Raw genomic sequence first — 63,229 nt, 5'->3', positions numbered from 1 at the left:
CATTTTAAAATACCATCTTACAGTTAATATTCAAATTCCCCCAGTTGTCCCAAAAAATCCCTATTTTTTCAACTCATGAGCTATAATTGGTTATTGTCTATTTTTATCTACAAAAGTCTCCCCTACTCTCCTTTTTAAATTAAGTCATTGAATTTTGTCAGGAGCCTCAGCAACTAGTCTTGTAGAATGTCTCTCTTTCTGTGTTTGTCAGATTTTTTTTCCTTTATGGTTAGATTCAGTTGAAGTGGTTTTGCAAGGAGATACGTGTGCCTCTTTATTACATCGCATAGAGGACATCTCCATTAGTAATATGAAATTTGATCACTTGGTAAAGGTGGTGGCTGTATCACTCCATTTTAATAGCACATTGCCTCTTGGTAATTGGTAATCTGCAGGGTATCTTGAGGTCATACGAATGTCCTGTTCCCCAAGAAACTCACATAATTCTTCACTGAATGTCATTATGTTAGAAATTATAAATGATGATTCTTTAATACTATCATAGCTAGCATTCTTACTATAATTCTATTTTATTGTTTTCAATATGGAATTAAGGTTTCTAAGAATTGCTGATTTAACAATAAATTTTTAAATTCATTATTACTATTCTATTACCATCATAATCCTTATTGATGCACAAATTATCTCAAATTTGACCTGTGGGAGCCACTTTAAACCAACTCATGACTCTTTGACATGTTCCATTAGTCCTTGAGTACTTACTTCCTCACACTGATAAACCCCAGTTGGTTTCCCCAGATGGTTTTAACTCCCAGAATCTAATCCCTTTTATATTATTTTAATTTTATTCAAAATTGATGCCAAATCTTTACTTCCCTTTGCACTTGTATCTACCAGATGAAGAAACAAACGTGAAAGAAATTTTTGTGAACAGCTGTTTTCAAAGGAAGTACCAGAAAATACAGAAACAAGCCAGTAACTACAAGCAGATGTGGGGTAAGGGATGAGTTCTAGAAGCAGATTATTCATTCTGCCCACAGTATCTTTAGTCACATTTACTGTTTAGCCCAGCAGCCTGGAAAATGTGACTATTTGAATGTGAGATGATTTTCACCTAAAAATTACATATTTTCCTTTTCGGTGGATGTACTGTGCACATGAACCAAATTAAAACTAGTGCAGGTGAAGAATGTCCTCTCTCCCAGGACACAGCCCTATCTCATCTCAAAGCTTAATGACAACTTTGGTAACAGCTTGGAGTGGGTGCAGTTTCAGCCTTAGGAACTGCTTTACACTGCTGTTTGTTCATGTTTAATCATCACTTTCCTAGAGCATCCTCCTGCCTCATTGAGTTAGGCCTCCTAATGGGCTGAACTGCATCATCCCCCACACCCCACACCCCGAAATGCGTATCTAATCCTTAAACCCCATTGTGACAGTATTTGGAGATAGGGCCTTTAAATGAGGTAATTAAGGTTAAGTGAGGTTATAAGAGTGGGGCCCTAATGTGATAGGACTAGTAGTATCCTCATAAAATGAGGAAGAGACATCAGAGCTCCTTCCATATCCATCACTGCCCACAAGCCTGGAAGAGTTGTCACCATAAACCAACCCTGGACTACAACTTGATCTTGGAATTCTGACCTCCAGAACTATGAGAACATAAATTTGTTTAAGCCACCCTGTCTGAGGTATTTCATTATGGCAGGCCAAGCTAACAGTCTCCCAGCTCTAGTATAAGGAATCTCTATTTGCCCCAACACAGCACTTACATTTTTCTTCCTTTCATATTACAAGGGCTATTTTTGTGCCATGTGTTCCTACCATGGGATCTATTTTCTAGCACAGTGTGTGGCACAAAGAACAACTCAATATTTAGTGAATGAAACTAACGGCAAGTCTCCCAGATTGGAAGGTTGGGGGGAAGGGCAAGAAAAGAGGCAAGACACTAGTGTTTTCACCGTAAGTACCAAAAGTCCCAATAATTTGTTATCTTAAGTATGATCTTTTTTGTTCTACACATTAGCATTTCATTTACTTCCCTTTTCTTCTATCTGTACTATAAAATTCATTTGACTATTGAAATATATTACTGACATATATGCAAGGTGTCCCACTGAGTGATGTGCATGTATCTTCTGTCCCCATCCACACTGTACAGGCCTGAAGTCAGGGGCCTTCTAAATTCCACTGCATCCTCGTAGTACCTAGCCCAATAGTAGACACAAACTAGGTACTCAGTAAAGTCATGTTAATTTAATGACAAATTCAAGTTTCTCTTTTGATCAAAAGAATAGGTTTCTATCTTACAGACTCAAGGACAATCCTTTTAGGGGACAAAATGAAATACCATGCATTTTGAGTATACCCAAAATAGAATTTTGGCCACCTCATGCTTTTTAAATGTTATGATGATAACTTCTGCCCATGCTACTTGATACTCATAGTCCAAAATAAAGTAGAAGTGGGTACTGACCTCTGGCCTGGCCTTCACACAGGTTTATTTCCAAGGACTCTACATGATACACAACAGGCACTGGATAAGTGTTGAAAAAACTATCTTCAAAGACCAAATTCTAACAAGAATTCAAAACCAAAATGGTTTATAAATGGTCTTTCTTAATTCATATTTTGCAAAAAGCTGCTGCTAAATGCCCTTGTGTGTATAAACATGTTATTAAGTCAAAACACAAAAAATTCAAAAGTCCAAAAGTTTATTGCCAGAATAGCAAACTTCATAGACAGCTTTTTAAAGTACAATGAAAATGACAAGCAAAATAAACAGGAAACTTTGACCAAAGAAAAGCAAAGATTGCTGCTATCATGAACAGTCAAATTAATACCAAACCAACCAGATACATAATAGTGTATGGGGTCATACAATCCACATTCTAAAACTGAAGGAGACTCATTCCAAAATGCTTAAGTTTGGGTGGGTTTCTTTTGGCTGGGGGTGGGGGATGGGGGTGGGAAGCTCCTAATATAGAAAGTGGAAATATGTAGAGGAGAAACAAAATGACTAAAATATTAATGATCCATTTAATGTTCATCTCTAAGAACAGAAATCTGTATTATGTCAAAAGAAGTTTAAGAAGAATCAATTGAAAATCTAAACACAGAAGAGAAGAAACAAATTCTAAGTTCAATTTGTGCTATCCTTACAACTGATTACCACTTCAGACACTACTACATCCAGTGTATTACATTAGTTGAGGTGGGCTAAGAAGATAAAAAGCCTGAATAGCCTTTACTATTTGATTTCAACTTAGGCTATGTTTCCTTAAGCACAGAAAATCCTATCACTATACTGCAAGCACCAATTTTCTCTCTTATTTAATAAAATGAAAATTTATATGAATGAAGTCAAGGTATAGCAACCATTTCCAACTGAATACTAGTGCCCAATAGAGCTACTGCTAAAGGAGTAGGAGTAAGAGTAGGAAGAATTCCCAGTTGCATCAAAGCTTCCTCTCCGGGACCCACTGCGGGAGCCAGAGCGAGAGCCGGAGCGGGAGCCGGAGCGCGAACCAGAGCGCGAGCCTGGTGCAGAAGACACGTTATAAGGGCTGGGCAAGCCCTTGGATGAGACAGAGGCAGCCTCCAGAAGGCGTAGGCCAGTGACATCTTCCACCATAGAGCGATTCATAGCATCCTTATAGGATATTTTTAATTTGGTTTTGGGGCAGGTCAGGATTTTGGCATAGCTGCTGGTATCCTGCAGCCTCTGGGCTGCTCGGCCGTCGATGAAGCCCTTTCTGATGGCTTCTTCCGTGCTTATCCTCCCGTGCACTTCCGGGTCAACTAGCCCTCCAGTGAGGTACTGGAACTCCATGAAGCGCTGACCAGCCTCGTAAGGAAGCCATTTTTCTTTCACTGCCTCTGCTGCTGACATCTTCTTTCCCTTCACACCTTCAAAGCCAATGAAGGCTTTCTGGGCAGGCTTTAGCCTGGTGGCCATTTCTTGGTCAATCAGACCCTGGGAGAGGGCATCCTGCAGCGACAGCTTCTGACCGGTGGTTGGGTGGATGATGCCACCCGTACAGGCCTGAGCCTCTAGAAGCCTCTGGCCAGTGATGCTATCCACAATGCCCCGCTCGATACCTTCTGCAACGGAGATCTTCTCCAGGTTTTCTGTGTCAAAGATGGCTGCAATAGGGCTCGATTCTTCCAGAGGGTCAGAAAGAGAGCTGCTCTTGATGGTTAAATTCCTGACACTAGATATAGTAGAAATCTTAGTTACTGACTCATGTCGGGAGTTGCTAAAAACATCATCACTGATACTGCCACCCATGCCAATGCTGTTGCCCACACCATTTTTCAAGGAGATCATATCAGCAAACTGAGTGAGGCTGAGGCTGCCAGATCGGTACTGATCAAAGAACTTCCTGTCAACGAGGCCCTTGTCAATAGCATCTTGAATATCGTACTGACTGCCTGTCTTTCTATCTACCAGGACCACCCTGGTGGAGCCGTCAGATCCAGTGATGGTTATTTCTTCCCACTCACACTCCTGCTCACACAGTTCTTTGAAGGTTTCATAATCAATAAGGCCCTTCTTGTAAGCCTCCTGAACAGACATCTCCTTGTTGGTTTCTGGGTCCACAATGACCACTCTACGCTTCCTCAGGGTATTCTTCTGTGATGTCTGCACCTGCTTCTTCTTTTCTTTCAGAGGCAGTAGACAGAGTCCCGTTTCCTCATCCTTGATGCATCTTTCTTTCAGTTGTAAATAGGTAAGATTTTCTTCAGTATTTGGATCAAAAAATCCCTTCGTATCATCAGTTGGATCTGAGAGAATCTCACTGAGCTCCTCATTAAAGTAGCCCCTTTTGTATGCCATATCAACTGGTAACCGATGGCTCTCCTTTGGGTCGATGATCCCCCCAGTTGCAATCTGTGCCTCTAATAATCGAATGCCATGGCCCTTCTCAATGAGTTCCTTGTTCATGGCTTGAAACAAAGAGATGATGTTTCCTGTTTCAGGATCATTATACCCAGTGACAGCTCGTTCTGCAGACAGGAGCTTCTCTTTGAACTCAATACCCACCAGACCTCTTTTATAGGCTTCTTCCACTGTTAACCTCAAGTTGCTAACAGGATCCACTATAAAGCCAGTAGCTGCTTGGGCTTCCAGCAACTCCAGAGCAGTACCAGGTCGAACCAAGCCAATTTTCATGGCCTCATAAATGCCAAGCTTCTGTTTTGTGGTCTCATTGTAAATGCCTGCTATGCAGCTTGAACCCTGCAGGAAGTCCTTAATTCTCTCACCAACTTCATCATAAGAAATTCGACCCGATTCCAGCTCATTTACAGTGCTGAGTCCCAATATACCAGAATCTACTAGCTCAGACACAGTCACAGGTTGTCTGATTCCTTGGAAGGACATACTTCTCTTCTGTACCAACAGCAAGAGCAGACCAGTGTGAGGTTCGATTCTGCACCGTTCCCTCAACTGCATGTAACTGACCTTCTTCTGCGTGACTGGATCCACAAACTTTTTCTGACTATCTCGGGGATCATTCAGGGACCGATACAAATCTCTGTCAATCAGCCCACGAGCCAAGGCTGTATCTTTTGGCAAAAAGACACTGTTCACAGGGTCCACTATCCCCCCTGAAGCAATCTGGGCTTCCAGCAGACGCATTCCGGTTTCTCTATCAATCAAATTTTTCTTGATGGCTTCTGAAAGAGATACTGTCTTGCCTGAAAATGGATCATCAAAACCAGTGATAGCTTTTTCCGCTGCATATATCTGTTGACGGTCATCGAAGTCAATGAGGTCTCGAGCTATTGCACTGTCAACAGTCAGCTTCTCATTCCTATGGGGATCAATTATACCACCTGTAGCTGCCTGGGCTTCCAGAAGCATGACTGCGGATTCTGGGGTGATTAGTTTCTTTCTCTTGGCCTCAACCAAAGAGTACTTTTCCTTAGGGGAAACAGATGCTCCAGCAATAGCTCCTGCACCCCGAAGGAAAGGCTGGATTTCAGAAGCAACTTCTTCCACTGACTTTTTCCCCTTCAGCAGTTTGTCCAAGGTTGTTTTGTCAATCAACTGGCACTCATAGAGCTGCATCGCTGTCACCTTCTTCCTCAGTCCATCAAACACCAGCTTGGAGGAGTCAACAGTCCATTCATACTCAGTCTGGGTCTCCCGATGGGACCCATATGGGCGTTGTTTGAGTTTGTCAATTTCCCTCTGAAGTCGGGATCGTTCTGTTTCCAACTGTGACTGTGTCTCTCTGGTAGAATCCTCCAACTTTCGTCTGCACCTCTCTTCAATCCTCTTGATCTCTGCTTGGAGTCTTTCTACCTCACTCTTAAGGCTGTTCTTCTCTCTCTCACTCTTTTCTCTTTCTGATTCTATCTTTCGAATAGCCTCTTCTTTGCGGGAATATTGAGTTTTCCACTGATTCAGGTCATTCTGGATTTGTTGTTTCTCACACTCGAGGTGCTGTTTCACCCTACTTTCTGCATCTAGAGTTGCTTTCATACGATTCAGTTCATCCTCCAGCCTCTGCAGCCTGATCTTATCTTGCTCCAGGACCTTGATTTTCACCAGAAGGCTCTCTCTTTCCTGCACCACCTGAGTGCACTGACTCTTTGACTCCTGAATCCTATTAGATGCCTAGAATTTAAAAAGAAATGGAAAAGTTTGGATCATATCATATGACTACCATAATTTAACCTCTTCTCCTACATTTTTAAAGAAAAATACTTGTTTACTTCTTTTCCCTTCCTTCGTTTTCTCTGACTATAATGTTATTTTGTCAAATTACACATTCATGAAAAAAATTCTGCAACTATATGTTGCCACTCTGGGAAATAGCTTCATACTTACTATTTTTTTCCATAAAAGGAACTAGTAGAAGTTGTAGTCCTGTCTTATTCTTAACAGTAATTATGTTTTGAAAAAATACAGGGAGTTCTATTCCGGGAAGTTACATCTGCTATACCTACATCTCACCTTCTGTAGCTATATGTTGCCACTTTGAGAAATGGCTTCATACTTACTATTTTTTTCCATAAAAGGAACTAGGAGAAGTTGTATAGTCTTGTCTTATCCTTAGCAGTAATTATATTTTGAAAATATATAGGGAGTTCTATTCCAGGTAATCATACCTGCTATAGCTACATCTCACCTGTTACAGCTATATTAATATGTTTTAAAAAGCAATAAAAATCTTTAAATATATACATATCCCACACCCAGCCCCACACAAATATTGTCAATAGAAGTCACATGTATTATAAGTTAAAGAAGTTATTTTCAAATAGGGGTTAAAAAAATAAAAGCCAAACGAACAGGGCCATGATCAAGAGAGGAGAACAATGCATGCAGAACTAATGTAAGCAAGAAAGAAGAATAGTTTTAATATTGCATGGAAAATGCCTATGACAAGAATTTTATTTTTTAAAAAATTTAAATTAAAAATGTAGGTCATAGCTCACCAAGTAGGAGCTATCTTCTGGAAAATAAAGTGCAACACCAGAGGAAGTGATCCCAGATGTTATAGCCATGCTGAAGTTCTAAAAGCAGGGCCAAACACAGGTTACATGTGAATTGGCACTGATGCAGTGACAGAATAGAACGGCAAAGAGCACTGAAATTACTTTAAAGCAGTTGTCTGGATGACTACAAATAGTAGTTCAGTAATAAAAAGAAAAATCGGGCTCTCTACATGCATTCATCTCAGTAGCAAGCGCACAGTTCAAGTAAGGTGATAATGGAGTGAATTATTTGAGAGACAGTGGAGCTGTGATCAAATATTTGTGAATACCTCTAAAGCCTGCTTTTGGAATTTCTCAATTTCCTGTCTCAAATTTTCCCTCTCTCTCTGTAAATCATTAATCAGCCCCTGCAGTTCCAGGGTCCGGTTGTTGCTGATCTGCAGTTGGCTCCTTAATTCAGAGATGGTTGCACTTTTATCACTATCTGCTTCACTTCGGCCCCTCCTGAGTTCATCATATTCCAGCCTCAGGTTCCGCAGTTCTTCCTCCAACATCAAATGGTCTTTGGTCAAGTTCTCTGTGAGAGACTGGAGCCTCTCAATTTCTATTTTGCTTTCATTTAAGCTTCTGCTTTTATCTTCTATCACCTTCTGGAAATGTTCATTCCTCAAATGAGCCTGTTTGACATTTTCTTGTTCCTGGAGCAACTGCCGCTGCAGGGCCTCTACCTCCATGGAGAGCCTCCTCAGCTCTTCCTGGGTCCTCTGCTTCTCCCTCAGGTGGCCGTCCAGCACGTCCCTCTGCTGCCGGAGGTCATCCTCACTCCTTTTCTTAACAATGGACGCCTGTTCCAGCTGCTGGGTCAAGTTGGTGATTTTTATTGCTTGTTCCTTCAAAGACCTCCTCATGCTTTCCAGCTCCTCCTCCAGTTGCTTCCTTTTGGAGGAGTCTTCTGAGGCTGTCCTCTTCAGCCGATTCAGCTCCTCTTCCACTATCTGCTTCTGTAGCTGCAAGTCTTTCAGAGAATTCTGGAATCTGGTGATGTCCTGCTCCTTCACAATCCTCTCCTGGGAAATCCTTTCATAGTCAATTCTCAGGCGCGTTAGCTCTTTCTCCTGAACCTTCAATTTGCTTATCGTCTCTGTTGCACTGTTATTTGCTTTCTGCAGATCATACTGGGCCCTTTGTAATTTAGCCTTTTCCTCTTCCAGGCATTTGCGTTCATTTGTTTCTGATTCTACAAGTTGCTTTAACCTTTCTATCTCCTTGTTTTTGTCTTGGATTGTCATGGCAGCATCATCAAGAGACTGCTTATATCTCAGGCTTTCCTCTGCTCGCATCTGAGTGACCTGTCTCAGCTCGACCTCCAGCTGCTGCTTTCTCTGAGATGCCTCCAAGCCGGTGGCCTTCTGCTGCTGGATGTTCTCTTCAACCCTCCGGAGATTCTCTGTGGTCTGGGCTAAAGTGTTCTTTAACCTCTTTATTTCTTCACACAGGTTCCTGTTTTCTCTGGTGAGGTTATCTATCTGAGCTCGGTAGCCACTGGTGTCTTCTTCCTTCTGCATGGTGAGCTGGTGGATGGTCGTCTTGGTGATGTTGATCTCTGTCTCAAACTGGTTTTTTAAGCTAATGATTTCCTCATCGTAATTGTTTCTTACCTTAGCCAGTTCATTTTCATATTCCCAGCGGCGCTTGGCCTCCTCCTGAAAGTCAGCTTTGAGTCTTTCAATCTCCTTATTTTTGTCCTGAATAGTCTTTGCAGCCTCCTCCAGGGACTGTTTGTGTCTTGCATTGTCCTCAGAGCGCTGCTGGATTACCTGCTTAAGCTCTATCTCCAGATGTTGCTTCTTTTGCATCATCTCAGACCCACAGGCTTTTTGCTGAAGGGCATCTTCTTCAGCCCGCCTTCGATGCTCAGTGGTCTGTAGGATGCTGTCATTCAGCCTGACGACTTCATCCTTCAGATCTCGATTTTCCCTAGAGAGTCTTTCAAGCTGGTTTCTAAGATTTTTGGAATCATCCTCCTTTTGCATGGATATCTCCTTGATGGTGGTCTTCGTAATGTTAATCTCTGTTTCAAACTTGTTCCTTAAATTACTGATCTCCTCATTATAGTGGTTTCTTACCTTTGCCAGCTCACTCTCATATTCTCTCTTCCGGGCACTCTCCTCCTGCAGAAGAATCCTCAGTCTTTCTATCTCGCACTCCTTCTCTTTGATGGCTTTTTCAGACTCTATTTTTTGCCAACCAAGGCTCTCCTTTTCACATTGCCTGGCTTTCTGCAGCTGGTCATAGTCACTCTTCTGTTGATCTAATCTGTCTTCCACAGTCTTTCTTCTTCTCTTTTCATCTTCAATTTCATAAGTTAGTCTGGTGATCTTCTCATTGAGTTCTTTTATTTGGCAATAGCATCTGTCTAGATTTTGCTTTGCTGCCTTTCCATCCAGCTCAGCTTGTCTCTTTAGCTCCTCCAGGCTCACAAGCTTTGCTTTGGCCTGGGAACACTCTGTCTGATATTTCTGCAGGTTCTGATCCAGGAATTTGTTCTTGTTGCAGTTTTCAGAGTTGGCATCCCGGGCCAGTTTGAGCTCCTCTTCCAAAACTTCAATCTTGGTATTTTTCAGCTATAAAAGTAAAATCAGAAACACATTGAAACAAAAACACCTCATATCATGAGAAAGAAGCAGTACTTTTCCCCTCCCAGACCAATGTACATTCTCATTTCTCTTTACCCACTCGCAAACATACACACATACAAGCACGCATGAGCACACACAGTACCCACAAAGAGTAGTTAGTATACAACAAAAACTACCCGACAAAAATTCAACAAATCTATATTTTTCTCATAATTCTTCTATCAACTGCTTCTTATCTTATGATCTTATCAAATGATATACATTTGAGTTTCAGCCTCTCCATCTGTAAATGAGGTCATTTCTTTCAAAATCAAAAGCTTATGATTTTATAAATTATGTTCTTTTATTTCAAGGTATAAAATAAGTGTCCATCTATACTCAATTCAAGTATTTGAAATAAGGAGTAAATTAAACAATCACTCAACATGAAAAAATTCAAATACAGATCACCTAGGATGTTCTTAGGCTGAATTTAATACAAAGGAATAAAGCAAATTCATTGACCAAATTATAAATAAAATTACTGGTTTTGGGCAAGGTAAAATAGCTACAATTTTGGAAACATTACCTAAGGCATTTTAAGCAGTATACCGGAGCATGGGACTAACATCAGGCTTATAAGCAAACTGTATTATACTAATTGTGTAGAGAAAACACAGTTTTACCAGTAAGTATGCCCAAATCCATGTTATAATGAGGCAGTAACAATAAGTTCTACTCTATTTTTTGATGCTTCAAGGAAAATAAGTAAATTACCTTCAGATCTTCCAAACTCTTCAGCATCTCACTCAAGAATCTGTAATAGGCTCCAGATTTTGTAAGTAGCTCTATGTATCGAGAATGCACATCCGCAGCCTTGGAGAAAAGGAGTAAAAGAAGAAAACAAAGGTATTACATTCCAAAAAAAGTTGTATGCAAGTTGACCAATTTTGTTTCCTAAAACAATGAAATAGTAAAATTATAATTCAAAGAGTGAATTCCCTTCTTTCATGTGTGGTAATGCCAAATTCTAGCAGTACATCAAAATAAAGACCTAAAATATTATAGTCCATCCTCATGACTTCAGGGTGCTTCCCGTAAGTCTCCTGACAGGTGGCATTCTCTGAAATCTTTGGGGGAAAGTTATCTTTTAAAAATCTACAAGGTATTTTTTATTTTAAAAGTATTCCTCATTAAACCCAGCATTTAAGCCTAATTTCCACAGATTCTACTATATGGACAACAGATTCAGACATCTACTGATGACTTCCTAAAATGCATCACATATTGACAACTCACACTAGAAGGAGCATAACCTATTCCTGGATCTTTCTGAGTGGATACTCTTTAACAAGGGATGAGTTTAGAGACTGTTGGTAAGACAGGAAGAAGACAGGTAAAAGGAAAGAGGCAGAAGGAAGGGCAGGTCCCAAGAGATACGTAATTACATACATACCTCTTGCAGAATCACCCCAGAGGGAGATTGAACCATGGTCCTCTTAATAGGTATGTTCAGTAGAGTTTCCAGTCCTGAGGTGTATGATGCCAGCTGGAGTTCATAATCCTGCAGAATAATCAAGTTGAAGTAAAACATACTTAGTGAACTTAAAAGGAGTTACTGACAGCTACAATTCCACGGTTTCAAATCATCAAACTATATTTCTAATGACCTACCCAAAAAGCTCTCATTGTACAGCTAGCACCCAAGCAACAAATACTGCATTACTAAACCAAGCAGTACATCTCTCTCCATGCTAACTGGAGAATTCTGCACATGCCACTGGTCTAAAGAATGAAGACCAGTTTGTTCCCACAGATATTGCCTATGCAAACAAATTCAAGTTAATGGATAACAAATTTTTATGGTTTTCTCAGGAGAGAATATATGAAATCCATAATTGCTATCCTTGAGAAGTTTATAATCTTGAAAGTGAGTCAGAAAATAATGCAGGTAATAATATCCTTGGTGAAATACCAACATTCTTTGTAAAGCCAGCATACCTTAATTGAATTTGCACAAAGTTCAGCAACTTTTTGTACTTCTTCTGCTTTGTCTCGTTTGCCAGAAATTTCATTATGCAAGTTCTATATAAAAAATAAAATATTATTTACAAGTTAAAGTGTATACATATTTTAAAATAAATGTTATTTCATTCTCTAAGCACTGTTATGGTTTTCTCTCTCAGTTTATTACAACATGTACTGACCTCATATTCTCACAGTTCAACCTTAGGAGATGAGCATATGTTCCATTCAGAAAAAAGAACAAAGTTCTTCAACTTATTGTCTTCCTAAAAGGTTACTTTCTAGTCAGAATTCTTTTCTGGTCCTTTTCCCTCAATTTATAAAAATACTTTACTACATTACATTATTTCTATATTCATAATTGCATTTTTTTTGTAAATATCTCAATTGTTTCTCTGTGGGCAGCCTTTGAGCATTCACGAAATAGGTTTGTAATATTAATCATTTCTAACCTAGATACCGCTATGAAAACCAAAGGAAAATACAGTTTACACCCAAATAATTTTGAAACAAATGACAAGCTGACTTTTACCTTCTGCTCATTCAAAAATCGCATGACTGTGTTGGAATCTCCAAACTTCATGGATTCTAAGGAATCCTGGCGGCGTTTGGCCTCGTAGAGCCACTTGCAGAAAGCCTGATAGTTATCACGGTAATTCCTCAGTTGCTTGATTTGTTTCTCCAGGTCCCATAATCTAGGACAAACGCAGATAAAATTATTAAAATTGTTAAAGCGCCGCTATTGTCCCTCAACGTATTTAACATAAAGATACCATATGACCAAGCAATTCCTTGGTCATATACCTAAGAGAAATGAAAACATACATCCACACACAAACTTATACACAAATGTTTATAGCAGTTTTTTCACAACGATCAAAAAAGGGAAACAACCCAAATATTCATCAGCTGATGAAAAGATAAAAAAATGTGGTATATATCCATACATAAAATATTATTCAGCCATAAAAAGGAATGGAGTACTGACACATGCGATACCACGTATGAACCTCGAAAACACCATGCGAGTGAAAAAGTCAGTTACAAATGGCCGTGTATTGTATGATTCCATTTATATGAAATATCCAGAATAGGCAAATCTATACAGACAGAAAGCTAGGAGGTAGTGATGGCTAGTGAGTACAGGGTTTCTTTCTGGGGCTGATGAAAATGTTCTGAGCTCAGATTGTGGTGATGGTTACACAATTCTGAATATACTCAAAACCACTGAATTGTACACATTAAATGGGTGAATCATATGACGTGAATTACATATCAATAAAAACATTTTTAAAAAGCAATACTAGTAAAATGAACTACAAGCACGATTCAGGAGATATTTTTAAACCCTTGTGTACAGTAAAGCATTTCTTTTGTTAAGATTTAATTTTTCACAAACTTTTACCGAAAAAGTATCTACTTCCTCCAACAATCGTGACAAGAGCTTGTTTATAGGACACAAAAGAGCATGATCAATGTCTTCTAGCATTTCTCAAAGAACCTGGATGGCACTTGGCATTAGTAGGTCAAGCTTGGCTATTACGACACACCGTCTTTCCATTTCCAACAGCACTGCCTATAGGCAGTCCATAACTAGAACGCCTGTACTGACTAATTTACATACAAAACAGAACCATTCTTTTTTTACAGTGATTATTTCAAGTGACATTATCTTAGGAACAAACAAATGGAGAGAAAGTGTGGGAGAGGGCAGCATACCTGTAGTCTATCTGTTTGTCTATTCTCTGCCAGCGATCTGTCAGCTGCGTGACTTTTACACTGAACTTGCCCAGATCCAGGTCATAAAGTGGATATTGCTGTGAAGTCTGAGAGTAGATCTGCTGGGCTTTCTGCAGTTCTGTCTTCATGGTGGCCAACAACGACTTCTTCAAGTTCAAGTCATTTTTAATTTTCTGTCATCCGAGAAAAAAAGAATACAAATTCATCTCATCTCCTACTTCATGCCTCACTGCAGATCACCAAACTACAAAAAATGTACGAAAGTCTTTAGATTGTTCATATTTTTAAGTCATAATCAATTCAGGAAAATATATTTACTGATTGCATTTCCCAATATTTGTGCCAATGATTTAGTTCCTTATGCTACCCCATTAAAAAAAATGAAATGTGTAAATTAGTTTCAGAAATGCTGAATATTATACTCCATTCTACTCCTGAATAATTATGACATATATTAATGTATTAATGGTTCTGGGGAGTCCTACAATAAAGAAACTAGTTTAACTACATTTAACTAACATTCCCCAGACTAGTCTCACCACAAATTACTTTCTCACATAGTTCCTACTAACACACTCTAGAAAACAGTGCATTAGAGATAATTAATACCATGTGTGGCCAATGAAATCTGGTAATCCTCAAAACTCATGAAAACTTAGTGAATCTTTATAGTTGGGAATTGAGTGCTGAATTATCTCCCATAAATTGGCCACTGTTACATCCCTTCATATTACCTTTAGTCCACAGCGGTACGCTTCCACCTTGTCCAGATCCAGGTAGACAGTTTCTTCTTCAGTGAGTCTGGCTTCATAAACCTTTAACATGTCCTCTGTCTGGAGAATGGCCTGGAGTAGTGCTCGCACTGAACATAAGCTGTAAGGAGCAAAAGAGGCAAACAGAACTGCTGGTAACTTCATTAAACTCTGAACATCTGGCTCCTGCCACTATTAGTGAAAGAACACTATGAAAGCAGGTCATTTATTTTGCGTAGTTTATAAGCTGAAGGAGCAATACATTTTCCCCACCCCCCATGCTTCAGACCACCATTTTGCACTAGCAGGAGAATTCCAAGTCCTGGCCCTTAAGTATACCTTAAATGTAACACACCCTATATCTGAAAACAATGGAATTAACACCCTTATCTAGAGGACCCTCCCTCAAAAGCATAGAAGACTATTAAGCCTCAAGTGAAACAGAAACTGTAAGGCAACAGATTCAGCAAGCCAAGCATATGAAGCAGACAATATGTTGTATTATCTGACAAAATAAAGCTTGAGCAAAGCAAAAGGTCTGAGATAAGCATTAGTTGTGATTACCTATTTAAGTAGCCATCTGTAACGCCATTGATATTTTCCAGTTTCTGAAACAGCCCAAATATCTCATTCTGTAAATAGCAATATTTTTCCGAACCTCTGAAATTAGCCAGCATATCTTTAAGCTGGTTGAGAACTTCAGCGATTGCTTGAGAATCATTCTGCACACTCTGTCAAAAAAGAAGGCAAGCTCTTTCAATTTAGCTGTGTGATTCTTGTGATTGTTTTCATCTTCAAAAAGTTCACTAAATGTAAAGGATTCAAGAAAAAGACTGACTTGACCTTTCCCTTCCTTCTTCAGGGAGGCCCTATCAGCACTGTGCAACTATGACCCCTTATTTATTTAGAATTTAGATTTTAGATAGTGCAAAGTAGTGCCCAGCTGTGACTGGGCAGAGAAGATCACTCAGCTTCAAGCTAAAACACCTGGGCTATGGTCCCAGCTTCATCAGTGGCTTTGAGTTTTTACTCCACCAACCAACTCTCTCAGTACCAGTTTCCTATCCATAAATAAAGATAATTCTACCTGTCTAGTCCCTATCATAGGTTGTTTTAGGCAGAAGCCAAATTAATGTTTGTGAAAACTTTTGAAATGAACACAGTACTATATGGCACAAAGGAAAAGCACTGTAGCCTGATTCTGCAACGCACAAATGTACAGGAAAGGTGGCTTAATCGCCAGCCTGATGAACACCTACAAATGTGGAAGCAGGAGAAAAAAGAAAAAATCATGCCAGAAATCGGTTTTATCAAAAATTAATGTTTCTTGCCTATGAATATATAAACCAGGTGGGGTGTTTTGTTGTTGTTGTTGTTAGGTTGCAGATAAATATAAATATACCTGGAATCAGGCAAAATATTAATGGATACCTACCTTTAGCTCATTTATTTTCAAGGTGATATGGTGAGAAGACCCTTGGTCTACCAGAAGGATGTTTTTAAGAGCCATCCTCCCCTCACAAAGCTCCATCTGCCTACGAATCTTCTGGAGCTCCATCAGCATCCATGTTTCCTGCTTGTCATTTTCTCTGTTGGTTTCAATTACTTTATTATGGTTGACATCTTGGCAGGAACCAACATGAGTGATTTCCGTTGTGCTTACTGTAAAAATATGTTTGGACCACAAAAATCAGAGAATTCCTAGTTAGAAGGGTGCTAGCCCTCAAAAAAAAAGAAAGAAAAAAGAAAAAACCACACTGCATAAAGGTATGCTACTTCATTTGTTTTGATTCTGAAAATTTATCATGTAAGTGAATTTTAATATATTATTTTTCAAAGAAATGATTCTGAAACTAGTTTTATGCCTACTACTCTCTTTTGAAAACTGCACGTATGGTTAATGCAGAGAGAAAGATGCTCCAAACCAACCTGTCTGCTGCTGATGGTGGCCAGGGAGCTGAATGACCAGTGTCTGGTAGTGCTTCTGAGCATCCGTGAACTGCGTCTGCATTTTCCGCTTGTCATCATCTCCAAACATCTCTGAGCCTTGGCTGTTTGTGATGAACTCTCGGTAATGGGACTCAAGGTCATTTAGTGTCTTCTGGTAATCTTCCTTCCGCATTGTTCTCAGCTGGAAGTAAACCAGGAAGAAGTGATATATAGCTCCTCCCACAGTGCGACCAAGAAAAAGTCTGCTGAGAAACAACCTGTGCGAGATGGGACTGGCAGCATCGCCCATCACAGCCCATTAAGATAGAAAAGGTCTTTGAGCGCGTGGAAATTGCTCCTAAGAAACATTGTAATGGGTTGCTGATTTTCTTTCCCTACATAACTTTATTCTTCAAAGGGATTATTATTCAGAAGCCCCAAATGTGAAGCAAGTCACAGCAAAGCTGTTCTGACTAAAAGAAAAGATTACGTTGAGCCAAAAATTGCCCATTTCACGCCCCTCTGCGCACTGCCATCCCAATCATCCCGAGAAAACCCCAGCACCTGGGATTCTCAGACCCCAATTTGAACATCACTGACCTTAAGTAACTAGTGCTTTGATGTTCTTCTAAGAATTCTACTCCAACTTTTACCTCTGTGATAGCCAGTCAATAACTGATGATCTAACTTTTCATTACACCTAAGAGGAGTAGGATCCAGAATATTAAAGGACCATGTTGCTTTTCCATGGGTACTACTAGTCAATCAGATAATTTTAATGAGTCTTGTACCCAGCCACACGTGAATTCCTCCCATTGTATAGTGGGCAGACCAGAACCTCTATGGCAGGCTAAGCTGATTCTCTAAGTGAGCTACAACAGCATTAGCTGCATCACTAGAAAGCCTGACTGGTAGAGACATGCACTGTGGGGAGTAGATTGGTGCCTCTTCCAGGCAGCCTGGATGGTCCTGGGGACATACCTTGGCAATAGTCATGGCCCTGATTTTCTCGATGTCAATCATGCAATAGTGCCAGGACACCAGGCTCTTCATGTTGATATAGAGTTGGTTCCACAGAGCCCAGATGGCTTCGTAGTATTGCTCGATCCTAGGAAGCACAAGGGGAAAACACGCTGAACCTGGTTTTCAAACTGTGTCCCACATGGGAAACATGGCTGTGCATACAGAACTGCACAAAAAAACTACAGAACTAACAGAGTAACAGGTGAATGTATTATTTTGAAAATATTCAATGTCACAATGCATTTGGCCTAATTTACCCTCCAAAAGTGCATTCTCAATGATCTTTATTAGTATAGATAGTGTGAATCATTTTGATCAGAATATATGGTGTGATTTTTTGGTGTACGTTGTTTGCAGAACACGTCTTTATGGACGGAGGTCTGACACTGGGTGAGACTACAGGCAGGGCGCAGTCACGGTTCCAGAGCCGGAGCCTGGAAATTATGCCATGCTCCCTATTCTGAGGGTGCTGCAGATTTCCACAACTAGTGGTTTAGAAGAATCTGCCATGGACAATTTGTAAAATGAATGCTCCATCTAATGACAAGCAAATATTGATCTTAAGTGCATTTTATATTTGCAGCTACATTCAAAATTGCTAATTATCCAAGAAGGGAAGAACTTTGGAACAATGCCCTCTAAATATATGACAATGACATACCCCAGTCCTCTTACAGTCAGACGTTATTCTTTATCCTCCCACAATAACTATAGTATCTTCAACACAAAATTATAAGACAATGTAAGGGGACCTTCATGAGGTTCTTTGGAAGGATGGAATCACAGCAGCAAATGGTGTGTCTGAGTTTTTTGTATAGGCATTTGCCCATTTCTCCCCACTCCCATTCATGTCACGGCTCCGAGGAACTTCGACAACTTACTTGCCAGCGAGGTCCACAGCCAGAGGATTCGGAGGAGGAATAATCAGACTGACAGAGGGTACGAGCATGTCCACGCCTCCTGGGCCCGTCACATACCACTTGCTGCGCTCATTGTTGTCCTTCAGGATGCACTCATCGCCTTTGTGCATGATTTTCTGTAAGGCAAGCAACCGTGAGTTTTGGCTTTATTCGTGAGTACACACTTTCATCTTCTTTCTCAAAGACAGAAACAGAGATGAAAATGTACAAACTACTTGAGCTTTTACCTTATTAATTTCTCCTTAAGCAAAAATAATCTTTACATAATCCAACCACACTGATGCTTTACATAATACCTGTGAGCCTGAAAAGTGTGTATAAAGTAAATTAGGTGAAACAATTTTCCAAAGATAGCCCGAGGAACCCATTAATAAAGTGAGAAATCCTTTTGTAAAAGCAGTAACTTACCACATGGCTTTTCTTTGTTTGTGACTTAATGTTTTATGGATTAGATTTTAGTGTGTGGACGTCGCTTGCCTCATTCATTTGCTCATAAAAATTTTTAAATAAAAAAATTCTGGTATCAGGTGCTCAAAAAATAACTTTCTAAATTTACTCCAACATCTAAATGGCTTCTTTTCTAAGTTAACTCTATATAGCTTCTTAAAATGGATACTTAAAATATGACATCTATCTTAACTGGGTGAAATGTAACAAGCTTGATTTTTATGTAACAAGCTTGATATTTACGTACTTCAGTCTCCCTTTTAACTTACTTTTCACTTTGTATTTACCACAGAGCCTGGAGAAGTGATACATACACTCAATGCATAAAATCTGCACTGACATTGACTTCATAGGTAGCAGAAAGGCCACAGGCTTCATTTCTTTTATGTTAGAAGTTTAAAGATAAGAGTGATCACAGATAAATAAGTTTTGCACATTAAAGGGAAAAAAGTATGAAGATTTAGAGTAGCTTAAAAATGAGCCCTGTTTCACCACTAACAACTGTCACAGGATTCAGGACAAGCCGCTGCTCATTCAGCACTTGCTGCTTTTCACACAAAAGAAAGACCTTTACCATAGCGCTCACAGGAGCCTACGTTAGATTCTGCTCTTTTGACAAAATCTCTGTGTAGAGGAAGGGAAAGCTTTGGTATCGCTCTGTGTAGGTGAGCACCCACCTGGTCTTGCTTGTAGTCACACAGAGCCCTGAGAATAATGGGTTTACTGCTTCTGTAGTCTGGGTTACGCGGCTTCAGCTGCACAATCTTCTTGGACTTGTTCACCAAGTTCTGCACCTGACGCTTGTATTCATGGATTTTCTCTCGTTCTTTCTGCAATTGCAAGTAAAAATCGTACTTTACCATAGATACTTTGAATTTTTATAATTTCCTCAAGTAACATTAATGTAGCTGCTATAACATTACAAATGAGATACTGCCATAGTTGTATTTGCTATAAAAAGCCACAAAGTCTTCTATCTTCAGAGACTATGGGAACCTTTCATAGTGACTCCAGAAGCTACACAGCCATGAATTAAGTGGGCAGGAAAGAACATCGCTATGTAAAGGACATTGACAGAATTTGAAGCATGCTTTTCCAAAGGAATCTTCATGTTATTCTCTGTTTTGTTTTGAGCAATAGTAATTATGATAGCAAAAGCAATTTTCAACAGTAGCTGAGCCTGTAAAGAAATTTATTTTGAGAAAAGCCAAACAATTTTTGGTTTTTCTTAAAATATAAGAAAATGCTGGTGTGATCTTTGGGCACACATTGTAATATACAGCAATGCCAATCAGCAGTCTGTGCTGCACTGCTCAGGGGCATTTTATCCCCCCTGTGTAAGGCTGCCGAGGGCCTGGGTAAGAAATGATACCTCCAGGTCCTTGATCTGGTCCAGCAGACGCTGCAGGGGCATGTTCTTGTCACAGGGGTACTTCTTCCTGATGGAGTCTTGAAGGCCCTTCAGGTAGGCTTCCGTAGACTGGGCCTCTTCAAAAAACTATTAAGAATGACCGTGATTGCGTGTCAATGAAAACCAACTCAATGAGCAATATCATCCACTATTTCTATTTCAAGGACTATCTTCCCTAAGAGTCTATTTGATAGGTGGCTAAAGAAAAGATTAGAGCAGAAAGTACATTCACCTACCAATCTATGTTCCTCTAAACTAAAAACCAAAAAAAACAGTACTTAGGCAATACTTTGAAGATTGTTTTCAGTACTTTTTATAACATCTAAAAGACAAGGAATTGAGACCTAAAAGACAATGAAATTAGTAAGTATAAAAACCTGAAAGTAGGCAGCATTTTCTTTGAGATGAACATCGATGCATTTGGTGATCTGAAGAATCCAGCTCCACTGTGTCTGGAGAGTGTCCATGTATGCCTGAAACACGGAAACATCAACTGTGTCAGCACCGCTCAAGCACAGAGAGGCAGGCATCTATTCTTCCATAGATACGTGGGCCTAAATGAAGCTATGAAGTATTTTTTTATCTAATTGCACATCAAACTTTTTTCCAAATATTAAAAACAGAGTTTTCCAACAGGGAACTCTTGGTATAGTAGAAATTAAACTTTTAAAAACAGTTTTAACAAATAGATACCATTAGGAGTATCATTCGAAATATTCACCCAAATGGCACAGCTACTGACCGATCCGAACAGATACTGGGACAGTCCTGAAACACAGTTCCCCCACTGCCCCACGGCCTGTTCCTGGATCCCAGGGAGGTCCAAGGCACCCATGTGGAGGGCTTGAGGAGCTTAAGGCAATGGCTCTTCCTAGCTGATATAGAAATATTCACCTTTTTTTAACAACCATTGTGACCATACCAGTGCCAACAGCTAATGCACAGCCAACAGATGGCAGTCTAAGACAGAGGTCAGCAAACTACAGCCCCAGGGACCACACCCGGCCCACCTGCCTGCATTTATATGTAAGAGTTTTACACATGGTCAAGCTCATTCGTTTATGAATTGCTATGGTTGTTTTCACACAGCAATGGCAGGGTTAAAAAATTTCAACAGAGACCAGATGGCCAGCAAACCTAAAATATTATTTGGTCCTTTCCAGAAAAAGATTGCCAAGTCTTCGTCTAGGGTAGTGATCCCAAAATATAAAATAAACTTGTCATGGCTTTATGATGGGTAGGAAATCATTCATTTGTACAGACTTTATGAAAAATTTCCCTTTTTTTCCTAATAAAAATGTAAGTCTCATGCAGCTTACCTCAATTTTGTCTGAAGCTGGATGCTGATTGAGGACAAGCTGGTCACTTTCTTGTTTAAGCTTATTGAGCTCCTTTTCCTTAACTTCCAGTTGACTCATGCGTATCTGTGAATGAAAGAAAACAAACCCTTCAGAGTCAGTCACCACTGGCCTTCTGGCATTTCCATCACTAGATGTTAAATACAAAACTGTATTTGGGAAATGAGCAATGCCTAGGAATATTGTTATGTTTTCCTCAAGAATCCTAGCTTTTTTTTTTTTTTTTGCCCTGGCTAAGTAGCTCAGTTAGTCATTGTGTCATCCTGACACGCCAAGTTTGTGGGTTTGATCCCTGGTCAGGGCACATACTGGAAGCAACCAGTGAATGGATAAGTAAGTGGAACAAAAGTTCAATGTTTTCTTCTCTCTCTCCTCACTCATTCCCCAAGATCAACAAAAAATAAAAACAGGGAGAAAAAACTTTATTAAAAAAAGAATCCTAGCATTCTTTAGACAGACAAGGATGTTTGAGATCTTCCAATATGTGGCCGATGCTGGTTTTCATGACCATTTGCTTATGCTAGAAGGTTTTTCATGACCATTTAACATAGGCTAAATTATAATTGGCTGATGAATTACTACAAGTCCATTGACACCCATCTCCTAGGCCTCTAAAGTGACAGCCTCAAAGCAAGCATTTACAAACACGGGCCGGGGGGTGCTGGGGGCAAGCTTACGGAGAAAGCCTCTTGTTTCTGAGCAATGTTGGTATTCTTGTCACTCCAATCAAAGAGCAGCTCCTCCTCCTCACAGTCATTGATCCACATGATCTCTCGGTAGGCGGCCAGGATGATGTTCTGTAGCTGTCGCAGATGTTCCATTCTCTCAGAGGATGCTTTCTGCAAGGGACATTCAAAAGCAGCATTAGAACCACAATATGCAGATTAATGGTATTCTCTGCAGATTCCACAGATACGCCCATGTGATCCCTTTTACCCCCCCCCCCCCGCCCCAAAAAAGCACAAGAATCACTAAAATGTTAACCACTTACATTCACTGACCACCTGGTATGGGACTCATCCAAACTTATGATGAACAAGGGAGCAATTTTAGATTTGGTAAAACAGCCTAATCCAGAAAGGTCTGGATTCAGATACTGATGTTTGAGTTCAATAACTAGTTTTAGACTATAAAGGGGATATGGCATTCTTAAAAAGATAAAGCAAGCTTTCTCTGCTCTCTCCCATACCCCACAAATTCAAGGTGCCATCAGTCAAACCCTAGACCTAATAGGAAACTGTTGTGCCACAAGTAGCCACAGTATTTAAAAAGTAGCACTACCAATAAGAAAATATCAAAGAAGTAGAAATGGGGCAATACAAATAGGCAGAAGAATGAAAATATCACTTCTTACAAGTCAAGTAATTGGTTCGGAATTTATCATAAAATGGTCTGGTAAAAACCCCTATCTACCTCATAAAAAGACTGCAATTCACAAGTGGAAAAGCATTATTGCTTTAACTGCAAGTATTTAACGAGTGCTATTGATGTGACACTTAATTTGCAAATAGAACAGCATTCAGTACTGTCTTCAGAAAAGTATCTTTTAAAATTCAGTTCTTAAGGGAACTTCAGCAGCAAAAATGAAATTAGCATCTTTAAGCCCCTGTGCGTACTTCCAGGTACTTGCAGAGTCATCAGGGGGAACAGAGTCATCAGGCAGAACACCTAGCAGGTGCCTTACCCTGAGATGGTGCTCCAGAATTATGGAGCTGAACTGAATGCAGAGACTTCAGAAATAAGTTGGCTTACCAGCAAGTTTTCATACTCCCCCTCCAACTGGTAAATGGCAGCTTTCTCGCGCTAGAAGGTGACAAAGAGCAGGTAATGATTTCATATTCCCCTTGTGGTTTTGCAGAGAAACAGCAGCCCCTCTAAACCTCCTTTTTGTCAGATACTGATTTTATACCCTTTGCGAGAAAGACTGTTTTCCCTAGGAAATCTTTCCCTCACAGGGACCTTTCCCCCACTGGTCTGAAGACAAGCCCTCACTGGCCTGGCGGTGCCATCTCCACAAGTGAAGGCCTGATCACTGCCACTGAAAGACTCACTTGTTACGAAATTGTGCAAGGCTGAAAATATGATTTCGGACTCCCTAGCTAGGTCTTAGGGAAAACCAGTCAGATAGTCAAGTGGACAAAAGTTAAGGCAAAAAAGAAAGCTAGAAGAAGAGAGATGAGTGGCTCTGTTATAAGTTTTCTTTTTTTTAAAGTATAGAAATCTGGGAAGAACTGAGCACTTAAAATCGGATGACTATTTTATGTTGTAATTCTCCACCCAGCTTCAGGTCAGTCTTTTCAGCAAAGGAAAGGTATCAGGAGGAGACCTAATTTTCCCCAGTAGAGATGCATTTTAATTACCAGATAGAAAAGAATTCACCAAGGACATAAAATGGTATGATTGTCAGATTTTCTCTATTTGAAGGAGTGCTCTGCATTCTGCAGAAAAGAACCCCCCCACAAAATACTCATTTACAAACTACACACAAAGGAGTATGTTTGTTCTTAGCCTTTTGTTTAACTTCTCCCACCCAGTGCTATCATAATCTCCAGTAGGTCTATTGAATTCTACTTCCCCATTTATAAAATGGGATTTTTAAAAATTTCCAGTCATTTGGGAAAATAATGACAGACAAATGTCTCAGACAAAACTGTCTGGGACAAAGTAATTATACGACCCTTCACTAAGCCTTTTGGGAACTCTAAAATGAAACACTTCAAAGTACCAGGTCAGCTTTCATTTTGTCCAGCTGCCAGTGGTATTCCTCAATGGCATTGTGGACACTCCTGTGGCTGTTGATGCTCTGCTCCACCGAGGCCGGGTCCATGCCCCAGGACAGCGCGTCCATGTCCACCTGCCAAGGGAGAGAGTGGCCTTCATTTCTGATCCTGTGCCTCTGACACACCTTACCTGCAGCATCAGGGGTCAGAGTGCCAGAGACATACACAGTTTCATCTACAACAACCTGAAGATGTAAATACTCCGTACTGGAAAAAAAAAATACTTTAAAGGCTTGGGATTTCCAAGCCATTTGGCCAATGGGGGTTGCCAAAAACTCGCTTCACTTGTCTGACCTCAGCTCAAGACGGGTTGAGAAGGGATTCAAAAATGAGATTTGTGAAGCCTAGATCATGACCTCTGATACAAAATATCTACATGTGTACATGCAAGTGGCATATGTATGTATGTGTATAGTGTGTGAGCATACCTAGTTCCTAAACTTAACATATAGCATGTCATAAAATACTGATAAGTTTCTATAGTCAGTCATTTTTAAATGGGCATCAGAAACAATCATATAGTACTTCCCAAACTGAACAGCTAACCTGAAAGATTTTTGTTGTTTTTCTTTAGATTACTTTGAGAAATATAATTGTTAACTCTTTAAATCCAGCATTTACTATTACCTTTCAGGATGCCAAGCTCCCTATGGCCCATTTCAAAGAGAAGTTACAACATACATGCAATGCCTGAACTTCAATTAATGTTGGCAACATTGAAATTGTAGACTTCCATTAACTTTTTAAAAATTGAATCTAACTTCCTATTTTGTCTCCACTACTTCAAATTTAAGAATGCCTCATAATAAGAACCATACACATTATTCCACAAATTTCATGCCGTGGCAAGTCTATCATCTCATCTTCCTTTTGCACAAGGCTCATGTAAATTTCCAAATCACCTATGTCATCTCTAGGATATGCCAAGGGCAAACATTCCAGTCTCGTATTACAGCAAGAACATAACACATATTGTTCTAAGCCACATCCATGTTCTAATGTACTTGGCAAGCTTTCAGAAAGGGGAGCCATTTGAGAGTCAGACAACTGAAATGTACCCAGGACTTTGACCCTTCCCTCCCACAGCTCATTTTGGCTTTAGCAGAAACAGGTGAGTGCACTGGGATATGAATAAGATAGCCAGGCTCCTGCTCAAGCCCCTCATTACCACCCAGGTGTATAGTATCTGACTGGTCCATCAGCAGAAACACAAGTCAGGGAAACAAAACAAAACCCTGGCACAGGAGATGTGTGACTGCCTGCTGACTGTGCTGCTGGGGACACTGTCCTCTTATCAGCTGGCCTCTGCAGCTCAGTCTCCTGGGAATGAGAGCAAGAATGCAAGCTATGCTTTGGGGGAGAAAGGATAAGAAGAAAGGGGCCCAAGAGAATCCCAGAGCAAACCAGCAATAAGTGATAAAACTGCATAGTTCTTTTGAAGCCATAGGGGCCACCTGATCTGAAAACATCACTCATCAAGTATTAGAAAATGCTCCCAACACCACAACAGAAAACCGAGTCCATGTGATAATGCCATTTTCCAAAATTTTAAAATGTTGAGCCTTTGCTACAAAGAAATTCTTACAAAGCTGCCCCCAACCGTGAACACAGAAAATGATAAAATCTGAGTTGTCATTTTACGTAACTGTGATACTAAAAAGAAATGAGGGAGTTTGACATTTCATAATTGGTTCAAAGGCTGTTTAACCTGACGTCCCCAATCTTTAAGATGGAGTGCAAGCCTCATCAAGCCTCCCTCTGACGTCGCCATCCCACAGGTGCCAAAGCAGCACCCTGTCCGCCTGTCCTCTCTGAGCAGGGTTCTATTACAGCTCAAACACAGCACTTAATCCCACTCTGCTCTGCACAGAAGTCTGGCATTTGGTGTATGTGTCCTTTCTTCAATAACATTCATTTTCAGGGTCATGGAACATAATTTTTGAACCCTCAATTTCTGGCCTGGTACCAATACCTATAACATGCTAAAAAAAATGGGTGTTTGGAGATTAGAAAGGAATTTCACAATGTACACAAATGCTGAATCACTATGTTGTACATCCGAAATTTGTATAATATTGTATGTCAATTATACCTCAACTGAAAAAAAAAACATTAGAAGGGACTTTGAAAACATGCAAAAAGGTTTGTATTTAGGTGCCTGGAATTAATAACCTTTTAGCCTACCTTCTGTAACAGTGTTATGTAGTTCTTATAAGTGGGAGAAAAAGTTGACTGAATGAATGGATGTTTACTCCCATATGCCCTCACCACTTAGGAAAATACACATAGAAAAATTTTTAAGTCATCAAGAAACTTTAGAACCACTGCTAAATTGCTCCAAGAACAAGTAATAAAACCAATATTTCTGTCCAGGCTGATGTGGCTCAGCAGACTGAATGCCAGCCTGCAGACCAAAAGGTTGCTGGTTCGATTCCCAGTCAGGGCACATGCCTGGGTTGCAGGCCAGGTCCCCAACTGGAGGCATGAGAGAGGCAACCAATCAATGTATCTCTTGCACACTGGCAGATTGAAGTTTCTTTCCCTCCCTTCCCCTCTCTCTGAAAATAAAATAAAATAAATAAATAAATAAATAAATAAATAAACAGTTTCTTAGAGCCACAACCACATTGCAAAACAGTCTCTCCACAACTTATCATTCGGACATAGGCACCTTCACAGGAGAAGGATGGTTCATTAGTGTCAGGTTTTCATTATTAAATTCCCATCTACATGATCACGTCATATTCCTACTGCTACCTGTTCATTACAGTGCATAATTACTACATAAAACAACAAAACAGTAATTAACATTGAAAAGTACTTTGTAGAAACTCTGGTTCTAGGGAAAGGCTCAGCACAAACTCCTCTTGCCATCACTTAACTTCACTCCCACACCAGTGATGTAATGATTGCACAAGACAGCTGACACTTCAAAAATACAAGGTAAGCAACCAATAAGCCCCAACCAGAACATCCAGTTTTAGTGTGTTCCCAGCTCCTCCAAATTTGTTAATATTTTAGGTGAACTTCCACAACATTCTTTTTTTTAATACCTATCAATAACACAGATAAAATCAGTTACTGCTGAAGTAGAACAGTAAAGTTTTTTAGCACATAAAGACCCACAACAGGTTTTGCAGTTGTGCACAGTAAGAGTTAGTCAAAATCTACTAATTAACTTATAATTGTTAAATATTACCTGTGTGATGAAGTATGATTATAAAGCAATGAGGCTGATGCTCTATGCCATATAGGGCGGGGGGTGGAGGGGAGGGACCTGACAAGTTTCATTCATTTAAAAATAGAAGCCCATTTTCAAATTGTATATGAGGACGATTCCAAAAACAGCAACTCATTGCTGCTAGCTGAGGTCCAGAACATGCTGTATGTTCCTGACCGCTGGGCTGACCCTACCTGTTCATACCCAAGGCCTACACAGACCTGGAATTTTTGAAAACCAGCCCTTGTCCCTCTGGAAGCTGCTTACTTACCCTCTGCTGCCTTATCCACCCCAGACATTCACTGGTGACACGCTTGGTGAATTCATCCCACCCAGAGCCACTCTGGCAGGTGTACCCTCCGCCACCCTTGGAGCTGGCCCTTCGGACTCGAGGGACACTGATGGCTTTACACAGGGCGCGCATTTGCTCCTGGAGCTGCAGCAGTCTGAAAAGAAAGGAAAGCAGTTACACCAGCACAGGAGAACAGCCCATGAGAACATGTGCTGGGCAAATTCCCCTTTCCTCAGTCTTTCTTGTGTCAATACAGCAGTCACAAATGTTTTCTTTGAAGAATATTTTTCTTACCACATGATGTGGATCTGAGTCACATACAAAAACTTAAATAGTGTGATGCTCAAAGCCTTAAACATCACAGAATGTGCCGCTGGCTTTGCCTAACCTGGCTGCACTTTGTGCTTTCTCTTGAATTTTAGGTATAGTGAGAATGAAGGCAGACTGTACATCTCTGCCTTAAGCTGCATTTTTGACTCTAAGACTCTCAATTTTGTTTTCAGTAAACTGAGCTTGACTTGATATTAGATTCTTAAAAGACAAATGCTGCACCCATGACCTTTGCTGTCCCCTCAAGGGAGGTACAGTTAACATAATAAACTGAACCCTTCAAAATAGGCACACTCTTTTGGCCAGTTCTGTTCAATTCTCATAGCAGCTCTGTGAGTCCACAAGATGAAGGCAGTATTTTAAATCGATTTATATTAGAAAGACATAAAGCTGCAAAACACCAAGTATGCAAACCTGACCTTGTGAGCCAGCATCTGTGCTTCCTTCAAGGGACGACCTGGGTCATGGGATTGAGAGTAACTGGGTGTATGACATTCCTCTGTATTAGTGCTAACTGGGGAGTACCTTTTTTGATAAGCTTCGCAAGGCTGGCCCATCTGCCGCATCTCTCTGATCAAACTATCAGTAATTTCCATCTGATCACTGGCCTGAGCAAAATACTCCTCCAGTTCTCTGCTCCGAGTCAATTGTATTCCATCTCCATATTTCAGTTCCTAAAAGAAAGAATAAAGGAAGGTTCATTAGCCAAAATTTGTGCACTGTATTTTAAATTTTCACCAGGCTTTTAAAAGTATATTTACGGAATGCTAATTTTTCCCTTTCTTCTGTACCTTAAATGCCTATCTTTCATATTTACACAGAACACTCATCTAATAGGAATATTACTATGGTAGGAACACTATACCATCATTATATTGGCCAAGGTCTTTTGCACACAAACTGAGCTTTTCCAGCATCTTAAGAGAAAATAATTTTTCAGTTCTTAAAAAGAAAGCTGTCTAATTCACTACACCAGGACAATTAATTTCCTTCTTTTGATGATGTATTAATTATGTGAGATGTCACCTTTGGAGGAAGCTGGGGATGGGTACCCAAGAGTGCTCTGTACTATTTTTACAACTTCTTGCGAATCTATAATTATTTCTGTGGTGTGTATGAGCTTTCTCTAGAATCTGAGAATTGCTGCTTTCATTGGGCTTCAGCCAAATGCCCCTTACTCCTCTAAACAGAAATGTTACTGAATATAGTACATTTCCCTGACATCACTGCACCTCAGTGCATAAAAGTAATAATAAACTGAAAATATGACGCCATGAAAATTTGTGGAGCTACATGTAAAATGTATCCACAGCCACCACAAATGTTCCAGACTGGGTGTGTATGTGTTCAACGTAAAGTCACTGGTGCCTCCTGTTCAGTGTTAGGTAAAGGAACCACGTGAACTTTTAGAGAACTGTGTTTCAAATCAGAGACATGGAACAACCAGAACTAGAACAAAGCTGGTTTGCTGAGCCCCAAATATCTTTTTACATGGACTGAAGTTAATAACTAGAACAAGAACCCACACAATACCTAAAATTAAGAAATTAGAACATTAAGATAGTCTCCAAACAGAACACATAAATTCATTTGATTAAAATCCCTCTTTTTACTTAACAGGGGTACTTTGTGAAAAGCCAGATTCCGGATTTAACCCATCCATTAACATCAGCGTCGAGGAGCCTACAGAGATACAATAAATCAGGGAAGGGATAGAAAAGGTGGCTACGGCCCCATCATTCTCTAGTCTGTTTTTAGCAAACTCAGGGCAAACGTGAATGCTATAGTCTTTTGAAATAAAACTTTAAACAGAAAAGACATCATGGAACTTGATTTCTAAGCCGGTGTCAATGAGATCCTAAGCTCTCTCAATAATATCAAGATATTATCATGAGGCTTTCATTAATGTTATCTTTTTCTTTCAATTTTCAATTGCTTATTTTTCCATATTTTTTTGTTTCTCAAATAGAATTGTTCTGAAAATATGGTAATTTTTTCCTGAAAACAACTTACTACATTAATGGTGTATATCACAATCCAGTGACATAAAGCATTTCTAGGAAAAGAAAGTGTTACAAAGTAAATGATAAGAGGGTGTTGCAATTCCAACAGGTTGTTGCAGTCTGCAATGTAAACATCTGTTGAAAAAAAAACTGCTTGTGTGAAAACTGGTTCCCATTGTTAAACCAACATTACAAGTAGGTTAAGAAGATGTACATCCCTATCTAGTCTGTTTTGAAAAGATAATCTCCAAACCCTGAGTGAAGGCAGGCAGTGAGTAAGGGCGCACAGGTGGGAGCAGTGAGCATACAAGCCAAATGGGAACAAAACTGGGCGTGGGTGATACTTGAGAACAAGAAAGCCTACCGGCTGCACAATCAGCTCAGCCCGCATCAGGCAATCGGCGCAGTTCTGCAGAAGCTCCTGGATGGTGTTCTGGTTGGGCTGCCTGGACATCGTTCCAGTTTGACTAATGAGACAAATGCAAAGAAGCAGGTGTAAATTTTTTCCCAATTCTGAAATAATTTCAAACTTTCATAAAGTTGCAAAAATGAGAAAAACACACTCCTGTAGTCACCTCTCAGCCCCAATTCCCCAACTGTTAACAATCTGCACAGTCACCTTTATTCCCCCTCTGTATGTAAATGTATTTATACATTTTTTCTTAACTATTTGAGAGTAATCATGACCCTTTAACCAAAATATTTCAGCATGTATTCCCTAAGAATAAAGACATTCAATTATAAAACAGTATAATTCTCAAATCAGAACACTTAAAATGAATTGAATAAAAGTTCTATGGAACTTTTTCAAATTCTAGTTATTAGCCCAATAATGACTTTCATACCAAGTTCCTTTTCCAGGTCCAAGATCCAATCCAGAAATACTCTCTGAGCTGTAAAAACACATTTCTAGCAGCTTATCTACCACACCTCTTGCTTCACCCAACCACAGCGCCCAGCCCCCAAGTCCCTGGGGTAAAACCTCTCAGCAGAAAGGGGTTTCTGGCCAGGATGGCTAAGGAAAATAGTAGGAGAAAGAATAACGCTTATTTCACAGAAATATTTTTTGCAATCACACTGAAAGAAAATAATGGTAAAGAAATAATGGTGCCAGGGAAGTGATGGGAATTTAAATATCTATATTGCAAAAACAAGCCACTTTTCCTTTCAAGATGATCCTAGAATATTTTTCTCTACAATAATGCTCAGAAAGTTGAGCACATGTACATTTCAAATGAAACCCTTTTCTAGAAGACATATGACAGAAACCTTAAAACAACACTGGTGTTTAAGAAGAATATTGTAGATGTTCCATATTTTAACAAAAACAATTACAGGAATTTAATTTGCTCCAGATATAAGTAAAAAGAGCAAGGTATAATAACACAGTCTTACTTTTTAATTTGCCAGGATACATTATGCCACAGCACAGCCTACTACAGCTAATTTAAGAGAGATTTAAAGCATACTAAAACATTCTGTAATGATGGGGAAAAGGTCTGACCAATGGACTACAAGAAGCCTGAGTCTTTCATGGGACCCCAGAGCCACCTAGCCCTTGGGCTGGGTCCCCGGGGGGGGGGGGGGATATGTATTTAAAGAAAGAATTTACTGCTTAAAAAAAAAAAAGGTTTGAAACACACAGGCTATCCTATGCATAGATGGGGTAAAATTCAAGAAAGCAGGGAACTTCTCCCACCAGGCCTGATTCTGCGTCATTTCACATTGGTAAGCATTCACTGACTCTTTTTCTCTGCCACCTATTTATGGTCCCTCCATGCAAGTCAGCCTCCCCAACAAGCCAGCACTAGCTGAATTTATGCAGGTGAGGAACCAAGCTTTCCCTGGAAACCACCCCTGGATGATGACATGGTTCCTCCAGGCAGGCCCAGGCAATAGCCGCCTGCACTGCCCACCTATGAAAACCAGGTCTCCACGCCCCTCCTGAATGCAGCCAGTCTTTCTTCCACAGAGAATTCCACAGGAAATCTGGCACCCTGCTCATCCTGCTGAGATACAAACAGGACTGCAGCAGTTGTCTAAACTTGCACAAAATTCCAACTGACTTAGAACACTTTCCAACATGTACTTATTATACAATAGAGGAAAGAAATTCAAGAGACACAAAACATGTCAGAAATACAGAAACCTCATTTAGAACCATAGGATGGAAAAGGGATTAGGAAAGTCCTGTGTAATTAAATTTATTTTCTTTTATTGAAGAGGGATGAGATTACCTTTCTTCTGAAATATTTAGTAATTCTGTTCAGCTATTTGATTCAGAGGGTAATTCCCATAAAGAATACCAGTCCCTAGGAAATACTGTATTTTGCCATGTATAATGTGCAATTTTGCCCCAATTTTTGAGAAATAGGGATGCGCATTATACATGGTTATAAGACTCCCATGTATAATGCGCACAAAACCGTCGATATGCATTATATATGGCAAAATATGGTAAGTGGAAGGGCTATCTCTCAGCAATGGAAAGTCCAAGTTTCTCAAATGATTTAATAATGTGTGCTACTGTAAAAACTATCACACACCGAGCTACTAAGCCAAGGCAGAGAGGGGAACCTGAGCGAGCAGTATATGAGAACTCTCCAGTATCTTTGCAAATTTTATATAAATCTAAAATTATTCCAAAATAAAAACATATTTTAAAAAACAGGCTGAAATCAGCTGTGAATGAATATACCAGTGTATACCAGTGTATGTCTTTTTAAGGTCAGTCTATGATTACATTCCTTTGAGAATAAAATAAAAAACTCACCAGCTTCTTTTTACCCAATTTCTAGAGTAGTTATTTACAGGACACTTAGAAATTAACTGTTCCCAAGAAAAAGAAAGGTGAGGCAATTAAATGTTGGCTTAAAATAGTGGACTTTCCATTTTTGGGTGGGCAAGGTAGTTCCCTCCTACTTTCAGAAAACATTCATACTTTCAGAGAGTGCAGTTGACATCTCTATTAAGATATCTTATCTGCTTCCCCTTACCTTCGTACATTTGAACTTAAAAAAAAAACAAAACAGGGAATTTCATATGCTGTTAATACTAAAAAGAATTCTCCACGCTTTACTAAAGGGCTTACATATGTTTATCATACATGCCCTTCATATCCACTAAAACCCTATGGGTGTTGCTTGACATTTTAGTAAATAGATTAACAACTATGTAGGAAAGAGGAATTTATAAAAGCCTAATCCCTTTAAGGGTCAAAAAATGAAAAGTTAAAGTGTCTGAACAATGTAATGAAGAATCTTTGGTATTGCTATTTATCTATAGGAAAGTATGATCTAACTAATCAAATTTCATCTTATACGTAACTTTTCAGTAAGTGTCTGTTCCAGTAAGCAAGATCTACCTCTCCTGTCTTTTATCTGTAAGCATCTCACTTCCGTCCAAGTGTGGCTAAGGACCCCCTTTCGAAGAAGACCTTGGTGAAAAAGGGAACCTTCTGAAGAACTCAGTCCATCCAAGTTAGATGGAGGGAGACTCAGGCCCTGAGGTTTAATGACTGGAGAAAAGAAACTCCACCTTTATATTTCAGTCTGCCATCTCAGCCCAGTGAAGAATCCACACAGAATGGCTGTACTCAAATCAAGAAGGAAGTGCAGATAGAAAGGACTTTGACCTAGTGGGTCAGCCCAACGTCCAACACTCAAAACTGTGTAGAGCTGGATTCTTCGGCATGATGGCCAGCAGAGCTTGCTGCAGGGAACACGTGTACTTTTTTGAAATTGTGTGTCATTGAAAAATTTTAAAATCAAATCCTATTTTTTACTGACCACATAACAATTTTAGATCTTTTTTTTAATCTTAGGAATTTTCTAGACCTCAGTTTTCCATCTGTTGGGCTAGTGGTATCTAAGATTTCTCTAGCTTATGCTTTTTGTAACTATTTTTATAAAACCGCCAAATGCATTTCTTTGAAAATAATACAAAAATCTATGTTGTGTCTAATGGTAATAAGTTTCCACTTCAATTCATATAGTGAGTACACTTTGGGAAAATGCAAAATCCTGTCATGTGTGAAAAAATAATTTTTACATAAATTTACTTATTGAATAAGTATATAAGGATTTAAAAAAAGCCTAGCCTCAATGAAATTTTCAATACTAGTACCTATAGTTGTTAGGTGTGCAGCAATTTTAAACTACTTTAGAATTCAACCAGCAAGCTCAATTTTTAAATCCCATTTCAGTGTCCTGGAAGATGAAAGATGTCATGTTAAAAGAAAAGAAAAAGAAAAATTAATTTGGACCAAATAAATAAAAAAACTATTGACTTCTAAACTAAAATTAATAGTTGTCCTTGAAAAGGAGGAGTTCATAAAAGTTTTTAAGCTTTCTGAAATTCTGTTTTATCTTCAAACTCACAGACAGATGATTCATACTGCAAAGAACCTGCCTGCACAAACTCTTTTAAAGTTCCTTCTAAAACTTGTTTAAACAAGTAATGTTTCCAGTAGCTTGCTCAAAGATCCCTTCATCAGTGGCTAAAAGAAAAACACGTTCTGGATTTAAATCCAAGGATGGAGCCCATGACTGTGTGAACAATATGATAAAGCTTTGTATGTTTTACTTTAACACCCCTGAGTAACTCTCTTTTCTTAAAAAGGACTCTAAAATGGACTAGCTTAAGGCATTGGTGTAACACTCATTGCTAAGAATCTTATAAATGAAAAAAGACAATTATTTTGAAAAGAGGCAAGCAGTATTACAAAGTAAAAATATTTTTAAATAATAATAGTTACTCTCTTGCCCTGGCTGGTGTGGCTCAGTGGATTGGGTGGCAGCCTGTGAACCAAAGTGTCACCGGTTGAATTCCCAGTCAGGGCACATGCCTGGGTTGCAGGCCATATCCCCAGTAGGGGACACTAGAGAGGCAACCACACATTGGTGTTTCTCTCCCTCTCTTTCTCCCTCCCTCCCCCTCTCTCTCTAAAAATAAATAATATCTTAAAAAAATACTCAGTCTCCTTGTTTTATAAAAGTAATTTTATAATAATCTATTCCGTTCATTAGACCATTGGTCCTTATCACCTAACTCTGTATTTCTTTTGTGTATATACTCTGTCCCATTGGATTTCTTCTTCCTTCTTTCCCTTCCTCTGTCTCTTTCTATCTGTCCCCCTCTCCCTCCCTCTATCTTTATCTCTGTCTATATCTCTAGTCTTTCTTTAGTTTATTCATCAGCATAGGGTCCCACACATGTTCCAGAAATGGTGTCTTATGTCTTTTTGTATCCAGGTTCATGAAACAGTGTCCTTGGAAAAGCTGAATAAATTATTGTTGAAAATGTGATAATTATGTAGTGCATTTATATTGATCTTAAAACCAATTTGCTTAGCTCTTCATAATTTTCAAAGCATTTCACATATATTATTTTAGTTTCTTTAAAGAATCTTAAGTAAAAAGAAAAAATGTTATGCCTGTAAAAAATATTTTTACTTCTTTATTTAAGGACAATACCCTAGCTCCAAAGCACAATAAACACTCTACCACCCATCAGAAGTTGTAGAGCAAATGCTGCCTCCTCTACTGAGTTTTCCCACGCACAACTCTGCCCTCCTTCTGCCAGGTATTTACACACCTGTCTTCCCCACTCCTAGAGACTGAAGTCCCACATCTTAGTCCCACACCTTCAACTCCTGAATGTACCTAACAGAGTGTGCACACAGAAAGTCCTTAATGCATGTGTGTTTAGTTTCATAAAGGAGAAAAAAACAAAGTCAAATAAAAGACCGATTTATATAAAAAGACCCCAAATTCCAAAACTCAATCAGGTGGTACATCTATTTTCAACCCAGTAGTGAGCAAAACAAGGTGGGACTTTTTCCCTATAACTTTTTAAAAGAGGGTCTCCTCTGATCCTTCATTTTGTCCCCACCCAGGAGCTTTGGAATCAGGACTGTAATAAAAGTCCCATTTCCTTTCCATGTTTATTATTTTTACACTGTTTTTGATAGATAGGGTGGGGGGAGTGGGAAGGAGACTTGATCATACATTATTAACTTCAAAAAGAGTAGGGCAGGCTTGGGAGTCCACTCCCTACTCGGATACTTCCGGTTGTACAGTCTGTGACTCAGAGCAAGCTAGACTCACTGTACCTGGAGTTTCTGCATCTGCAACGTGGAGGTATACCCACCTCCTGCAGTTGCCCCAATGACTGAGCCACTAATGTCCTCCCAGCAAAAAAGAAATCCTCACTGCAAGCCAGCTCTTGTGTGGTGGCTGCAACTGCTGCTATGGCATGGTTCTTAGATTTCATTTTGTAATTTTTGGCCCAGTTAATAATTTTAAGGATATTCAGCAGCAAATTGGGGGTGGTCTGAAAAGGGGAGGGGAGGAGAGATAGAAAGATGGATTAAGTATTAAGCATGAGACATTACAGAGGTTCCTAAAATTACTTACAAGACCTGAAAATAGTTTAAGACAATTCAAAGAAAGTGATATGTTTTAACAACATGAAAGGAACTTATTGAAGGGATAAGAAAATTCAGAAAAAGATGTGCTCCTTTCCTTTATTAAGCAGGAATGATATATGAATAGTTGATCCTTACAAATTCAATGTCAAAATAGGGATTTCTATTTTGAATTACTTCTCTATATGAAAACTTACCTTCATTCTGAGATCTAAAAAAAATCACTTCTAAGTTATCTGATTATCCATCAAGAAATCAACTCCTTTTCTTAAAATTTTTTTCAAGTGCCAGATGAAGCAAGGGACATTATTGTTTACATGTCAAAAAATTTAATTCTAAGCAAAAACTTATACCTCTTACTAACCTGTGGTCATTTTCATGAAATGTAGATTTCACATTCATGAGGTCTTTGAAGGTCCTGGACCCTTCCAGCCCAAGGTGTAAATTATCTGGCTGCTCTAGCATTTTACAGGACATTGCTTCCCATGAGTCTTACTGAGTCTTAGGGTCTGTGGGCCGATGACATCAACATGAGAAGCACGCCTGACCATTTTCCCACGAGTGTAAGAGGGAGAAAGAGAAAGACAAAGGGTGGGGCAGCGCTCCAAGCACTGATGCCTGCAGACTGAAGAAGCACTCTTCTAGAACCGCCTTTTCTGGAAAGACTGGTTAGCAGAGAACTGAGTTGGACTCTTCAAGTCACACCTTGGGAGGACCCAAGTCCTCCTTTACTCCACCCTAAAAAGTCAGCAATGAGGCATTAGGGGCATCAGCAGTTTTTCTTCTTTCCCAAGACATTTCAGTCACCTGAACAGCCATTATGTCCATATTCAGAGAAAAAATTAACTGCTGTTGAAAGCTGTTTTTCAGATCTGACCAACGATTAGTTGGCTTGGTGCAACATCATACTGTTTTCCTAAGCAGACAGAAACTCCACAAGAACATTAATGAAAGAATGCAATGGTGATGAGATAAACAGTTCACAGGAATGCAACAACTTAAAAAGTAAAAACTCAGAAGAGCTTACAAATAGGAAACATGAATGCTAATCACTACAGATTGACTGATTGTTTTTCTTGAGTCATTGCAGTACACTGAATTCAAATGTAGCTCAATCACTGTGTGGCCAAGGTCAAGCCATTTAACTACTTTAACTCAGTTTTCCATCTGTAAAGTGGGAAGTCTGTCATGAGGCCTGAGATAAGTATACAACATACCTGGCACATCATAGAAGTGTTTGCCAGGTGATGGTAACTATTATTGACCACTGATCTGATATTTTTATAAAATATCTAACTTATTCAAACTTAACCATGTAAATGTTCTCTGCCACATACTAAGCTGAACTGAATCTTACTTGGCAATCATTTCCCAGAAAAAAAGTCAGAAACTCGATTCTATAAGTCACCCCATTCTCAGCATGTTTTCTCAGACTTTCCCATGCCTCTCACATCCAGTCTTAGCTGAAACTGCCACTCCACCTAAGTAATATCTCCTTTCCTGACCACTGCTGCCAAACTTGGCAGGGAGACTTTCATCACCTCCCTCCTTCACTGGCCTAACTGCTTCCTTAAGCCAACTCCCTCCGGCAGGATCCACCCACTTCATGCCACCCTGCACACTGTGACAACAGACACAGTCCAGAAGCTCACTTATGATCATCTTATTTCTTTCAATGCAGGAGACTTTCACTGGCTTCGGAGAAAATCTGGAGAGGCTCCCCTCTGCCTATGTAAATTCAGGCTCTGGTCCCAACCAACCCTTCCTCCTCAGATCTTCCCCAGTTATAGTAAATGCTCAGAAAGGACATCACTCCATAGATCTTGGCTTTGCTCCTGGTTTTCCACCTCTCCGACTGTTCTCAAACTCTCCTCTCCCCCTGGAATGCTCTTGGCCCACCCACCTTTACCAGCTGAAATTAATACTCCAAAGTCTAATTGAACACTACTTTCTTTATAAAATCTTACTAAAGTCTTACTACAGATGTTATCTTATCTCCTTATGAAGGCTCTGAGTCATTTATACCCTTTCAGTCCATTATCCTTTCACATTATAGTAGTGTGTATCTATTTTCCTTCAAAGAGTATGTGCTCCTTTCAAGGAGCCTTTGTATTTTCACCTTTGAAACTCCCCAACACCAACACACAACAGACCCTCTGTAAATACTTGCTGAATGAATAAAGAAATGGAATTGAAATACTTTCATTGTGTAAGTACAAGACTGTCCAGTCTAATACACAAGGAACACTCCCTAAAGGCACAAGATGACAGGAGAGCACAGAGAAGGGGCCTTGGGTTCTCGAGTCAACTCAGCCAAGAGTGGACTGGGGTTTGGGGCAAGTCTTAATCTCCTTGCCTCTAAAGTAGAAAAATAAGGATTCTGTACTCCTTTGCATTCCCTCTGACTCTGATTTAGGGGAAACGGACCTGTTTAACTTTATGAAAAAAATACAGGCTTATTTTAAAAAGCAGTTTAAAATAAACTTAAAATATATATCAAATAGTGATCACATGCATTTTGAAATCAGGAGTTCTAGAGAAAAGTAATAACATTATAACCATATATTTCTGCAACAAAATGATTCGGCTTTTATCCTATAAAATCACACTTTGATCAGCAGGGACTTTGTCATTTGGCCACCAAACTTCACTACAGATCTGCCATTTCTTTGAACTATAAGAATAAAACTGGAGTAATTCTGCCTTAATTGAAAATAATATTAATATAATATCCTATACCAGAAAAATCCAAAGTTTATATTTTCAAAAATATACCTATGTTATCAAGCATATAATATTTGCCAAACTTTAAAATATTAAGTAGAGCAGAGAAGTTAGGTAAAGTAGATACAAATTCCATCCAACCTAAAATAAAGACACAAAAGACAGGTGAGGGAAGAAGGAAGAATTTGAAGTTAGATATAATACTGTCCTAAAAACTGACAAGTGCTATTAATGTAAAAAGCACAACGCAAAAATGTTTCAAAGTCACTTTAAAAGAAAAAATAAGAATTGAGCTCTCTACACACTCAAATTAGTTTATTAGGGAAGGGCTAAATGCAAATACCAACTCTTTCAAAAATCACCAATCTAATACAACTATTAAAATAGCAATTTTTTAAATAAATGAATTTAAATTCAACCAGTAGTTTTCATGCTGGTTTTGTGTTTTAAAAACAAAACACCTTTATTTAGAAACACATTTGGTCAGAAAAGGACTTATAAGTTTTTTTAAAGATTTTATTTATTTATTTTTAGAGAGGGAAGGGAGGGAGAAAGAGAGAGAAACATCAATGTGCAGTTGCTGGGGGTCATGGCCTGCAACCTAGGCATGTACCCTGACTGGGAATCGAACCTGCGACACTTTGGTTCACAGCCCGCGCTCAATCCACTGAGCTACGCCAGCCAGGAGGACTTATAAATTTTTAATCATCATTCATTTAGCAGGGGCAGTGGGATCACAGGTGGCATCCTACTTCCACAAAATGCATGCCGTGAACAAACAAATCCCTCCCCTCGAAACCACAAAGCCTTGAGGAAAGCAGGTGCGGGTGCATGGCCTGTCTCTTCCATCAGTCGCCACTATTTTAAAACGCAGAAATTAGCATTTGCGGGCAATTTTGTATTATGCTAATTCTTCAGTTCGACAAGGATCGGTAGCAGCGGGACAGGGCTGGTGAACCTCCAGGACCAGGAGCTGACTCCAGTCCCTCAGCCTGACGCCTGGCTGCTCAGGCTGATCAACATCAGCCCGCAAAAAAACACCCTTCTGCACATTAGGTCAAAGCCCTTCTCAGAGATGTAAAAACTTGACAGGTTTATAAACAGCCTTTAGGCTGGAAAAACCGAACACAAGAAATGATACTATATGACTGTGAGAAAACATCGAGGCTCCCCAAAATTTAATGTTTCAGTGAAGAATCCTTGTAAACCCCGTACCTTTATACAGTTTATTAGCCAATATATTAACTACCAATTTCCTCTACAAGAAGCCAAAAGAGTTTAATTTCAATTAACAGTAATGTTTGTCAATTTTATAAATAGGGACTCTAGGATAGCAGAGGCATATTAAAAAAAAAAAAAAAAAACCTTGGTTCCTAAAATGCCACAAAAAAGAATTCTGAGTTGGCTTTAAATCTGTAAATATTCAAAATGTGCTTTCCAAATTCTAGAAGACAAAAAGGGAAAAGTAAAGTTTCAGATTTAAATGGCTGGCCCAGTTTTAAAACAATCTTAAAAACCAAAGCAAACTGTAAAAAGTTTCTTCCCATTCTCCTATTGCTTGGCACTTTTTCCCTGGAAATTCCAGGTGCATTTTGTTCGGGGAAAAAAGAGCTCAAGATTGAAACAATTCTTTACCAATTCACAGTTCACAAAATAAATTACCAAGATGCTCCGGGAAAAATAAGTAAGTAAATAAATAAATAAATCTAAGCAGAAAACAGGCTGCAACTCGTATAGTCCCAGCCTTCAAAACTGCTGGCCAAACAAAAACCCCCTGGAGTGTATTCAGGTTGCTCCTCCCAAGCCTGAGGCCACGAAGCGGGGTAAAATTTGTTCCGGAAACCAGGCGTCTTTCCCCGAACGCCCTGCAAGGGGTGGGCTTGCGGGGTAAAGGTTTGCAGGAGTCGGGGAGAGTGCGGAGGGTAAATTCTCCCGGTTCACATGGCCATCCAGAGCCCAGTACCAGGGTCCCGGTAAATGCACGTTTCCTTCACCCATTCAAGTAACTCCCTCAGTGGGTTTCCTCCATGACCCCGAGAAATAGACCCCGTCTTCCAAGTGGGCCTCTCTGAGGTACCCGGACTAGGCCAGCCCTCAACCTCGCGGGCGGGCAAAGGTGGGACGCGGCGCCCTCCCTCGGCTGCTAAAGGTGCAGGACCCTTCGCAGCGCGGCGCGACCAAGACAATGAGATCGCTCCTCGGGGGCTTTAAAACGAGGGAGACAAAGGACTCAAACACTGGCCACCAGTGCGCTCACCGGTGGGGGCTACCGCGTGGCTGACCGAGGGGGCCAGCGCCGACCCGCGGAGCTGCGACCCAAGGGCCAGGCAGCCGCCCTTGCCCGGGAGCTTCGTCTGAGTAGCGGAGGAGGGCGAGGCCGGGACTCTGCGCCTCCCGGACGTGCAGCCTCCCCACGAAAGCCGTAGGGCTGCCGCTGTGGTCTCCAGCTGAGCAGGAATTCGTGATGGGTCAGTAGACACAGCTGAGCGCCGAGTCCGCCCTGGCCAATGAAGAGTTCTGACCCCTCATTCCTTTATTTCACTTCGGTCACAGTTAAGAGAGGTTGGGTTTTCCTGTAGCAGCCCCGCCGGCCTTACCTCCCCACCTGCGGGCCGGGACAAAGGGGATGCTAGCCCGCGCGGGCCCTGCAAGGGACAGTCCTGGAAGCAGCCGAGACCCCCCCAGAGCCCGGCCCACCGCGCCGCGCCCGAACCCCTCGCTGGGTGGTCTCCCGGGCCGGTCACGGACAAAGGGCTGGACAGAGTCCCCGCTCGCACACACCCACAGGGGTCTGCGCAGCGCAACAGGCGTCCGGTCCACTGGGTCCTGCACCAGCGCGAACAGGAAATGCTTTCATGACCTCGGGCGAACAGACTTTCCTCTTTCTGGGCCTGGGCGTCCTCGTACGTCTTGGGAGAACTGTCCCACTTTTTCCCCACGGGTTGGGATTGATTCTGCTAAGAGAGAGTGGAAACCCGCCCCCCGCCCCGGCGGGCCCTTGGAGCCCCGCGCACTCCGCGCGCTCAGATACCCACCAGTAGCCGTCCGAGTTCTGGTCGTAGACCGCGTAGCGCCGGGAGTAGTACGTCCTGCTCGTGCCGCCGCCGCCGCCGCCGCCGCCGCCGCCGCCTCCCCCGCCGCCGCAGGTCATCTCGTAGCGCAGGTCAGGGCCGGACTCTGCGCGGGTCATGCGGCCCAGCGTGTTGATCCGCGGGTGCGATCCTCCGTTGCAGCTCATGTTGGCGGTCACTCAGAGAGCCACTCAGCGCCAAGGCATAAGCGAGCGCGGCCGGCTCGGAGAGAGCGGAGGGCTTCAAAGTAAAGGCCAAAACCCCGGAGACGAGAGCCGGGAGGCAAAAGTGTCGCGAGGAAGCCCCTCTCCACCCGGGCCGTTCCGGCCGCTGCGAGCGCGGCGCGGCGGGCGGAAAACCGACGCTGGCGACGACCGAGGGCGGGGAGCCGGAGCGCGAGGGAGAGCTGTGGCTCGGAGGGCGGCGAGGGCGCACAGGAGCTGGGGCGCGGCTGGGTGCCGGTGTTGTCGGTCGGTGGGGCGCGAGTCTCCTCCCCGCTGGCACCCGGCGCCGAGCCACACCTGGCCCGTTTATTTCCAGGGCGGGGTGCGGCCGCCGCTCCTCCCCCGTCTCCGAAGGTGTCCCGGACGCGCCGCGGCCGCCCCTCCCCACCTGCCGCCCCGCAGCTCCGCCCCGAGCCGCCGGGGCCTGAGGAACACCAGGGGGGGCGGGGTCCCCCAGCCCCGAAAGCCCCGGGCGCTACTCCGCGGGGCCGGACTGACGTTTCGAGGGCCGGCTGAGCTCCGCGCTCGGGCTGCGGGGTCCGGAAAGCGCGGCCTTGGCTTTCGACGATTGTACGATCGATCCCCAAGGCGGAAATAAGCTGAAAAGGGCCATTCAATTAGATACTTTCTTATCAAATATTTATTTTTGTTGATCTCTGGAAATGGTGTCAACCAAGTTTTGACGGAAAACATAATTGAGGAGAGAATGCTTTAGATGAGGTTTTGTTTGGGGGCTTTTTTGAATTTTTTTCTTTCCAGTAATCCAGAAAATTGCCGCCATATGAAGTGAATTTTTTTACACAGTACCACCACTTTCCAGAGCAGACGTCACCATAAATAAATATTTTTTCCGCTTAAGATAAAAACACTGTACCCCATTTTCATGGAATAACATGAAAATATAAATTGCAATTTTTTTATTTTGCCTCTTCGTGGTCACCTGAAACTAGAAATTGCAAAGACTTCCACCCTTTGATCCAGTTTCCAATTTTGTAAAAGAACCATGGGAAAGCTTGTCTCTCACTTCCCTGAGCCATGGATCTTCTGCATTTCGAAACTCTGCCTTGCTGGGACGTCAGTCTCGGAGAACCCTGTACAGGGATCATCCATTTAGGTACAAGTGAGTAATTCTGACTGAGCTAGAGCATTCCAGCGACCCGCTCCGGGGCCCCGCCCAGTCAGTGGCTGAGGGCGAGCTACAGCATAGTCTCTATGGCCGGGGTGCAAATACAAACCCATCACACCATCCATAAAAAGCTGTTTTTAAAATTTGGAAAAATGTTAAATTACTCTTTAACAAACATTTAAAGAATAAGTATGTGTCATCTTCCCAATGTGAATTAACTTGCCTTCTTAAACAGTATATTTCTGAAGTGTCTATGGACTAAAAAGAACAAAAATGGAACTATATTTGCATGTTGTAGCTGTTGTAGGGGGAGCTTTCTAACCCATTCCCATATAATCACACCTCATTTTTTTAGGCGCAAATCTTTCGCAAAGAATAGGAAAATGTCCTATTCTTTTTCTTCACAAGTGAGCACCGAGTTGACCAGCTTAAATCCAAGGAGCCAAACATACAATGGAAACTGGCCACTGTTAGCAGTAATTCCCATTGTTGCCTCAATTTCCTGTCATTTTTGACAAAGGCAAATGCAATGTTCAAATGACTCCATGAACACTGGTGTGTGGACATGACAGTGTTTCCTCGAATTGAATCAACAGCTGCAAGTCAGCCCAGCACAAAAAGTTAAAAGCCATTTGGGAGTGGCAGTGCATAGTGTACAAAATTTGATTTAGGATGTTTTCCCACTCGCACCTCATTTGTTCAGCAAATACTTAGTGTATACAACATGGAAAGGCCAGTGCTAGACTTTGGAAAATACAAGGATGAATAAGGCACAGTCACAGCCCTTAAAAATGTTATAGTAAAACTTAAATTTTTTAAAATTTAGGGATTCCTTCATTCTGATAATATGCAATAAGATCATGCAGTTGCACAGTAGAATTCTTCTTAAAAACAACAGACATGTATGAGCCTCCTGCTAGGGATGATGAAAGCTCCATTCAACCCAGGGGTTTTGTTTGAGAGCTCCCAGGTAAGGCACCACCCAGGCACCACCCAGTCCCACAGAGCTACTCAACCTGTTTACAGAATGGGGGAGAGATGAAAAACAGCCCACCAATTATGCACTCCACTGCTTCTGAGCCAACCTCACTGCTCCTTCTTCCTTTAGGTATTCCCAGCTAACCAAACATGCCAGGTCTGGGGAAACAATGACTTTCGTTTACTACCTTTGTCTAAGGTTAATAAAGGAAGATAAGAAGATGAAATAAATAGATCGAGTGGTAGATGGAACAGACATACACACATTAGTCTAAGCTGGCTCCTCTCACAAAAGGCGCACAGTGAAGGCCGGGGATCAGAAGGCCATAGTTCTGATCTTACTGCTATGGTTTAGTTGGACAGGAGCTCGATTTCCTCATGTACAAAGTGGAAATGGTAATACTTGCCCTGCCAACTTTCCAGATCTACACAGAGGATCAAATGAAATAAAATATGTGAACATTCTTGAAAACTGTGAAACATTATATAGTCACGGTACAGCCCATTAAACCCAAGTCTCTTTGCTAGATGTAAAATTTTAACCTTTAAGGTTTCTCATGTGAATCAGTAAGACTTCTTTTAGGCATTTAACGTTCATTCATTTAAAAAGCCATTATTAAACATCTACTCAGTGCCACACATTAGGCTCAGTGCTGGTCACACGGACATGAGTAAGTGCACAGTTCTTGGTCTGTAGGGTATCAGGTCTGTAACAGAAAGACAGATCATTACAATACAATGTTAGCTATGCTATCATAAAGACATATTTATAGAATTGCAGTAGAAGGATTTAAAAGTTCATTTCTCATCACTAGGTTTTAAAAGTTCAGAATCTAAGTCTGGCAAAGTCCTCATAGCTGACCAGACTAAGGTCAGCTATTTTTTCCCTGCCACTTGTAGATACCTCCTTTTGTGCTGCTAGAGACAGATCACTGACACGTAACTTTGTCTGACCTTAGAAACAACCTTGCAGTTAGGAAAGACACATCAGTTATATCTGAGTATATTTTTAAAATTAAACAGAGCACCTGAACTTCAGTGAGCTGAAGAGGAATCATTTACTTACTCAGAATCCCATGGGAACTGTTTCACATCTCTTTGTTGGTAAATGATATCCCTTTGCAGCAGGAAAGATTCACGACCTGTCAGTTAAAAGACCTGTTCTGCCTGCCAGGGGAACAGGATTTTAACAGCTCAGAACTGCAGAAGCTAGGACTGGAACTATAATGAGATAAAGAAAATGCCTAATAGTTAAAATGGTTAATGCTTAAAATGGCAGACAATCCAATTTTTAGTAATTATATCTCTTTACCCTTTCTTACTTACTCTGTCTTTTGTATGAGTAAATTAGAATCCTCCAGAATTAATGAGATCTGGGTTCTCTCTATCGTAAAATTCAGATTGATCTCTCCTAAAGTTGCAACTATTCAAAGCTTTCATTGAAGAAGGCAGTTTGATAAACCACATAAATTCCATTTTAGAAAAAGAAAAATGTTGATGAAATATATATATTAGACCAGAACTATCTTTGTTCTCCTTGGTTCAGGTATCCTCCAGGAACAGGGGAATTTTTCTCTTTGTAGTGTGGTTTTTCATGTTTTGCAGGGGAAGGTGGTTAACTTTTAAGAAATTAAATAGCAAAGAGAAACATTTCAAATATATTTCCTGTCACTGTAGTGATAAGATTTTTATGTTGTTGCTACTTGTTTTGGTTTCTGCACAGGTAACAGCTAACACAGCATTCTATTTGTTTGTGGTTTCAGAGTTTGTTTTTGGAGTGTCATTAATTGGAAAGCATGGATATGGGGGATTTGTCCATACCTTTCTGCCTGATCCTCTTTTTCATGAAGACGCCAAGTGTGCAAGATTGGAAAGGTTGGAGGTTAAGGTTACAGATGTTGGTGAGAAGCCATTACTAAGTCAAGTGACCTCTAACCGACAAAGTTAAACAGTAACTCACATTAATTTTAGTCAATAAAAATAATACAGGAGATAGCCTTTTTAAATATAGTCTCCAAGTTTTTATGTTTATTATGATTGTGAGGGACTGCTATGCTGAGACTGGAACACTCAAACATCTATAAAGTCAAGATGCAGATTATTGCTGGTAAACCCAGTTATCAGCAAACACCACATGGATATATATTATGCTAATCTATGTGAAGGACATCAAAATTAATATTCCATAGAGAATTTCAGAAATGAAAGTTGCTTTAAAGAACTTTTATACCAGCTGTTTTCAACACTTCTATAGCCTCAGAATTCTTTCCACAAATGCAACCTTATGAAGACAGTCAGTAGATAAAACAAATGATGATGGTATCAAACTGGTTGTAACCTGGTGGGAGCCCAATCCCACCCTCTGTACCTAGACCGCACCTTCTCATGCTCAGCCCCCACCCCAGCATTTCCCCAGCCAAAGCACCATACAAACCCAAACACACATTTGAATAAAAGAAAATAGTAAAATCCCACAGAGGTTAAGAAACTTCCCTGAGTTACTTAATATCAAAAATATCAGAATTCTGCCTGTTTCTAGCTTCATGTCCTTTCTATTAATCAAAATTCCTGTCCAATCAAACATGAAAGAACACCTTTCTGGGCAATGATTTGGTATCAGTCTGACACCAAGAAACTATCCTATTAATTCTTATTTTCCTGCACTGGACACATATGATGTCTCAAAATGCAGTAAGTGTAAAGTAATCGGCGTGCTTTGCAAAAATCATAGCAAAATTTACTGTTATTAATTTTAATCATATTCCTATAGGTGAGGTAATTATCTTTTTTGACCCACAAATGCAAAAATGCATTTAAGGGAAGGTGGTTAACTTTTAAGAAATTAAATCGCTGAGAGAAACATTTCAAATATATTTCCTGTCACTGTAGTGATGAGATTTTTATGTTGTTGTTACTTGTTTTAGTTTCTGCACAGGTAACAGCTAACACAGAGTTCTATTTGTGCATTTTTTTACTGATATGCAGAATTTACTGATTGCAGAATCTTCAAATTACACTGTATGTTTTTGTTTTTAGTTGTTTTTTTAAATATAAATTTGATCTCTTAGAAAAAGTGGAATTAGAGATTCATATACAAACAACACAAAACTAGAATGGAAACAAAGCCATAGATGATCTAACTTTGGGTAAAGTGTAATTGAAACAAAGTATAACCTAGTTTTTGGAGTGACCATATTTCAAAATTTAGACATTTATAGATAGTAACAAGTTCCCATAGCCATCATTATTTTATCATCACAAGGACATACTGCACACACATCATTGCCCTGCTGCGGAGAGAAGCATCAGCATGAAGAAGTTCAACGAAGTTCCTATCTTCAATTATCTTAATATCAAAAGCTGAAGACAAAATATGAAACATTAACCAACAAAAAAACACAAAAAGTGAGCTTTTAAATATAACAGAAGCTGGGAAGAGTGGGAATCAAAACCATCCCCAGCTTTAGCTGACTCTCCTAATCTAGGATTGCTGCAATAGTTTAATTTTGTCAGAGACATGATAAGATCACAGATCATAGGAAAGAAACTATTCAAACTCTTCATTGGATACAGAGAAAAGTGAGGTCCGGAGCATTTGTATTACTTGCCAAGGTCTCAGCCTGTGAGGGGCAAAACCCAAGTTAGAGCTGAGAGTTTGCTAGCAAATTAAATAAGAGGCTTGCTTAGAAGGATGAACCTAAAGTTAGTGTTTTTCCTCTTGACTATAAAAGTATGTATGTTTTCTGTAGAATGCTCAGAAAGGTAGGAGGGAATATAGAGAGAAGCTAAGAAAAATCTTATCTATAAATATAGCATCCAAATGAGGCAATCACAGTAAGCATCTTTGGTAAATTTTCTTCTAGTTTATTTTTAATGATTTTTCTTTACTTAACTGATCAACATTAGTAATATGCAAATTTGTGTCCTGCTTTTTAATTTAGCATTATATCATGAGCATTTTCCAATTTCATTTGTTAGCACTGCTTTAAAAAGGTACATGCTTTTTTTTTTTTTTTTGTAAGACTCTTTTCAAAGTCACAAAGTGCAGATCCTGGAGGTTTCCATGTCGGTGATTCACCACTGTTCTAGAACTTGTCACATCAATGGCAAATAGCCTACACTGTGGATGGGAAAGGAGAGAGGGTAAGGCAGAGCTGAAGCAGTGAGCAGTCACTTCATGGAAGCCAGTTACAACAGCCAGCAGTCCATGTTTAAGTAAACAATCCTGCCCTCAGGGTGCAGGCATGTCCTTGTGGGATCTTCTCAGAAACCTTATGCATTCCTACCCTCAGTATAGGACTACAAATGTCAGAAACCAGAGAGTCTCCTCCTGAAAGCTCTGAAAGACTGGGCTGTTTCTGGTTTCTTTAACCAGCTCCTCCAGGTTTAGTGAACTGACTGCTCACCTCCAAGTGAGGAAGCTTCCCTTTAACAACAGTTGGATTGAAGAAAAAACATGCAAATCAGGAGGAGAGCCCAAAGGATTGTTTCTTCTGCCCTAAGTTAATGCCCATGACAGCAAATCTAACTTGATTAGATTTGTGCATATTTTACTGATTTGCAGAATTTTAACTTGGAACATTTAAACCATACTGAACATCAGACAGAAACATTTCAAATTTAGGAAAAAGTTATAGCACAGTTCCACAGCGGTTTCAACAAACCCATGAAGCAGTTCTGTCTTGCAAAGGTGGGTGAGGAGAGCTACATATCATTTTTGTTAAACCTGTCTGACCGCTCACTGCTCGCTTAAGTTTTAACTGCTTAGCAGTTTGCTTAGTGTAGAGTCAAGCAAAGCATCTGGAGTCTTTTCCCATCAAGGTACCTAGAACAAATGTTATCTGTCTTCTCTGAAGAATCTTTTACTTTGATTTGCTGAATAAAGAAAAAATAATCTTACAATTTAAAATTGGAATTACTGTGTTCTTAAAACCAAAATCAATATTCCTTTTTAATGTATTTGTGAGAAAAAATGTAACACTCAAAAGGAGAGTTTTTAAAGCTGCTTTGTAGCTACAGAAGGAGTTAGAAGAGGCCTCTATATTAATGTAAAATTCATCTTCATCTCAAAGTAATTAAAAATAAATGTTAAAGATGAGGTATTTATATAGACATGGATGTAGAAAGAAGACAAAAAGTATTGTAAAGTTATTTTAAAGAGTAATTGTTAAGCCATATCAGATTTTTACATTAAAAATTAGGTACCTTTTTAATATTTTATTTTATTTTTTATTGTTGTTCATGTACAGTTGTCTCCATTTTCACACCACCACTTCCCCACCCCCACCCACCCCCACCTCCCACCCTCAGTCCTTCCCCTCTTTGGCTTTGTCTGTGTGTCCTTTATACATGTTCCTTGATGACCCTTCCCTTCTTTCCCCCATTATCCCCTCTCCCCTCCTCTCTAGTTACTGTCAGTTTGTTCTTAATTTCAGTGTCTCTGGTTATATTTTGCTTACTTGTTTGTTTTGTTGATTAGGTTCCACTTATAGGTGAGATCATATGGTATTTGTCTTTCACTGCCTGGCTTATTTCACTTACCATAATGCTCTCCAGTTTCATCTATGCTGTCTCGAATATAAAAATTATGTATTAAAAGAAACATAAAGTGATCTTAAGTCATAGAGGCTATCACTGGAAGATGGGTGTATAGAAGCTTTATTTGTTAGAGTATACATGGCTAATAATAGGTCTTTCAGGTAAAGTTATGCAATTTTTCAAGAAAAAGATGGCTTTCATGCCTGATTTTGAAAATGAAAGGAAGATTCCTAACATTTTAGTCTTAAGAATCTGATATTTATCAATGTGAGAAAATTAGTGATTATTCCATTTATTTGTACAGTACATTTCAGGGTTCTATTTTTTTTTCATTTTTATAATTGTGGTAAAATATATATAACATAAAATTTACCCTTTCAACTGTTTTTAAGTGTGCAATTCAGTGGCATTAAGAATATTCACAAGCCCTGGCTGGGTGGCTGAGCTGGCTGGAGCATCATCCCATAACAGAAAGGTTGAGGGTTCAATTCCCAGTCTAGGCACATACAATCCCCAGTCCAGGTACATAGGATCCCCACTCCCCACCCTCGTTTAGGGACACATAGGAGGCAACAAATTGATGTTGCTCTCTCTCCTTTCCTCTCTCTCTCTCTGTCTAAAAGTAACAAAAAGCCCTGGCTGGTGTGGCTCACTGGATTGAGTGGTGTCCTGAGAACCAAAAGGTTACCAGTTCAATCTCCAGTTAGGGTGCATGCCTGGATTGTGAGCCAGGTCCCCAGTTGGGTGCAAGCAAGAGGCAACGGATGAATGTTTCTCTCCTTCTCTTTCTCCCTCCCTGCCTCTGTCTCTGAAAATAAATAAATAAAATCTTTAAAAATAAAAAAAGAAAGTAACAACAAATGTCCTACAGTGAGACTAAAAAAAGGAAGTTAAAAAAAAAGAGTATTCACACTATTGTCCAGCCACCCCAACCATCCATCTACAAAACTTTTCGTCATCCCAAACTAAAGCTCTGTGTCCATTAAGCAGTTACTCCCTCTCCCTTGGCCTGGCCCCTGGGAAACTCTATTCTACTTTCTGTTGCTATAAATTTGACTATTCTAGGTACCTCATCTAAGTGGAATTGTACAATTTTTGTTATTTTGTGTCTAGCTTATCTCACTTAACATAATGTCTTCAATGTTCATCCATGTTTTAGCGTGAGACAGAATTTTCTTGTTTTTTTTTTTTTAAGGCTGAATAACATTCTGTAGTATATCTTACCACATTTTGTTTATCCACTCATCAAATGACGGACATTTGGGTTGCTTCCACCTTTTGGTTATTGTGAACAATCCTGCTATATTGTTTTTTAAGTTGTAAAATTATTATAAACTTTTATTTTTCTTTCCAACTTTCCCTGCTACCAGAGTAAATAACTGTCTTTTTTTTCTTTTGCTCAGTTGTCTGTTGTTGTCATTAATTGATCCCCACACTCCCCTAGATGACTAACTATTTTCTCAGCACAAACATTCACATCAGGTATTCCATATCATCTGCTTTAACAAACTCTTCCTGGTGAGGGTTGTGGTGGGCAAAATGGGCGAAGGGGGTCAAAAGGTACAAATTTCCAGTTGTAAAATAAGTCATGGGGATGTAGTGCACAGCATGCTAACTATAGTTAATACTACTGTATCACATAATTGAAAATTGCTAAGAGAGTAGACATTAAAAGTTCTTATCACAGGATGTTAACTAGACCTATTGTGGTGATCATTTCACTCTATATACAAATATCAATTTATTATATTGTACACCTGAAACTAATACTATGTTATATGTCAATTACATCTCAATAAAAAATGTAAATGTATTGCAGCCTCATAAACAAAAGAAAAAAGGAAGAAAGGGAGGGAGGGAGGGAGGGAGGGAGGGAGGAGGGGAGGGAGGAAGAGGGAGAGAGAAAGAGAAAAAGAAAGCCTTCCTGGAATATGGAGTTGCTTTAATCTGAGCTAATTGCTCTCCACACCTGCTTCTTCATCATTTATGTGTGACCTCCCTTCACCTTCACCCTATTAAACAAAAACCTTCAAGGTCAAAAATTAACCTGATAGAAAGGGTTTGTTGAGCCATATGCTAGCCCCAAAAAGGGTCAGTTCTTGAGGCCTACAGTCTAAACCACCAGCAACAGGGCTAAATGAAAAAGACATCCTCCTGGGGTTGAAGGGATTCTCTTAAACAATGAGTTTGGAGATGAAAGATGTAAGTTGTTTAAAAGAATTTACATTGTCTATCGATAAGGGGGATGAGCAAGGGTGAAGCAGGGTAAAGTCTGGGGTAGGTGAATAGTCTGTAAGGAAGAAATGCTTGATGCTTCTGGATTGGTTGTGGGCAACCAGTCTGGAATAATCATGCATAAGCAGGATGCAGTGGTGTATGGTAGTTGGCTATTCTTTTTATTCTTGATAATTGCTGAAATAGCTGCCTGGAAGTCGATTCCAAGTTTAAACATACATAATCAGGAATGTGAGCAGTCTTCTGCTGGTTTCAGCTCAGGTAGCTGCTTAACTCTACCTAGTCTCTTCCTCCCACCCTACAGTCTTCCGTAATTAAATTAGGACATCTTAGCATTTTTCTCTTATTAACCCTAAGTGTTCCCTTTTGCCTGCTGTGTATTGGTGGACCCTCTGTTTCCTGGATACCATGCCTCTCTCTCTCTTGGTTTACTCCATCATTTGGCTGGTACATACCTTCCACCAACTTTACTGAGAAAACGACATGGAAGATAAACTTTTTGAGAACTTGTATCTCTGAAAGTGTCCTTATTGAACCACACATTTAACTGATAATTTGGCTGGATATGAAATGCTAGATTGGAAATAATTTTCCCTCAGATTGTTGGAAGTATCGCTCTATTGTCTTCTCTTTGCAGAGGTGCTGTTGAGAGGTTCAAAGCTACTCTGGTTCTTTGTACATTTTTGTGAAAGCTTCAGTAATCAGAATGTTCTATCATTTTTAGAACATAAATTCAAGGAGGGGGGTCAACCTAAATGCCCGCCTTACTTGGTCCCCAATGCAGGAGAGAAAGAGTGTATTATGCATCACAGAGAGTTGCTGCAGCAAAAAAGTTAGTAGTCAGTAAACATGGTGGTGATTGGAAGAAGTTAGATATTTTTAAATTCAATAAATATGGTAAATTAATGAATGAATTCCCCTTAATAGTCAGAGAAAAAAGGGCGGCTTCCTCCCTCTCTCCCTCCCTCCTTCCTTCCTTCCTTTCATCTGCCCTTCTTTCCAGAGATGGTTCCTTTATCTGGGAAGAATAACTTCCTCCACAGAGGGACAGACCTCATTCCTAGAAATGCAATAATAGCAGGCAGCCTCCTCCAGCTCCATTTCCCAGGCATCACCTGCTTCCTCCTAGACAAGAGAGAGTGGAGTGGTGAGGGACAGTACACAAAGCCAGCTCAGGTGACAGGAGAAGGGGTGTGGCCAGGCCTGACTCTAATCCCCTGTGCTCTTCACCACTTGGGGGAGGGGGTACCATTCAGTACCTTCTCTCCAGCTCCTCTCAGACAGCCCTGTCTCCCCACCCCCATGGGACTCCTATTCCACCTCATCCAATTCATCTTTCTCCATGCAAGTGAGTCTCTTTTTGGCATATCAGCTGCCCAGTTCAGTTTCAAATGTCATAGATTAATACAGTTCCATTGCCCACCCTAACTCTAACCACTGTTTATCTTCCCATGTGTTCAAGGGGGGTAGAGGGAAAAGGCTGGCCCTCAAAACACCTTTTCTTCTCGGCTCAGTGTATGCCACATGCTCCACTCTCCTCATCAATCCAACCTTCCAACTTAAGCCTGTGTCCTCTCCAACGAAACATGTGCCTGCAATGATTTTCAAAAATGTCATCTTGTATTATATATTTCAAAACCATCTGCATGTATGTTGGCAAATGGTTTAAATAGCTACATTAAGAATTCATAACAAATAGAGAAGACACAAAGACCGATGCCCCTTCCTTAATCTTTTCTTTGTCTCTCTTTATTTCCATAGTTGTAGTGCTGGTCAGGGATGTGACAGTGTCCTGCTTAGTTAGAATGGATTGCCCCATTCCTTTTTCCACTCTATACCATAAACCAGCATGAGACTAACCTTCTGAGTTCTCTCATGTCATTCTCCTCCTCAATATCTGCACTGACTCTCCACTGTCAGCAGATAAGATACACACTTCTCAGCCTGGCTTAGAGCCCTTCACAACTGTACCCCAATCCATCCACTGAGCACAGTGTGCCCTCCTGCCTCTGACTCTGATTCATGCCCGCCCCCACTGCAGTTCTCTCCCCCTTCTCCACACATCCCTCTAGATCCACCCTAAGTCTTGCTTCTCCATGAGACTCTCCCAAGCCACCAAAGCCTATGGTTCATTTTTTCAATTCATTCTACTATCAATCCATTATACCTTCAATCTTTTCATTTTGCAAATATTTTCAAGAGCCCATTATGAGCCAGGTATTGTGCTAGATTCTGAGGAAACAAAAATAAATAAGTCATTTTTTCAAAGATGGCAGGATTGACAATCTAATAGAACAAATAAGAGCTGCCACTCAGTTTACACATAGCCTATGCCAGGTGCAGTACAAATCATTCAAAACATTTTGTTATAAATTATCTTAACAATAACACTATGAGGGAGGTATTCTAACCCTGATTTTATTGGCAATAAAACAGAGGCTCAGGGTCAGGCTTTCTGTCTATAGTCACTCACATAACAATCAGCAGAGTCAGGAAGGAGTCTATAAAAACCTGCCTGATGTCCAGACTCCTCAGTACAAAGGCTCTCTTACCACACCACCTACCTCTTTCTCTCTCCCTCCCTCCCTCTACCTTCCCACACTCTTCCCTCCCAGCTCAAAGCATTTGGCAATTGGTCATATACTATATGTTTTCTATTTGCATCTTCTTAATTTATTTCATTTTTTCTGTGATTATGTCAAATTTACCCAACAAGATTTGTAAAAGCTAAGAGACAGTAGAAGTTTGAAAAGGATGCAGTCTGTAAAACATTCTTTATACAGTCATAAATAGTGCTTGAAAGTCCATGACAAAAACTCCTCATCTCCTCAGGCATCCACATTCCATAAAAACAACTGGTTTACGAGTTTGCTGGCCCTGAGCCAAGTGTGGACAGACTGTCACCTTGTAAAAAAAGAGACATTCTTTCCTTCTGAGTCCAGAATTCTTTTATGGAAAGGAATCTTAAGTTAGGGCAGAGCTCTGACATTTATCTCTCTTCTGTGTTCAACAAGAATACAAAAGCAGGAGTGGTTCTCAGCTCACTGCGATATCATTACAACAGGTGTCAACAGGATTTGCAGGAGTGGATTCAGTGGGACAAATTTAAGTACAATTTTAGCAAGTTCATTTTACCTCCCTCTAACCTCTGCATAGCCCAGATCTCAGAGAAATCTTGAGTTAACAGATTTGAGTCTAGTCAAGGCTAGAAATGTATAAACTGTCAACAGATAACAGTGTTTACCATGGAAAAAGAGACTTGTCTTTCCACTGCCCCCCCCCCCACTACCATCCTCACTCTGGTGCCCTCTATTGAACTTTTATTATAAATTTTCTCTATTTTTATATAACACAAGGCTATATTATCTGGTTAGCGTGTCTCTGAATGAACATACAAGAAATCATTTGAAGCACAGAATATATAACTTATTGCATGACATGAAAAGGTTTTTCAGTGTTTTGTTCCTGCATCTACCTAATGCTTCCTTAAAGAGGCCTAAAGTCCCTTCTGACGTGAGACTTGAAACCATAAGCAATACACAAACATAGACTGTGATTCTCACTCCGGTAGCAGAACTGAGGAAAGGGTCAGTCCGACAGTCAGTGAGTTACTACGCCCAGGAAGAAACATTGTTGTTCCTTAACTGGCCAAGAGGTTTAATTTAAAAAGTAATGATCTGGAGAGAAAACCCTAGGTAGGGAGTATACCTGGTCTTTGACCCTGGGGAGGAGGGGGTGGGAGAGAAGCACTACACCACACAGCTAATGTGATCTATGCAGCTATAAATGTTATCAGAATAACAGTAAATGTTACATCAAAAGCAGAAGTAAAAAGGATTCTCCAAGGTTGTATGTGTCTTTTGTATGATAAATAGTAAAATCGATTCAAGGCGCTGTGTGCAGAGGTGATGAATTCTGGAGAGCAGGATTTGTTGAGGAGGGTCTGTATGCCAGGGAAGCATGAGGTAGAGAAGACCAACTACTGAGAATAGAAAAAGAAAACACGTAAGTCAAGGCAGAAAAGAACAGGGAGCTCTGTGTGTGTATGCAAGTTCATTAGTGAATAAAAAAAAAATTCAAACATATATATGGCTTGAGATTGATCCACAAATGAACAGTGAGATACCTCAGCCACTAAAGAGATGTTCAGAGCACATCTTCCTTCTTCAGCAGCCAAATGATGAAACAAAAAGACTGACGCCATCCATGACCTTCTATCCAGCTGGTCCACATCATGAGGCACAAAAGAAAATGCAAAATACGTAGCATTCTTCAGAATTATGATTGCTGAAGTAAAAATATTAACAAGGAAGCAGCTTTCTGCCCATTGGAACAGATTTAAACTGGTCAACTATGAAAATGGAAATGTTTAAAACCAGACAATAATAATATGTATGGTGTTAGAATTAGGGTAGTGGTTACCTTTGGTGGGGACTGACTGGAAGGGGCCCATGAGGGGGCTGTTTGGTGTGACAATAATGTTCTTTCCTTGTCCTGGAGACAGGCTACATACAAGTGGGTGAAAATTCATCCAACTGTACTCTTACAAGCACATACATTGTGTATATTTATGTATGTATATTATGCTTCAACAGAAAGTTTACTAAAAATGCCTATATAGAAATTGCAAAGCTATTTCACTGACAATTAAATCTATATAAAAGAATAAGCAATTCTTTGATATTTATACAACTATATGTATTTTCCTTTTAAAAAGTGGTTGATGGATACAATATCAACAATTAAGAAAATACTAACATTAAGAGAAAGAGTGCTTATTCATGAGTCAAGTTTTGAGCTTCCCCAGGAGATGAGAAACTAGTCCCATATAATTAAAGGAAATATGGGGATGCATTTACTACAGAGCCCAAACTGACTGGCCAGATAAAAGTCTAGACCTCTTCAGGTCATTCGGTCATCCAGCCTGTACTTTTCTAATTGTTTTCTTCTCTGGTATCATTAAAGCCCTTACTAATAACCTGCTAGTAAACAATGGATACAGATTAGTGGCCATTAATCAAGGTCATGGGTCACCTAATAGGAAAGTTTATATTTGTCTTATTTCATACTTGATTGATCATCAGGGATGACCAGGTCTGTTATTACAGCTGCATCACAACCACACCCTCATGCAGGTGTAAATTTTCCTCTCACTCTCCACCTTGAACTTACCAATGGAAAAGACAAACACAACCCAGGAATGCAGGGGTCCCCTATTTGAACCTCCTGGACCCCCAGATTTGACAGCTGCCCTGGTCCATGAGTGTTTCATCCAGGGCCCCAGCTCCGTGACTTGAGAGGCAGGTCTCTGAGGGCTACCAGCTTCTAAAGCCCCCACTGTCGGCATCCACCCCATTAGCTTGTTTCCAATCTCCAGAATTAGCAGAAGTGATTCCTATTCATGGGGAAAAAACCCAATAAGGACTTTTATCAATTTTACTCAGAGGTAAATATCTTTACAGCATTATATGATGAAGTGGTGGGATTTTCAAATCGAGTCTATCAGCATTTCACAAAGGTGCAGTCCTGCTTCAACAGGAACAGTTCCTCTTTTTTTTTTCTATGAAATGTCAGATTCTGTGCAAGATTTCATGAGGAAAAAGGAGCTCTGGTGCTTTTACAAAGCTTGGAAATAGAAGCCAGTGGCTCAGGGATGGCCAGTGAAGCAATGCCCAGCCAGCTCAGCTCTGCAAAGGCTCTGCCTACAGTGCCCACAGACACCCAAGTGCTCCCCACACAGCGTCTGCCAAGATGCCCAGGAGAGAGAGGGTAGTTCAGCTCAAGAGGCAGTAAGGGGAGAGAGAGCTCAGGGAGAGACTGGCCAGACATCATCATCCAAACTGTTCCTGCAAACACTGAAATTGGTATCTTAAAAAAAATTATCAGGCAAAAAAAGTGCAGACAAATGGGGCAAGGAGAACAAAAAGGAAAGAGCCAAAATGACCAGCCAAGAAACTGAAGACTCACCTGCAGAAAAGAGAAGCTGTGGGCAGCAAAAGACCAGCCTCCGATGAAGCAGGAAAGAAGCCAGGTCTGATCTGCATCAAAACCGAGTTTCCTTGGCTGTCTCACATCGCCCTTTGTGAACAATCCAGAGGAATTATTTTATCAACTATTTTGTAAATGCAAGTTTTTAATAGTTCTAGAAATACATTTTAAGACATAAGATACCTACACTATGCCTTAAAACAATTTTTGATAAGTGTAAATACTTTTTTGAGAAGTGAGTTCTTGGGCTTGTTGTTTATTTTTCAGCACAACCAGAAATTAATAAAATTTAAGGGAGGTTTTGATCATAGGCTGGGGAGGAGTGAGGGGAGTGTGCTGGCAGTTCTTAAAATCAGTAACGAGAAGCATAATCAAATGGCTATTTGAAATCATAATCATGCATTTGGCTTGTTAACATATCCTATTAAGTTTATTCTCCTACTGTCCTTTAGTAGAGTTATTTATGAAACCTCTCCCTGACCTTGGCTTCCCCTGACAGAATTAGGTGCTCTCTGTGCTGTCTTTGTCTGCAGTAGACCTGCTTTTCCTCTCTCTGTTTTTTCTAGGGGGTGGGGGGGGGGCGGGGGTGGTCAGGGAATAAATGACCCCTGTATTTAAGAAAAAAAGCCTTATTATTAAATAGACAGCTGCTTAACTTCTATATCATTATCAATAGAAATCCCAATTAATTATAAGGCACTAAAACATAATTTTTAAAAAAACTCTAAACATTTCTATTGATACATCTCTTGGTTTCTAGAATATTATTCCGTTCTGCTCTGTTTATATGAAGCTCAACAAGTCTCAGCATTAGCTGGTTCTTTTCCCAAGATCTATGATACTGATATAAATGTAAGAGATATGTGAAATATATTATGTTCAGATATAATATACTGCATGTATTTAAATAAAATATATACATAGTTTTAACCTGTGACAAAGTTTTAGGTGTAAAGTGAGTAAAGCAGACAGATGTAGGATTTGATCTTTCTGGAGTCATTTTACCATCTCTAAATAGCAACTGAAATAGACACATACACACAGTATGACACTAGTTAAATTTTCTGATAAAATTGCAACAGATATTCTAAGTGCTAATAATAGGCACAGAAAAGATTGCTTAACTGATTTTAATAACATGACATAAAACCCCAACTCTTGCTACAGTTGTTACACAAAATATGTAGATGAATACTGTGAAAAAATAAATAAAATTAATAAGCAAGTTGTGAAAATAGGCAAATTTCCATTAAATAAACATTTTTTTTAGAAAGAAAGTTTCATATTCTATATCATTTGAAGAAAGTAAATTATTATTTAAACAATATTTAAGTTAATTAAACAAATTTTTAAAGTATTATAAAATGTTTAACTTTCATCAGCTTTAAGGTTTTTGTTGCTCCCAAATTTTACCTATAACTAAACTCTCTAATCTGCTAATACCCACTGAAATGATCCCACTTCTGGATTCTAAGGTCATCAGTTTCTTCTTGAAAATTTTTCATTGCTTCTTTGAACATTTCTTGCGTTTCTTCTTGAGAATGGCTGATGAAAACATCAGTTTAATAAGGTATTATTAAGCAGTTGTCATCTGCAAGCATGATGATCTTCCAAGCAACTTCTAAGTTGTGGAGTTGTTTCTTTTTTATGTCTATTTCTTCCTTCAGCTCTGTGATTCTGCTTGTATTCCACGCAAATTTGTTTGTCTTTTGTTGATCTTCAAAAGTACATTGACATCTTCTGCAGCTGCCATCTTCATGGTGGGCACCCTTTTGGGACTCAGCTCAACTTTTCTAAATAACTTTGTTAATGTGCTGTGAAAGAATGAAAGGTGTCTATGCTAAGTGAAATAAGCCAGTCAGAGAAAAACAAATACCATATGATTTCACTCATATGTGGGATCTGAAGAATAAACTGAACCAACAAAGAGAATGAGGACAGACTCATAGATGGAGAACAGGATGACAGCTAGTGTGGGGGGTGGGGAGGTTAGAGGGTGGAGGGATTGAGCAAAAAGGAAAAAGAACTCATGGACATGGGCAACAGTGTGATGATCGCTGGGGGGAGGGGTGTATAAGGGAACTAAAAGGTAATATTAAAAATACAATAAAGATGAAGTTAGAAAGAAAAAGAAAAGTATTGAGTATATAGGGTATATGGCATTAAATCATGAATGTATGCAATTTTAGACCCAACAGATTTCCAATGCTACAGGATAATGGTATTTGAGAGACTCTCATTTTTCCAGCTTTTGTGAAATATACTTGACATACAACATTATGAAGTTTAAGGTGTACATGGCAATTTAATACATGTATATATTGGAAAACATGTATAAATACATGTATATATTGGAAAACTAACCCTGTAGGGTTAGTTAACACCCCCATCACTCACGAAATTATCTTTTTTAATTTTTCAGTTAATACTTGACACTCAGTATTATTTTATATTAGTTTCAGGTGTACAGCATAGTGGTTACACACTTATATAATTTACAAAGTGATCCCCCCCAATAATTCTAGTACCCACCTGGCACTGTATATAGTTATTAAAATATTATTGATTGTATTCCCTATGCTATACTTTACAACCCCATGACTATTCTGTAACTGCCAATTTGTACTTCTTAATCCCTGCACCATTTTCACCAGCTCCCTAACCCTCACATAATTACCTTTCATGTGTATGTGGTGAGAATATTTAAGATCTACTCTCTTAGCAGCTTTCAAGTATATGATAATGTATTGCTAATGAGAGTGACCATGCTGTACATTAGATCCCTAGAACTTACTTTATATCTGGAAGTTTGTACCCTTTGCCCAGCTCCCCCCCGCCCGCCCATCCCCTGCCCCTAGTCCCTGGCAACTACCATTCTACTCTGTTTCTCTGAGTTCAGCTTTCTTAGATTTCACATGTCAGTGAGAGCATACAATATTTGTCTTTCTCTGTCTGACCTACTTCACTTGGCATAATGCCCTCAAAGTCCTTTGACAGCCTTTTTAAGAACAATTTGTCTCCAAATTTTAAGCTAGGAAATCAACAGAATAACTGTTTGCAAAAGAACTATAATTACATAGCATTTTATATTTTCATTACTTGCATTAAGAACTATATGCAAATTGATCATTATGTTTATGTACTAATTACCAAATAAAAACCAGTAAAACATCAATTAAGGAAGAAAGAGATTCTGAAAATACTAGGTATAGCAGAGATTGTAGGTAGCAAGCCAGGGGCTGCCCACCTAGAGAAGCTATGTGACTTGTCTTACACAGAATAGCAAACATTACAATGGTAAACCGAGACTTGAACCATGCCTTCAGGTCCTTTCATAGCTTCCCAGCTACTGCAGTTTCCAACGCCTCAGGTGGCCTCCCAGAAGTAACCCATCATCCTACAGGCATGCACATCTTGCAAAGCCAAACAGCCAGAATGGGTTCAAATCTAGATTTTTATCCTTTAGATTGCCTATAGCAAAGATTCTTAACACTTGCTGTGTGGGAGATCATCTGAAGGAGCTTTGAAAAAGCACAGTTGTCAGATTCCCTTTTCAGAGATTCTGACTCATTTGTTCTGGGGTGGGGCCCAGGCATTTTGATTTTTAAAAAATCTCCCCAGGTGACTCCAACACACAGCCAATTAGATCAAAAATCACTTCACTATGGCACAGGTTCTCCACTCTGGGTGCACATCAGAATCACTTGGGGGGCTTTAAAAACTACCTGCCTGAGTTCCATTTTCAGAGATGCTGATTCACCTGGTCTGAGGTGCAGCCTCAGCACAAAAGTTTCCCAGGGGACTGGACCATAGCCAGGAAATGAGAACCATCTCTCTCATGGGCTACCGAAACCACTCATCTAATCACAGCCATCTCCTAGCGAAGGTTTTCAGGGCCATGATCATAGCCATTCTTAAGATTCCAGTGCTGCCACTGTTAAATAAATGCTTGTTGGTTGAATTGCCTAATGAGAATCAATGTTAATGGATAGGTGAGGAGAAAAGGGTGAGTGTAAGAAACAATGAGTATTTAACATGAAAATATGTCTTGAAGGTAGAGTACAGAGTCAGCAAAGCAAATATTACAATAGTATGTAGGTTGTTTTACAAGCTCACCAGTGGCCTTCTTAGGCAGTGAAGGCTGCTGTCCTAAGCTTGAGATAACCTTGTCCCCTCAAATATTTCGAGAGTGGGAATAAGCAAGTTCTGCCTACCATAATTAATTCCTACCACAGACAGAATCACTCTTTACTGAGTCAAATCAAAATCTCATCAGCATAAGCCCCAGGAGAGCAAGATGATTCTCTTCCAAAATGCTGTGCCCAGGAGGTAAACACAGATGGGTGTTATAATGTGAATTCCTACCACAGAAGAGCTATTTTCCTGAGTGGATATGAGTAGACTAAAAAAAGAAAAATAATTCCCCTTTAAATATTATTTAACAACAATACTAAGTTAACAAGCAGGATAACAAAGCTGTCTACACTGTGTAATCCCACAGATTTATAACAAACATGGCTAGGAGGACATTATGAAAACATTAACAGGGTTTATCTTTGGATAGTGGGATTATGGTGGCTTTTATTTTCTTTTGTTCTATGTTTTCTAGGCTTTTTTAATCAGTTGCAGGTATTACTTTTTAATAAAAAAAGAATAC

The 63,229-nt window shown here is 40.0% G+C and overlaps 1 protein-coding gene and 1 pseudogene across 4 annotated transcripts; both read right to left on the bottom strand.

Annotated features, from left to right (window-relative positions):
* Positions 1–2,658: 2,658 nt before the first annotated feature.
* On the bottom strand, positions 2,659–43,014 carry LOC123820813 (desmoplakin). Of its 4 annotated transcripts, none has more exons than XM_045841774.1 (24): positions 42,448–43,014; positions 30,626–30,728; positions 28,784–28,932; positions 27,908–28,082; positions 24,362–24,490; positions 23,389–23,439; positions 22,314–22,475; positions 21,598–21,702; positions 20,656–20,751; positions 20,240–20,365; positions 19,545–19,697; positions 18,382–18,536; positions 17,459–17,585; positions 16,478–16,679; positions 15,984–16,210; positions 15,113–15,279; positions 14,531–14,669; positions 13,776–13,969; positions 12,589–12,751; positions 12,033–12,116; positions 11,488–11,595; positions 10,809–10,907; positions 9,540–10,037; positions 2,659–6,589 (listed from the first exon to the last, which is right to left on the bottom strand). In XM_045841774.1, exons 1-24 carry the CDS (start codon positions 42,648–42,650, stop codon positions 3,356–3,358), a joined length of 6,849 nt encoding a protein of 2,282 aa, XP_045697730.1. In that variant the 5' UTR covers positions 42,651–43,014; the 3' UTR covers positions 2,659–3,355. The 4 variants fall into 4 exon arrangements, with proteins under 4 accessions (XP_045697730.1, XP_045697727.1, XP_045697729.1 ...); XM_045841771.1 differs by having other exon boundaries at positions 7,743–10,037; positions 42,448–42,814; XM_045841773.1 differs by having other exon boundaries at positions 9,072–10,037; positions 42,448–42,814.
* Positions 43,015–59,940: 16,926 nt separating this feature from the next.
* On the bottom strand, positions 59,941–60,331 carry LOC123820810 (annotated as a pseudogene).
* Positions 60,332–63,229: the final 2,898 nt, after the last annotated feature.

The sequence above is a fragment of the Phyllostomus hastatus genome, unplaced genomic scaffold, assembly GCF_019186645.2.
Source record: "Phyllostomus hastatus isolate PE091 unplaced genomic scaffold, TTU_PhHast_1.1 phas_contig_37, whole genome shotgun sequence".
Classification (NCBI taxonomy): Eukaryota; Metazoa; Chordata; class Mammalia; order Chiroptera; family Phyllostomidae; genus Phyllostomus; species Phyllostomus hastatus.
Note: the sequence above shows the minus strand (reverse complement) of the source record. Positions and strands in the feature narration are given on the sequence as shown.

Bases quoted from the DNA above. Each gene is read 5' to 3' on its own strand.
- LOC123820813 (XM_045841771.1), bottom strand. From the start codon at position 42,650: ATGAGCTGCAACGGAGGATCGCACCCGCGGATCAACACGCTGGGCCGC. The intron at 19,698-20,239 runs GTATCATTTCTT...TTGCAATTGCAG, and splicing joins ACCAGATCAAGGACCTGGAG to AAAGAACGAGAGAAAATCCA. The intron at 11,596-12,032 runs GTATGCTGGCTT...ATTATTCTGCAG, and splicing joins TTTGTGCAAATTCAATTAAG to GATTATGAACTCCAGCTGGC.